The sequence below is a fragment of the Dipteris shenzhenensis genome, chromosome 29, assembly GCF_047967505.1.
Source record: "Dipteris shenzhenensis isolate YYH24624 ecotype China chromosome 29, Dip_SZ_1.0, whole genome shotgun sequence".
Taxonomy (NCBI): Eukaryota; Viridiplantae; Streptophyta; class Polypodiopsida; order Gleicheniales; family Dipteridaceae; genus Dipteris; species Dipteris shenzhenensis.
Genome location: NC_141624.1, coordinates 40,239,476 through 40,311,564, shown reverse-complemented (window position 1 = coordinate 40,311,564; position 72,089 = coordinate 40,239,476). Strand labels below are relative to the sequence as shown.

Genomic DNA, 72,089 nt, shown 5'->3' with positions numbered 1-72,089 from the left:
TGTTTCCGAGCTAAAGGTTACGTGGAAGGATCGCTCAAAAGAGGATAGTCCTTGGGAAAGTATTCGAAGCCAATTCCTAGAGTTTATGTCTCAGTCTTTCTCTGAATAAGGGGAGGAGAATGTTACATGTTGGGACATAACATGGCTAGTGTTATGGGGTCAGGTTAACCTAGTGTCGTGTATCTTAACCATGGGACAGTTAGGACATGAGGTACCCTTGGTATAAAGAAAGTACTTGGAGACAAATAAAACAATACTGAAGACTAATGATAGCTGAAGAAGAAATATATATCACAAACGGAACTCAATACAAGAGAAGATATGAGAGAGAAGCTCTGGAGGGAGCAAACATCAATCCTCCAGGGAAGGCAACTGTAGTGGACTTCTGCACTAGCTCCACAAGTTGGAACTGAACCAAATCTGAGACAGCAAACTGATGCAAGGGTTGCTGCAGATCTGGAATAAAAAGAACATTATCTGGAGCAGAAGTTGGGGGCAGATCTGGAGCTGGTAGGAGTGACAGATCTGGAGCAGGAAGGAGGCAGATTTGGAGGCAGCCAAGAGGCAGAAGTGGAGGCAGCAGAGGAGGTAGCCAGGAGGCAGAAGTGGAGGCAGCAGAGGAGGCAGCCAGGAGGCAGAAGTGGAGGCAGAAGCTCAGGGTGTGCAGGGACCTCAGGAGCATAAGATAGTAAGGAGCACCTAGGCCCCCCCCCTTTAAATAGGGAAGGGCCAGTCGGTCAACCAGCTGGTCGGCCCAGATCTGACCGACCTGGTCAGTCTGGTCGGCCAGATATTGACCGACCAGGTCAGTCTGGTCGGCCAGTTTTGGTCGGCCAGAATGTGGCCAGTTGTGGCCTCCGATCCTGAGCTCTTCAGGGGCCTGTTTTTGACAGGGCTTTGGTTGTTGATTTTTGTCCTGACGGAGATTCACGTGTGGTGTTTTTACCTGTAATTTATCGGACCTTTGCGCCAGTTTGGCCTTTGATTATCCTGTCCTCTAGAATTGGAGATTGCCTGGCTTAACACTTGGTACAGTCAGGATAGTCTTATAGTTGAGACACCTAGGACACCCTATGCCTAGGCCTCCTGAGAATACCTAGGTAGGATGGAGCTTGTCTCTATGTAGACGGGGCTGCGCGGTATGAGACAATAAGCTTCTTTTGGAGTCTTGTGGTCCAGGGTCACCTAACCTCTAGCTCAGAGTTGATCCTTGTGATGATCTAGGGTTGATGCACTAGCCTACACCATGCATGTCCTTGTGTTTGCATCCTAAACTTTGATGTCTTGTAGGTAGCTTTAGGGTTTTAAAGTCCTCTTTATGAAAAGACTGACTTAATAGGGGTGCTGAATACAATTCATGGATCGATTTAATTTCCAAGTGCAATCCACTGATACTTTGTCTTGTCTAGAACAGGCAGCCTAAGCTACCCTCCTGATTGTCCCGAGTACTTGCAATTTGGGAAAAATCCTCTCAAGATGGAGCCAATTCTTTATCACATGAGTGTGCTAGAATCTCCTGATAAATATGTCATGGCTTAAAATGCAAAGTGAGTTGTGGATTCATGTTCTGCATTAGACCTTGCAGGACCTGAATATTGTGCCCATGGTGAACCACTTTGAAGTTTGCTCAATGGCTTCAAGTTGACGTAATTCTCTTAGGCCTCCCCTTGAAGGTCTATAATGTTGGAGGTGTGTGCCTCATCCCTTGGATCGATGCGCGGAAGACACATGGCCTATGGGTCATAAGTCCCATAGACAATATGGTGAACATGATGGCCTTGGATATAAGGCCTAGAACGTAGACCTCCTCATATCCCAACCAGCCTTTTGGGTGTCAAAGAAGATGGTGTGGCTATGGGGCAGGTTAAGGATCCTACATGAAACACTCTTGACCCGTGGCTCCCTCAGGGAGATCCATGAGTTGTATCACAGCGGGCAACTATTCACCATGGTTGGCCCGAAACGCTTTTCGGGCAGCCCCGAAAAGTACGAAATGTTTCGAATCCGAAACTCGCGTTTTTGGAGCACCTAGAAAACCCCCTAATCGTCAAAACCCCCCAAAATGTTTGGAATCCAAAACGCGAGTTTCGGAGTATCTTGCATCATTTCAGCTTGGAAGATTGAACCTCTTGTCATGTGACATGAATCATGATTCATATATCTAGATGAATCTAGGAACATGCCCAAACTCATCCTCTAAAAAATGAACACAAAGTGCAGTTTTAATCTCATGATAGTCACTCAAAGTTTGAAATCATGATTCATGTATCTTTTTCAATTCTGAAATTTGACAATTGAGTGTTGAATCTTCAATGATGTCTTGTTAATTTTCTGATTTAGAAATTAGTAATATGTTTCAAACTTCAAGCTCTAAGTGACAAATAAAATGTCTATGCATTGTGTTTCATGAGTTTTTTCCAATTATTTGGAGTTCTAGTGGTAGTAATCTAGAGTGTTTTAATTTTTTTGGGGAAAAAATATATATTTAAATATCCTATTATGCACAAAACGTTTTTACAGACGTTTCAGGATGGCCTTGAAACGTTTTCAAAACCCTGAAACCCATTTCGAAACTCCTTGTCTACTATGCTAACCGCAGACTCTGAGTTGGTCGTTCGTGCTGTTAATGCATGGCAGCTGAATTGTGTGGTGGCGGTCACTCATTGGTGGCTGTCTGTTGTGCTCTGTGCATTCATGATTGGCAGCGGCGGCTGTGGGCTGTGGCAACCCATGGTTGACGTCTGACACATTGAAACCCTCGCGACCGGTGTATAGACTGGCGGCAGCTTATGTTCCTATCGATGGACAAGTGTGCTGATCATGGCATCCATGTACTCACTGTCGACGCGATATCCAAAATGTATTGTCAGAGGGATTTGGCCCATGGGGGGGTTGTGGGAGGGGTGTGCCTTATCCCTCGGATGGACGTGCAAGTGACACATGGCCTATGGGACATTAGTCCCATAGACAAATGATGAACAAGATGGCCTTGGATATAAGGCCAAGAATGAACATCCTCATGCCCCAACTGGCCTTTTAGGTGTTGAGGAAGATGGCGTGGCTACGGGGCGGACGTGAGACCCCGCACTTGGTTTCTTGATTGTGATTCCATCAGCAGCTCCATCATTTAACACCTTGAGATTGAACATGTATAGAGTACATTCCTCAAGAACCACAAGGCCTAATACAACTTTTCTTCAATCTTGGTTTATGCATTTAACAAAAAAATCTTTAGGATTAGAATAAACTTGTCCGTATCGATCCATCCAAGTTCAATTGTACCTGCCTCAAGGTATTGTAGATCTGCACTAGAGAGGGTAACTTAGACCTGTTCCAGGCCCACTAATTTCCCTCAACCAGTGGTAGTTGATATGTAGAATCTTATAGAGAACAATAAAATACTCGGAATTTCTCATAGCAGTTGTTTCATTGATTGAAACTTGATTCTTCGTCAAGGCAAAACTATGCAATGATAGTAGAAGGAAAAACATTACGATACGATTGATGGCATTATTTGCCAAAGCCAACCATGCCGTAGCTGCCAACCTTTGGTACCTATCTAAGGTGCAAGTTTACTAAGCGACCAACGCAGTGTACATCGTGCCACAAATGGAGATTCAGTGACAATAGTTCTGCTACAAGCTGCACACAAGAAGGCTATTTTAATCATCAAATCGTGGGTTTCTTACATACCTCTACAGTCAGGGAGATCCAACAGTCTGGATCCTTTGGCACTTGCACACTTAAGGTCCTAGGCGAGCTGTGATGGGCAACTGCATTAAAGGGAGGGTGGACATGCATTTATCACGGCCTTCTTTGCTTGGCTTCAAGGATAAGCTTTTTGCCTATGAAGGGCGGCTACCAGATTGAGGCCTCTGCTCACTTCGAAGAGCTGCCTAGTCTATTGACATGTTACAGACTTAAGAGTGTATCCCATGGCTCTCAAACCGCCACCCTACAACATGAGCTTTAGCGAGAGTCGGATTGCCTTCAAAAGGTCTTGAGAGGAGACCATCTATCATCTATCTTGAGAGTATAGACAAATGCTTACTTTCTTTCCCTTTTTCCTCAGAAATGGCATCAACTCTAGGTTTGGGTATCCTTTTGCACTAGGTGGGAGGACTATTTCTTTGATGACATTGTGTACTCTTTCCTCTCATAGACGGTTTTGGTCTCCTATAAACGTTAACACTCCCCTCTCTCTCTCTCTCTCTCTCTCTCTCTCTCTTTGGCCTTCCACACACCTTAATCCCACCTGCAGCTCCTCTTCTCCTGCTCGCAGCTCCTCCGCCCTGCTCGCACCTCCTCGGCTCCTGCTCGCCATCCCACCTGCAGCTCCTCCATCCGCAGCTCGTCTGGCTGCGCCTCCACATGCAGCAGCCCCCCCGTTTGGCTGCGCCTCCATCTGCCCTGCTGGCTGTGCCTCAGCTGCCCCCTCAGCCGCCCTCAGCCCTCACCCACCCTCAGCTCCCACTCGCCACCCTTTATCACACTCAGCCCTCCCTCTCCACCCCTCTACCCTCTGCCAGCCTGCTCGAGGTCGCTCAGCCCCCACCCACCTGCCCAGGGCTCCCGCGACACCCCCCCTTTGGCTGCGCCCACTGCTGCTGTGCCATCTGGAACTGCTGCTACTCCCGCTGGTGCTGCGCCTCAATATGGCGCCCTCATGGACCTCTCCCAGGCCCCGTGGACACCACGTGGCTGGCCACGTGACTGCTCACAGAAGTCACGAGCTTGGCTAAGCCAAGCTGGGCTGCAGGGTGCAGCCTATACAGCCCCTAGGCATTGCCTAGGGCTCCACAAAGTACACAGCAGGCCCCGACCTGCTCCAAACTCCACGAAGGCCTCCACGAATTGCTGCCAGCACATTTCGGAACCACAAAACAGTGGACTAAAGAGGCCAAAAAAGTTCCAAGAAAGCATCAAGAACACCCAAGAATTTTCTTGAGACCAAATGGGAACAATGGGCAGCCCACAGGACCAGAAAACAAGAGGTGAAAAGGAGTGCAAGTATGGTGTCATCTGGACCAAAGCGGAGAAAACAGAAGACAAGAATATCAAAGATTGCATATCAACAATCAAGGAGGTGTGTAAATTTCAGGATGCTGAGCTTGAATGCATACAAAAGCAATTAGGGGGAAAAGGAATGATGAGCTCTCTAACCTACGTGCTCAATTACAAGGTGACATGAAGAATGGGCAAGGGGAAATGCAACGAAAAATGCTGAATGAGAAAACCAGCTCTCTTGCCTCCCAAATTGAGACTCTAGAAGTCCAAGTCGCTACTCTCAAAGATGAGAATGAGAAGTTGAAGGCAGTTGCACATTGGGAGAAAGGGGAGCTTCAGCCACCTATCCAAGAAGAGCTGAACCTTATCAAAGAATAGATGAAGCAGCTCAAGGGCCTAGGACAATCGTCGGGCTGGACCCCCCCCAAGGTTTTATTCATGAAGAGAGAATCTGAGTACAAGAGTACAGCGTGGACCGAAGTCAACACTTTCTGACCGTAGTCAGCTCGTTAACCGCAGTTAACTCTCTTGGTAATAACCCAAGTCTCCCCGATCGAAATCAGGCTTACCTAACCAGAGTCAAGTATCTTTGGCTGTAGTCAATTCTTTGACCATTAAAAGAACTCTTTTGCCCATAATTAATCTAGATGGAAAACTCTTTAATTATGATCAAATAAATGGTCAATTGTACTTTGACTTAGGATATTTACATTGTGGTGACATATGTCTACATGGCTTGTCAAGCATGGGATTTAGATGGACAGGCTCCCTCCCTTCAATACAGTATGGATGTACCCCTTTAGTCTATCAGATGAGATTAACCGTATCATACGATTAGATCTCCTCTAGCTCTACACATCTCAAACTTGAGGGTTGATTAGGAGCTCCCCACCAAGACCCAGTTTTACCGTGATCACTTCTTGAGCATCCTGGAGGAGGGATTCATCATCAGACCCTAGTATCTCAAGGACAGAGGAGTCTCACATGCGCTGAGGATCGCTATTGGGCAGATGCGAGTTTCATCCCATCAGTTGAGGATTGAGATAGGGAGAGCATCATGTATACCTAGAGAGCAACGGATCTACATGCTATGCACACTGGGAGTGATTGAGATAGAGCACTTTCTTTGCGCCTGCTCAGCCTAGTATGAGATCCAAGGGCAATACCACTGTCTCTACCAGGATGGGAGTGGCTTCGGCTCACTATCATGATTGATGACCAGGTCTACGTTGGGCTCTGTGCTTGAGATGCGCCGATACAGGGAGACCTTGCTACGACAGATCAGAGAGCAGCAGGAGGCGATCAAACCATAGGACACAAAGGATGACCAGACACAGTGGCGGGTCACATATTTCTGTGTCTTTGAGTCAGTTTCAGGACACAGTGGGATGGAGGAGGAGGAGCTAGCCGATATGCGGGCAGTCTCGATTTCTGAGAGAGTGGTGCAGTGCCCGGAAGAATTGATATTTAGCCAGTGGGGTATCACCAAAGACTCGATGGTTATGGTCCTTCCATAGAGGCCATAGTGCCTAATAGCGAACCCCAATAAAAAAATAGATCATATACCTACCTTATTGGATGAAAACCAAACAGCCAAACTCGCTTTTCAAAGAAAGCACTAGGAAAACGAGCCAGAAGCTTTTGCTGTAGCATGAGCAAGAAATCATAAGATTCTAGGCATTGCCAAAAGAGATGTGACATAGACTCCTGTGAGGACAGACATTGATGACAATATGACGACGAGCCAAAAGCATGCCAAATGGGACAACTCCAAGTAAAGCACGCCACAAGAAAAATTTCTGTCAAAGTGGAAGTTTGGAAGCCCAAATATATTGCAACCTTTGGTGCCACCACCGAGAGGAGCATGTCACAGGCCAGATGTTATTGGCACGAAGAGGTACCCAGGGTGAAGGTAGCAAGATTTTATACAAAGATGCAACCATGATATCAGCTAATGGTGGTGCATGGCAAACACAATCATCCGATTGAAGGATCCAGTCTTGGAGATGGTCACAAATCTCAAGAGGAGGTACTGGCTGAAGCATCTGTGACGGTAAATACCATACCAGCCTATAATGCTGTCCCCAAGTATACTGTCTAGCAACTGTAGGAAAAGAGACAACCATGCCAGCTGCATCAAGCTCATCATCAATACGGTATATGCCTTTGGACCAAAGAAAATAGGAACGTGCACATTCTTGGACCAAAGCCTTGCTTTGTGTCGAAGGCTTTCACACACACACACGTAGTGTGCACAAGCACACACATGTCAAAGCACATGCCAACCTGCACAGCCTTTTCACAAACAAGTGGGCTCCTACTTGGATGAGCTGGACCATCGAGGGTAGATCCTGGACAGGGCGCACAATCTGGCCAGCCTCGCCTTAAGCACAGACATGCAATGCAGCCCAGCACATCTCGCTCATTATGAAATTTGGGTACATTTATGACGGCTATTTGTAGACATGCAATCTGTAACAGATTGATGCAGGAGTATTATCTGTGTTCCATAGATCCTGCTGGGTCTAGAGTGGATTATTAAAGTCATATCATATCACATCAAATCTTGTGTGTGTGAGTGTGTGTGTTCGAACCTCCCCGCCCCCCCCCCCCCCCAACACACACACACGCCCGCACGTGCACGTGCACAAGCACACATATCAAAGCACATGCCAACCTGCACAGCCTTTTCACAAACACAACCAAACAAGTGGGCTCCAACTTGGATGAGCTTGACCATCAAGGATAGATCCTGGACAGGGCACACAATCTGGCCAGCCGTGCCTTAGGCACAGACATGCAATGCAGCCCTGCACATCTCACTCATTATGGAATTTGGATACATTTATGACAGCTACTTATAGACATGCAATCTGTAATAGATTGATGGAGGAGTATTAACTGTGTTCCATAGATCCTGCTGGGTCAACGTCATTAGAGTCATATCATATCACATCAAATCTTTTTGTGTGTGTGTGTGTTCAACCCCCCCCCCCCCCCTTTCCCCCCTTCTTCTCTCTTTTGTCCAATCTGCTATGTCCTTTGGGAGACTTCCTTCTTTACACATGTTTGATTTACATGACCACAGAACCCACTAGAAACTCTCTTCACGCTAGTGTATGTTAGATTGGGGATCCTTCACAAGAAGTGGAGTATGTGGAAGGTGGCCCCTGAACGAAAAACAAAGGATGCATACCAAATTGAAGGGCTAATGAACTACATGGGGAACTGCACATCCCACTTTAAGTGAATGGAGATTTTATGGATAAGACAAGGTCATTTTAGATCACCAATAAACATTTGCATTTTGTGACTATTATCACAAGGGTTGAATGAGAAACATCACATCCTCGTAATTAAGGTATGACCCTTCTAAAGCCTCTCTCAGGCATGTTTTTCTATTGCAAGTGAGGTTTTATGTCTGATTGATGACAACAGCTCCTGTGTTATTATTCAATAGTTGCTAGAAACTTTAGATGAGACAAGGATTTGCAGCGCATGTTACTCAGAAAGCTCAATGATGTGTTTGTATGTACAGGCATCTGCAAACACTCTACTTTCACACTTTTTGGGCCTAGTGTCTTCTTTGGAGCTGCTTCGTTCAGTGACTTCGCCTCCACCACCTCCTGATAATGTGATTCCTAAGGCAGCTTAATGGATTCTGCACCACCGGAATTCATATATGTACACTCAAGTTTGAATTAAGGGGCAGTTTTTAAAGGTGTGTTGCCAACAAGGTCTTTTGTACTTACCTCTCCCTTTGCACATTGATGCTATCAATGGGTGCATGGCATGTAGACATGCATGTGCGCGCACGGTGTTCTGTGGGCAGGATAGAGGGGGAGGAAAGGCGGGCATGGGGGGCATGTGGGGTGCTGTGGGGGGAGCGGGGAGCGGGGGTGGGGGGAGGGCAGGGAGGGGGCTGCAAATCTAGAAAGTTTAGATTAGGTCTACAAATTTTAGTCTACAATGACCTGTTCATAGGTGTATGATGGCTTGGTTTGTTGACTTTTTGTTAATAGCTAAAGATTTCTGTCTGAGAATTAAAGTTTCAAAGATATTGGAGGCATGAAATGGCCTTTGATGAAACAAAAGAGGACCCCGACTTCATGTGTCTAGATTACATGCAATTGATTTTTAAAATTTTTGGATTCAAGGAAGTTTTGTTAAGCCATTAGCCATGCTGTTGAGCTTTGTTCATTGGTTCTGAATATATTTTTCAAGATTGTTGGCTATGGGTGACTTATTGAGGTAAAAGTGGGATGTGCTTAGAATCGGTTGAGGTTGGGTTAAATGAAGGAGTTGAACAATAAAGGCCTCATTGCTACAGGTGCTTGGAACTTTGAACCAAGTCAAGTCTTTTCCATTTGATGTATCAATATGCCATCATGAAAGGATGGTATGCAGTGGTTAGGGTTCGTTGTCCTCCTGATGGAGGATTATGTGATGCGAAGCATTGCACATCTCTTGCAACCGTGATGGCAATTGTGTGGATATGATTGCTTTTGTGAAGCAGCATCATGGAAGTGTTTTACCTCAAAAAGAAAATGTGGTTGGCTTAGTAATTTTAAAGTGATGGGACAAATCGATGTACTGGGGTCAATACCAAGGATTACAAGGTCTGTGGTTGTGGGTGTGATCACATGAGTGAGTGTGTGAACACGTGTGTGTGTGTAGGTGTGCCTGAGTTAGGTGCGATTGATGATGTGTCTATTAGTAGGTGTGAATGAGTGAATCTAGGAGTGTGGTGTGATTGAGAGATGCTGATCGAGAAATCAATGGAGAAATTAGTGGAGCTTGGCTCTCATGTATCTATCAAGTGCTTATATATTGGCCTTCTCTCATGAATAAAGTATAGGAGTTGTTTTGGTTGTTCCCCTCCCATCTTGCTGCTTAGCCATGATCCAACAGGTGGTATCAGAGCCACCACGTCCTCCTTGAGCCTTACATTCAGTGCCGTGTCATCATCTTCTTCCCAAATGAAGGATTTCTTCCCTCTCTTCCCACGTTTTTTCCTTAGGCTTGTTCTTCTCATTCTCTGAGCCTTTGACGACACCCTTTGAGCTCAAGCATCTCCATGCTAGGACAAACCTTTGGCTAGGAGGAATTAACAAATGCTTGCTTCAGCTGTCTGCACTGGCACAATACTCTGTCCGCGCCATTTCACCAATTGCGAGTTGCTGGAAACAAATCTCTCTAATTCCTCTGAGGAGAGGTTGGGCGACCTTATGAGGTAGTTGCTGTTCAAGTTTTAGCGCATTTGGTCCACAGGCGAAGGAGAAATCAAAGAAAAACGAGTCAATTTTGAAGTAGTTCTCACCAGCGACCTAGCACATATTTTTGGCCATCCTTTGATATAGATCTTGTCCACTAATAGGGGCTTCTTTTGCCACCAAAAGCCCCTTCATAGCCTCTGTAATCAGGACGAATTGCACCCTCCAGCCGATCTCTGTCTCTGCAGGCAGATTTCTTCATATTTTGGTCAAAGACAATTGACCAAGTAGTCAAAATTTGGGGCTTTTATACTTGACTGAAAGTTTTGAATATGTTTACTTTGTTTCACCACAAGAACTCAGTCATGAAGAGTATATTCACCATTATACTCTTGCTTTTCTATGTGGATGGTATGATGCTTGTGCTCTCGAAGAATATGTTCCACTTGCTTGAGTCTACGAAGTACAATGCAATGGACAAGCAAATTTATGAGTCTGATACAATGGTGGCTTGGAAAGGACGCCAGAAAAAGATTCCCATAAGGGGGGGATTTTCCATCTTCAAACTTAGTTGTTTGTGTGTGTGATCAATAAGGGTTTTCTGCCCTTGGATGTCCTCCTTAAATGATTGTTAGTCTTATGTTTGAGGTTTTACCTTGTTAGACCCATGGGGATTTCCATGCATAGTCATTGTCCAATCTCCCAGTTGTGAACCAAGACCAAAGTCAGAGTCAGATCATGTTCGGGTGAAGATGCCCAAATGAGTCTATAGCTGGGGCAAACTAGAGTAAGTGCTAGGTTGGGATCAGGAGTGTTGTCACTAGAGGTGGGCAAGCCATGAAGTTTCCCATGGACTATTGCTAGGGTTGAGGTCATTAATTTGTGGGGGGGTATGATGGGACAAATTGATGTACTGGGGTCAATACCAAGGATTACAAGGTTTGTGGTTGTGAGTGTGATCACATGAGTGAGTGTGTGAATACGTGTGTGTGTGTGTGTGTGTGTGTGTAGGTATGCTTGAGTTAGGTGTGATTGATGATGTGTCAGTTAGTAGGTGTGTGAGTAATCTAGAAGTGTGGTGATTGAGAGATGTTGATTGAGAAATCAATGGAGAAATTAGTAGAGCTTGGCTCTCATGTATGTATCAAGTGCCTATATCTTGGCCTTCTCTCAGAATAAAGTACAAGAGTTGTTTTGGTTGTTCCACTGCCATCTTGCTACTTAGCCATGATCCAACATAAAGAACCTTAAGGAAAAGACCTGCTCATAGGTTTGGGTCCATGTCGAGCACTTGCTTGAGGTTGAGCTTTGATGCAGGGGTGAAATAACAAGGATCTCCTTGCACTTAGTGTATTGGCTCTTGGGGTTGCGAGAGAATATGAGCTCTAGTTGCAAAGTTGAAATAAGATTGTTGCAGGGATGATTTGCTAGACTCAATAGCGGGGAAACCCAAGATAAGCAAGTGAAAACTCAAAGAATGAACACCTGCAAAGGCTTACAAGCACGGGGACGCTTATCACCCACTCGGGTAAACTAATGAAAACAATCCATTGCGTGAGATTGTGAAAACTTAGAAAGGTTGGGGATGGACTTTAATTGGTTTGTGCAAACATGCAGATAAAAGAAAAATCGCCTGGGATATGTACAAATGTAGAGAACAAGCTTGTGGTGTAGGAGGGAAATTTATATTGTTTCATTTCAAAACCGGTTTTTCCAAGAGACGCTCTTTAAAAACATGATTACACATGCTTTAATTTTGTAGTTGGAAAATAGTTTAATATTGTTCGGGGAAAACCAAAGCCAAGCCCTTTATAAAAGTGTGCATAACTAGAAAAAATCTATTTTAGAGTGAAGGATGCCTTTGGAAAATGGGTGAAGCTAGTAATGGCAAACTCAATTTTCAAAGAAATCTTAGGGCCCCAAGATGCATCCAATGAGGGTTACAAGTTTTCTTCTTAAATAATAAAGTTTGCAATATACAACTATGGCTGAATTTTCCAAAGGTAAAAAGAGACCTATATGTAACCTTTGCAAATGAATCGATTTACCTGAGTATATTCATCATACAACAGGTTTCAAAGAGAGAACTAGTTGCACATATAATTGTTTAGAGTTAATGGGGATTGTTATTGTTTTTCTTGGTTCTTCTTTGGGAGAGGATCACATATACACATGTTTCTTGTTCAATGTATTATTGTGCAATTGCACAAAGCATGTTTGCTTGAAACATGTGACCATTTGGAAATTTTAAGAGTACATTTGATTCAGGTCCAATTAGATAACAAGTTGTTTGGATTCTTTGGATAAAATGCTAGGTGGGATTAAGGGAGGGGAATGCCACATTTTGATAGACCAAATTTGTAGCTATATCACCTAGGCAAAAGGGGCAAAAAATTGACCTTCAAGGGCCTTAGAAGTAAAGAGCCCTAGTGAAATGACCTTTTTCTTAGTGGTTGGGGGGTGGTAGGAAGCATGGGATTACAAAATGCCAATCCAAAGGATCCTTCACAATTGGCTGAACTCTAATCTACAACGTATCTTGAAGATATTTGACAAAAAATGTGAGCTTCAACTCAGGCGGTAGGAGGGTACAAATCTCAATTGCATATTACTTAAAGAAAAGCAAAGCAATTATGAATTATGAATAGGGTAAATCCTTTATGCTCAAGCGGTATGAGGGTACAAATCTCAATTGCATATTACTTATAGAAAAAGCAAAGCAATTATGAATTATGAAATAGGGTAAATCTCTTATGCTCAAGAGCATAAGATTATGTGTAATTGTTTACATGCTTTCAAGAATCATTCAAATACATTGTGCGCAAGTCTCAATCTAAACTACAATGTATTAATAACTCATACAATTGAGAAATTGAGTACATTTGTTTGGTTTTGAAGAACTATGCTTTAGTGTGGAATTTGAATCAAACACATGATGGCTTGTTGTATTCAAAATACTTTAAATTGTCATGATCATCTTTCTCATACCTTAATCCTTGGTTCGGAGTCTTCTAAGCTAGTTGACTACATTTGTAAAGCATTCTATGCAAAGAGTGTTGTCCCATATGCAACGTACATGTGATGCAATAGCCCTAGGAAGAGGAGATATGTATTTAACCAATTCATAGTAATTTGAAGAGTAGGTTTTGCAAGAAAAGAGCAAGATTTAGTCAAGTTGATTGGCTCTCCCTCAAGGCCTCTTGTAGACCTTTGGGGGGCCTTTCATATTATAGATATTTTCAATGGAAAAGATTACAATTAACATTTGAAGAATAAAATTTTGTTGCTTCACTTTGATGCAGCTTCAAGAATACATTTTCAAGTCTATGTTATATTAGAGAGGATAATAAAGATATAGCTTTCTTGATTAGAGTGAAATGAGCAAGGATAAAGATGTGAAAGAGTGACCCAACCACCATAAAAAAGGAGATGAATATTTCAATATTAGGTGAACATAACATGGGGTGGCTTGGGGTGTTAAGCTTGCATTTTTCTCAAGTTAGTTAACATAGGATATAATCGACAGCACCATGAGTCATTTTCCTGTACTGTGGATCGTGTATGCCAAACATTTTCTGTCGTTCATTGTACGGTCTACCTCTTACTTCCCGTCTTCAATATTTGTGAGGCCTAGGTCATTATCATCGTCGCGGAGCATTAGGAAAAAAGGGAGCTCATTTTGGGGCCTTTTAGGGTTTAGAAAAATAGGCTCTCGACCAATTAGAAGAGGGCCAACATAACGTTTAAAAAATACCAAAAACCCTGTAAAAATATTAAATAAGTCATATTCAAAATCTTTTTCTTTTATTATGCTTGACATACGTGATCTTCAAAATATGATTTTTTTGTGTAGTATTTGATGATTTTGACATTGCCAACACATCCGAAGCGGGCCAAAACCCTCAAATCAACCATGGAGACACCAAAAACCGATGCCCGGAGGCTCGAAAAAGAGCAAAAATGTTCGGAATGGGGGATTTGCACAAAAACGCGATTTGGCCCCGCTCCGGGCATTTTTATCCTTTTTCCGGCCTTTGGGCGTCGGTTTTCGGTGTCTCCAGGGTGGATTTAGGAGTTTTGGCCCGCTCTGAACACGTTGGCGATGTCAAAATCATCAAATACTGCACAGAAAATCAAAGATATTTTATATGCATTTAATGTGAAGCCTAAATACTAGACTGACATTTTTGGAGTAAGTATTTGTATTTTATGGCATTTCCCATATTTTGAATGCAACAAAAATAGGTAAATAGTGAATTTCTTAGAGCGCCCCAAAATGAGTTCCCTTCTTTCCTAATGGGGAATGCATGTGATATAAGACACCCACATAGGTAATCTATCCCGTGGTGTCTAAATCTACAAGCAATACAGCTCTTCATCTCATTGTAGGTATATTCTGCATGTGTTTGTCGATTCTGTGTGTTTTTGTCGAATACAGATCATCTGTTTTTTATGATTGTTTTTCTTTGAGTGTTGTGTTACGTAAATAGGTTTTTGTGTGTGGGGTTTTCATGTCTAGGTAGTAGATTTGTCTGTTTGGTAGTGATCTGTTTGGATTGTGATGTTGTGTGCTTGTTTGTACTAGTACAATGATGTCTTCCAAGATTTTTGGAAAATATTATTCATGGAAGGCCCCACATTTTTTCAAAACATTATGTAGGGAACTATAGAAGATAGTAGAATGTTTATCATTAAATGAATTTGAGGAGAGAACACTCTCTAGTGATTGCCATTAGGCATATTTTGTAAAGCATAATTCCATTAGCTTGTTAAATTTCTACATTTTCATATACAGTATTGTCCATGAAGCAATCTTTGGCCTTGTTTCAGTAAGGCAAACTTTTGTTATACTAAATGTTGTAATTTTTCCATCTTTATTTAGCTTTCATTTAAAAAAGACCATCTGTAATTAAAGTATATAAACATGTGTTTGATAATTAGTATTGCAATCGGTTGTTTCCTTTTGAAAATTATGATTTTGATTCAAGAAAGAGAATCTGTAGTAAATTCATTCAAACTTAAGCATTAGTGAATTTCTAAGTTTTCATTTTGATTTAAGAAAGAGCATTTGCAATAAATTCATTTGAACCTAGGCATTACTGAAACCTATAATTAAACTATATAAACATATGTTTATTAATTAGTTGTGGAATCTTTTTCTTTATTTTCCTTGAATTGCTTGTAAGTTTTAATGGATTTTATAATTACAAACAGTAATTTTTGTAAAGCATGTCATTGTAGTTATAATTTAGTTTTACATTATGTACGGTATTTGTTTTTTTTCATTTCTTTGAATTACTTCTAATTTTCAATTAATTTTGCAAACTGTCATTTCAATAGAACGATACTATTAGCTTGTATATATAATTACAAAATAGCAAATTTTCTAAAGCAGTTTACGCTAGCTATAATTAAGTTCTAGATTGTGTGCAATTTCATTACATAATTTTCTACTGTAGTTTTTTTAGCATAAACATATTTAAACATGTAAGAAAATAATACAACGTCTGTGCTCAACAGATAACAGGATCTCGTACGCAAGAGAGAAAACAAGATAGTACGGAGAATCAAAAATTTAATTACTGTAGAACTGATACAATAGATGGGACTGTCTCCCAACCGTGCGCTCCTATGAAAGAAGCTTCGATGGCGTGCTGGAAACAGTAGAAGACGGAGGCTGGATGCTAAGGAATCACGGTTGCTGTAGCCAGTGATGAAATGGGTTTCACGGGCTTGCTCTTATATAGCCACCAGTTGTAGTCAGTTAGGCTCAATTGGGTGATCAACCCAGTCCGCCCAAAACGATCGACTGGGGGTCGGTCCCAAAATAGGCCACCGACCATACGATAGAACCGGTGTGCAAAAAAGAGCATCTGAGGCTCCAAACAGCCCCGCAACCCGAGAGTGGGCTGCCCCGAGGAATGCTCCATCTACCCTCAGTGCGGTCAGTCAAGGGATGCCTTTTCGCACTTACATATAGCCTAGTTGGTGGTGTGCCAACTCTATCTGAAGCCGCCCAGCCATCAGGCCACACATGGCCCCCATCTGGTGTCCAAACCAGGACCTACCGGATAACCGAGCTACTCAAATGCCTTCTCCTCATATGGGGGGCTTACAAGTAGAGTTAGCTGCTTCTCGCGTAGTTACACGAGAGTGGAGCATTGATATTTAACACCCCCCCTCAATGTCCACCCGCAAGTGAACTTACTTTTTCGGCCCAATGCCAAGTCGATGAAGATGCCTCTCTAGCAAGTCTCTTCCAAGAGCCTTCGTGAAGATGTTCGCAGCATTCTCTGTAGTCGAACAGTACACCAAGTCGACGTCTCCATCCCATGATGAGCTCGCGTACAAAGTGATATTGAATCTCAATGTGTTGTGCGAGCGTGGAACACCGGGTTCTTTGCAATCACCATGCAACTCTGATTGTCACATGATAACTACATGGGCTTGTTCTGCACTGCACCCATGTCCCCCAAAATCCTCCTCAACCACACTGCCTCGCAAGAAGCAAAGCATGCAGATTTGTACTCAGCCTCGGTAGAAGAAAGAGCAACTGTGGGTTGCTTCTTGCTATCCCATGACACAACTCCAGATCCAAGTGAGAAACAGTACCCTGTCATTGATCTCCAGCTGTCCACGTCTCCTGCCCAATTCGAGTCACAGAATTCGGTCAAGATGTTGCCCTTGGTATAGGTGATGCCATAATCAAGTGTGTCTTTGATGTATTTCAGCACCTGCATCCTTGCCCTCCACCAATGGTTCTCCCGGGGCTTATTGGAAAACCTGCTTAGTACACCAGTCGCAAAATTGATGTCTGGCCGTGTGTTGCACAGGTAAATCAAGCTGCCCACAAGCCTTCTGTACTTCGCTTCGTCCACCAGTGGTGATGAATCCTCGTTTGAGAGCTTCGCATCAACCTCCATAGGGGTACCAACTATCTTGCACTCAGCCATGCCAAATGCCTTTAGTATCTCTCCAGCATACTTCAGTTGTGAAATGAAGATCTGTTTCGGCTCCTGCCAAACTTCAATCCCCAAATAGAAATGCATCAGTCCGAGGTCTGTCATTTAAAACTCTCTTCCTAGCAAATGCTTCATTTGCGAGATCTTCTCTTCATGGTTCCCTGTTATGACAAGGTCGTCCACATAAAGGACCACGATCATACACCTGCCTCCTTCTCTGAAGATATACAAATTTGCATCAGATGGGCTCCTCCTGAACCTATTTTGCAGAAAGTCGGCATCAATTCGCTGGTACCATGCTCGTGGGGCCTGTTTCAGCCCGTAAAGTGCCTTCTTCAGTTTGCAGACTTTACCTTCTAAACTGGGGATCTCAAAACCTGGTGGTTGTTCCACGTATACCTCCTCCTTGAGATCTCCATTCAGAAAGGTGGATTTCACATCCATCTGAAACACGGGCCAACTTCCCTGGGCAGCTAAAGCCAAAACACTGTGAATTGTGGTTAGTCGAGCTGTGGGAGCAAAAGTATCTTGATAATCAAAACCATGTACCTGTGCAAATCCTTTTGCCATGAGCCGAGCCTTGTACTTATCCAACGTGCCGTCGGACTTGTACTTGGTCTTGTACACCCACTTGGTTCTGATTACCTTGCATTTTGGTGGTCGATCCACAAGGTCCAAGTGTTGTTCTTCATTATAGAGCCATACTCCGACTGCATAGCCTCCATCCACCTATCATCGCCCTGTGCATCTTCAAGATACTTGGGTTCATCAGCATGGATCACTTCTGTCATCAAAGCATAGTTGACCAAGTGTTCCTGCGCCCTTCTTTAGCTAAGTGTCTGCAGGTGCATGATTAGTTGTTATTTTCTTTTGTTCTAAGAATGAAGAAACTTAACTTTTCCAGCTATCTCAACAAGAAGCGTTGTTCAGAGGAGGGTTTGGAAAGGATGCAGCTTCCCCACACCATGAGCAGAAAATGCATCGCTTGATCATAGAGACGTCTGAAACTTCATAGGAGGTATGCTGCAGGCTTACGAAGTGGGAATTGGTTCTGTAACACCAAGCCTAATATGGCTGAGAAAGAGAGGCTGACTATCGACTTGAGCGGTGGACTATGCTAGCAATTTGAAACCAGACAAAACTACAATTAGGATCATGCACGGAAGGTTGATAAGGAACTATGATTTTGCTATACTAAGGTTGATAAGGAACTATGATTTTGCTATACTTTCGACGCCAAACTCCTTGATCTTTCAGCCTGTAGGTGATTCAAGAAGCGTGTGGCCGCTTTGCTCCCTGATCCTTCAAGATTCAACAAGGTGGAGGGTCCACTCAGGCCCCCTTTGAGAAGGGTGTACTAGGTTTAAGCAATGGTCATTTCTCCCTCTTTTAGTTTGTTAGGACAGGCCTCTTGAATGTATCAATTTTTTTTTTCTTTAGTTTGTTGTAAGTTTATTAGTGGAAGGTGTTTGGTTTATTTTGTTTTAGGTTTCAAATTAATAGTCGGGCTTTGTTTTAAGAGAGAATTAATGGTAGGTTTTTTTTTTTTTGATGGTGGAGTTGGTTTGAGGTCACTGGAATTTTTTTGAATTAGGGGTTCTCTGGTTTTCTTGTTTTTTTAATTTTTTTTGTTAAGGTTTGTTTTTTAGGTTTGGAATTAATGGTTGGGTTTTGTTTCAAGACTACAATTAATGGGTGTTTTGTTTGTGATTGTTTTGTTTTGTTAAAGCATCTCAATGTTGAAGTCTTCTATGAGAATTATTTTTTGTGTGTCAATAGTTGTTGATAATTTTGTGCGAAGCAATTGAAAAAATGTTGTTATGTTTTCGGATGGTGGTCTATATATGTTGTATGTTTCATTTTTTGTTTTGACTTTCATTGTTGGAATTTCAATTCCGAGTAGTGAAATTTTGTCTGAATTTTGAATGACAATGTTGTTTCGGACTAAGGTACAACTGTTATGGTTGTTTATATATTGGAGTCGAATGTTAGATATGGTTGGTAGTGTTTGGATCTTGTTTCTTGTAAACATACAATATCGAAATTGATAAGCAACTCAGTGGCCTTATATCGTCTTTGTATTTGTGTAGTGACCTAGTGTTCAAAGATTGTATCAGTATAGTTGTGTCTGTGTGTTAGTAGATTTTATTGTTTAAAGTTTTCCATTTGGAATGGGTTATTAGCCTTTTCATTTCGTTGTGAACATCTTTGTCTACAAGAAGATGTTGGAGTGGTTGAAGTAAGTAAAAAATTGTCTATGTTTTTTACGTGTGAAAGTGTTGTGTATGCAAGGCCGTGTGTGTGGATTCCAACTGGTGAAAAGGCTAGCTCACAATCTGCTCGCAAACTGAAAACACACTACCAAATCTTCTTGCTAGAGTCCAGGCTCTGATAGCATGTAAGAAAATAATACAACGTCTGTGCTCAACAGATAATAGGACCTCGTACGCAAGAGAGAAAACAAGATAGTATGGAGAATCAAAAATTTGATTACTGTAGAGCTGATACAATAGATGGCGCTGCCTCCCAACCGTGCGCTCCTGTGAAAGAAGCTTCGATGGCATGCTGAAAACAGTAGAAGACGGAGGCTGGATGCTAAGGAATCAGGGTTGCTATAGCCAGTGATGAAATGGGCTTCACGGGCTTGCTCTTATATAGCCACCAGTCGTAGTCAATTAAGCTCAATTGGGTGACTGACCCAGTCCGTCCAAAACGGTCGATTGGGGGTCGGCGGTCCCGAAATAGGCCACCGACCATACGATAGAATCGGTGTGCAAAACAGAGCAACTGACCTACGGTTTCCATTCGGCCCAGAGCTATCCGGGATCATCTGAGGCTCCAAACAGGCCCCGCAACTCGAGAGTGGGCTGTCCCGAGAAATGCTCCGTCTACCCTCAGTGCAGTCAGTCAAGGGATGCCTTTCCGCACTTGTATGTAGCCTAGTTGGCGGTGTGCCAACTCTATCTAAAGCCATCCAGCCATCAGGCCACACATGGCCCCCAAACCAAGACCTACTAGATAACCGAGCTACTCAAATGCCTTCTCCTCATATGGGGGGCTTACAAGTAGAGTTAGCTGGTTCCCGCGTAGTTACACGAGAGTGGAGCATTGATATCTAACAAAACATTGCTACATGTACTTATAATTTTCAACTTATTTTACAAATTTTCATTTCAACAGAACGATATTATAATTACAAAGAGCTAATTTTCTAAAGCATTTCACGCTAGCTGTAATTGAGTTCTAGATTGTGTGCAATTTCATTATACAAATTTTCTGCTGTAGATTTTTTAGCATAAACATATTTAAACATTGGTGTATCTACTTTCCTATTTAAACTAGAATAAAAGCTATAGCCAATGTTTATATACATGATTATATTAATTAGCTTTGTGATTCAAATATAGTTTACTTTATGCCCAAAATTAAATAAATCTGTAACCAAACTATGTAAGCATGATTATCTTAATTTATTCTGCAATTACAGAATAATTTTTAAAATTTTTTTTAAAGTATTACAATAATTTTTTTGGGGATTTAATTTTTTAAAGAATAAATGCTATGGTTTTGTTTTTTTTAAAGAATTTGCAGAAACTACGCATTGTTGTACATGTCTTTACCCTCTATTTTCACCTGAAGTTGTTGCTCGGTAAAGTAAATGTAAATGATTATTATCTTACGTTACATTAGTCTTTCTAACAAGATATACGATGTTTATTTACAGAATTGTTTATTCTGCTTTTGTGGTCCTAGAATAACCTATAAGTTTTGATAGACTATACACTTGTTTAGCATAGGAAAAAATGAGGACAAAAATCTTACATTGTAATTTTGGCTTGCTTAAAAGGATTTCAACATGACATGCAGGATATGCAAAAAATCGTTGTTGATACTAATGAACCTTCAAAATCAAAGGTAACTATAGTTATAAAGAAGAAGTTAAAGCGTAAAAAAAGATAGGTGAAGATTGTAATGAAACCTTGGTACTATGAAAATGCTAGAGCTTTAGGGTTTTTCGAGTCTATAAGCATGCACATGCATCTATATAGTCAAGAGTAGTCTATACACAGTTAAGACTCTTTCTTTGTATAGTTCTTGGAAACAATATGGTATGAATGTATCTTTGATAATTTGTATAAATAAGTACTTTTATTTTGTAACAAATTATTTATAGTGGATGGAATTTATGAAAATAAGATATAATTAGATATTATAAGTGCATAGTTTACAAAGTATTTAATATGGCAAGTATGTTAAGTTTAATATGTTAGTATTTTGAATTAATCCAATATACTAAAATTATAGCAAACGTGATTCTTTCGGATTCAAGTAGGTACTATACTAAGGACGATGCAGTAGACCCTGTCGAGTTTGATGGGGAATCATCAAATTTTGCTGATGTGACTGTCGACAAAAGCTTTGTGAAAAGAATGTACAATGAGGTAGATTATAGAGCAGATAAATGACCCAAGTTAGAGTCTCCACAAGAGGAAAGGCCTTATCATACTTTAACTATAGAGTGTTTGGATGATTTAAGCATCGAAAGTGAGTGTTCGCCTAATGAGAGGGCTTTACTTATTCATGAAGTGGACGTGTCTGTTAAGAATGGAATATTCGAAGGTAGAGTATTGAATAAGTACAGCACCTAGGCCTTACAAAACATTATAAGATTCGTCAAATTCAACATCGTTAAGGATCCAGAAAATTACTATCGAAAACAACTACTGTTATACTATCCTTTTAAAGACGATGAAAACCATGAGCTACTAATGCATGGTTCTTGGAAACAAGCCTTCAATTCTAACCATGACATTATACTACAAAATAAGGCTTTATAGACAAGAAATTAATGATGATCACAAATTAAAAAAAACAACATCCCATAAACACATAACTACGATATTGAAAATATTAACGACGACGACTTCAAACAAAATAACTTCCCTACATATGACAGCGGCATCTGACATGCAGAATATGAATTAAAAAAAGAAAACCGACAATTTTATTATTCCAATTAAGAAACAAATCCTAGTGCACAATGATGAGTATTTCAAGATGATCCTCTCTTTGAACAACGAACAAAGACAACTATTCAATGATATTATGATATGAAAAAGAATGCATCCAACAAAAAAAAAAACATTTGTTTCTCACTGGTGGAGCAGGCACAGGCAAAACATACCTTTTGTTACTTATAGTCCAAGGTTTGCTCCGTTTTATAATCGAACCATTTCAAATGTAGATTATGAGCTACTACATGTATTAATGCTAGCTTACATGGGAAAAGAAGCTTACAACATAAATGGCCTCACTATACACAGCGCATTACATTTACCATTACAAACAAAAAACTTAACCTCCCTGTCAAGGGAAAAGCTTGGCATACTAATCCATCTTTATGAACAATTACAACTTATTGTTTTCTACGAAATTTCATTAGTAGGAAGACACACTTTGGACTTTGCAGACCTTTGCATGAGAACATTCAAAAGAAACCATTCTGAATACTTTGGAAATTTCAATGTCATCTGCTATGGTGATTTATATCAAGCTAAACCAGTGAGAGATAGCTGGGTATTCAAACCAGAAGAAGATCCATTACAAACAATGGCAAACACATACTGGCACACAAAGCCACAATGTTATGAGCTCAAAAAAACAATGCGTCAACACAACAATGAGTTCATACAGACATTGAACGCTTTTTGAAAATGTACACATATAAATGAGCAAATACAATACATAAACCGATGTCTTCTTCATGAGCCACCTACAGACCATACTTTCCCCCACCTTTACTATAACAAATAAACACAACAATAAAGTCTTTCAGCAAGTAATAGGTAAAGAATACAATATCAAAGCAATCGATACATTTAATAATGACAGCCACATCTCGTCTAAAATTTTGAAAAATCCTAAAGCTACAGATGGACTACGAACGATTATACAAATCAAAGAAGGAATGCTAGTTGAATTCTGTGCAGGAAACATTAACCAACAAGATAGATTAGTTAATGGCGCAAATGGAGTTTTCATGAACATGTCTACCTAAAACAACAACGATATCGTATGGATTCAATTTCAGAACCCAAAAATTGGAAATAAAACCCGATAAAATAACTATCATGCATACACTACAAACATCAATCGCAAATGGATACCTATATTCTGGAAAATACAAATTGGTCTTTATTCTTACTCGAAAACAATTCCCAATCCAAGCAGCTGCTGCTAGAACAATACACTGAGCACAAGGACTAACAATGGATAGATCAAGTGCTTCTATTGCAACAAGGCAGGGCACAAGCAGAATGAGTGCCGAAAGAAGATTGTAGATGAGAAGAACGGAGTAAAGAAAGAGTCCAGCGACAATGCATAGGCAGTACCAGTAGAGCTATTTGTCGCAATTGAGGATGCACGGAGGCAGTTCATGTACCTGTGGATGAACCATGTATCATTGACAGTGGTGCATCGTGCCCCATGACTAGTCGAAAGGATTGGTATACCTCTTTACAACCGGTAGGGAATGACATCCTGGTAGCAGTCGGCAATGATGCAAAATGTCCAGCAAAAGGAAAAGGTACGATTGCTCTCAAGTCAGATGGAGTTGTAAAATAGTTGTCTGATGTTCTTTATGTGCCAGATATCAAGAGGAACTTGTTGTCCGTTTCTGCGATCACGGATCAAGACCTCAATGTTCAATTTGATAAGAATGGTGCATAGATCCTGGATCTTCAAGGAAAGGTCGTTGGTAAAGGTACACGGTGCAATAACATTTATGAACTCTCAGCTTTCAGTGCTCGAGCGGATGTGAAGAACACTAAGTTGTGGCATGAGAGGTTTGGTCATCTAAATCTTAGTTCTTTGAAGGAGATGCATAAAAGTGGAATGATTGCAGACTTACCAGAAATTTCAGATCTGCCTGATGTATGTGAAGCTTGCATGATGGGCAAGCAGCATCGGCAGCCCTTTCCTAAAGAGGCCAGCAGGGCAAAGGCTCCTCTAGAGCTCGTTCACACGGACCTCTGCGGAAAGATGGAGACGGAAGCTTTGGGTGGTTCCTACTACTTCATGACACTGATCGGTGACTACAGTAGAAGGATATGGATATACTTCATGAAGACTAAAGACGAGGCTTTTAGTAGGTTCAAGGAATGGCATGTAATGGTCGAGAAAGAAACGGGGAGGAAGGTGAAGAAGTTGAGATTAGATAGAGGTGGAGAGTTCACATCAACTAAATTCAAAAGTTACTGTAAAAGTCACGGAATCAAGAGGCAGAAACCCCCGCCACATACATCACAGCAAAATGGAGTAGCAGAACGCAAGATGCGCGTCATCTATGAAATGGGTCAAAGTATGATAAAAGGGAAAGATTTGCCAAAGACTTTCTGGGCTGAAGCATGTAACACTGCAGTTTACATCCTGAATCGTAGCTACACGAAGGCTGTGAATGGGATGACTCCACTGCAAGCCTTTTCTGGTAAGAAACCTTCAGCTGCACATTTTAGAGTTTTTGGATGTGACTGTTTTGTGCATGTCCCTGATGCTACCAGGACCAAATGGGAACCGAAGAGCCAGAAGTGTATTTTCTTGGGCTACAGTGAAGAGGCGAAGGGTAACCGTCTCTATAACCCTGTTACCAAGAAGGTAATTGTAAGTCGCGATGTGGTCTTCTCAGAACAGCCGCATCAATTGGAGGAGGATGCTTCCTTCCCAGACAACCAGGACCAGGATATCCATCCAGTACTGCCACCAATAGCAGACCAAACTCCCCCAACGGTGCACATCCGAATTGCATACCTCTGATCGATCTCCTCCATAATCAAAGACGCATATTCCTCTGCTTGCTCTTGCACGATCAACAACTTGTTTGCCGAGGTGCTTAGGAGAATAATCTGATGGGATAAGGCATGTATGAGAACTACGCTATGGGATGGGCACTTTGGAGAATCATTGTAGTCGCACACTCATTGTAGGAATAGCTGCAAACAAGCTTTATACATCTTTGACCTCCTCCTCGGCTCCAAAGTAGATGCACAAGAGAGTGCTCAGAAATGTTGCTCACAAGTCAAAGAAAATTTGTATTCTTGAACGGAAGCTTTTGTCTGTAATCTGCATCCGGTATTCATACATATCATCTTTTGAGATGTCACACGAATTCTTATCCAGGCCTCTTCTGCGTGCTAAAGCATCAAGCACTTCAAGCGCAAACTCCTTAGAATCCATCATTCCTGTAAGAGGGTCGCAATCTTTAGACTGAAAGCTCCTTCAGAATTCAACCCCTATCTGTAATCGCATAACGCAAGTGCGAGGCAAGTCGGGAATGAAGAACAAAAGATTTTATTCAAGGTAGTGCCATTCTCCTTTTTAGTCCAAAGTTTAGGAAATGAGAAGACAACGTCCTATACATGCAGCGAAATTGGAGAGGCCAGACGTCGCCAGCTTCTGAAATTGGGCATGAGCCTCCATCCACAACACGTCGAGATCATTGTAATGGGTTGATTTATTAACGAATCTAACCTGCTCCGATGTCTGAGAACTATATTTGGCTAGTAGGTACTTGCCATCTCGAAGACCTGCATATATACGTTTGTTAGCAAGTTGCTCCTTTGAATTCGGGTGGCGCTGGAGGGATTTGCAGATAGTTGGCAAGCATGCGACAACTTGCTTTCCAAACCTGGTTAATCTCCATAGCGCATGTAGGCTATTATCTTCTGGGATTTGTTGTATCGAAATCACCGTTGAGTGCAGAATGAGGATGAACGTCTTGTTTTGTTGTTGCTGCACTTGGCTACGAGAGTCGGGCATCCTGCTGCGGAAAGCTAAGAGACATGCATTGCGAACCATTTTTCACCTTGCATCCATGCACCTCAACGATAGAGGGACCTTGCTATGCTTGAGACACGAGAATTTTTGTATAGATCCAACCGCCGCTGTCGCAGTTCTCTGATCCGTTGGTCACGGGGACCCTGTTTATCTGGGGCCTCCTTATCTTCCAGCTTCTCGCACAAATCATTGTGGTGAGGTTTCGTGAGGAAAGCTTTTATCTGAAAGTGACTGAGCGTATTGCGGACAAGTGAGAAGAACGCTACTTTAAGGCAACTTAGGCGTTAGTAAGGCAACAGTGTAGAAGGAGCTGCTGATCTAGTATGCTTCCTGTTCAAAGATTGTGAGCTCGTGGTAGCTTGCAAATCATGCGTCAATTATAGTTGCGCCATTATCTTGTGTAGGTGGCCGATAGATAGTTGCAGTTTTTGATCGTTTCAAGAGGTTCTTCATCGTTTGAGGGAATTCGAAGCAGACTATTGTTTGTCGCAGTTGATAATCGGAGTTAATTTTGGTACGTGAGCAAAAATACGCAGGGTGGATTTCAATTATAGGCTCATGCAGGTCCCGAAAGTCTGCATGTGATGCCTGAGGCGGCACGTGATGGCCTATTAGTGTTGCGGAAGATTGATGGAGCCCTGTTTCCAGCGCCATCTATAGCTCGGGGACGTGGCTAAGCTATGGGAAAGGCTCTGTTCAACGGCAGCTGGTCGTATTTGTTCGAGCAAAGAAAGCAATCTCTGGGATTTTCTCCTGATACGTGTGGATGCAGTTTGGTCTTCGGCCTTCCACAGCGTAATATTCTGAGTAGGGACTGGAGGTCCATACAAAATTGATGAACGGGTTCAGCCTGTTTTTGTACAAGAAAAGCCAGAGGAAAAGTCATTGCACAAGCCTGGAAACGGTAAACAGTAGCAGAGCGGCGTCAGCAGCAAGAGAAGGAGAATTGGCGCAGCAGGTTTCAAGTACCTTTGCTTGCTTGAGGGTGGCCGATTTGGAGAATTCTGGTCTCAATGAAGGTGGCGGGGAAATTGCCAAGATGTATCACTCGATGAAAGCAGCAACAAGGGATGCTTCGTTCCACCTCGAAGAGCTAAGATTTGCTCCCCCATAGCTCCCCTCGTCCTTTCCCCTACCTTCTCCGCCTCCTTGAATAAGCACTCGAGTTCCCATGCTTGAAGGTAGACGATTCTCCTCTCCCCTCCATCAATCTCCTTGTCTTTAAGGTAGACGATTCTCCTCTCCCCTACATCAATCTCCTTGTCTTTGCCTCGTTCTCTCCGTTGTAGGCCACCACCTCGTATGTATGTATCAAAGAGAAGGCCCTTTGAACTGTTCAAGCTGTGCCAATTCTCTATCCAGTCGGCTGGGGTGCGATTCAGTTTCCCCAAAGACGACTGATCAGCCTCTCAAGCTATTGTCAATTTCATTGCCATATTGGGGTGCCTATTTTGCATTCATACGAGGCTTATTTTGATCTATCGCAATCAAATGTATACATATGCCCGAATGGGGTTTTGCAAGAATCTGGTGACAAAACATGTGTGCCTCAGGATCTATGGAGCGCTCTAAGGTAGATGGAACCTACGTGGAAACATGATGAAGAGAGTGCTCATGACATGTATCTCAAGTCAATTAGGTTCCAAGATAGATTAGCTTGGACTCATAAAGAGAATCTTGCAAATAGTGCAAAGTGCTTGATTGATATTACTTCAAATGAACCTCCCTTTTATAGGTGAGAGTACTTACATCCATTTGCTTGCTCACATGTGAGATATCTCCTCCATGCCATGTGGCAGCTTACCCTTTGCTCATACCTTTGCTCTACATGTGCTCATGGCACCACAACTCTCAACACCTCCCCTTGGTGCCATAACCCTTTGGCTACTGCAAGGTGGTCAGATGTGAGTTACAAATCCATCACCTCCCCTTAGTGCATGCATTGCTACTTAAGGTGGTCAGATGTGGTTTTTACATGTCAATACCTCCCCTGGGTGCTTTCATAGCTACTCTCAGGTGGTCAAGTTTGATTATAAAAATATAGGCAAGGTTGGCAAGGTTTTTGCTTTTCAATACATTCCATTGATGTCACCTTTTGGCTCATGGCTTGATGATGACTCCACGTAGTTGACTTGTTGATTCTTCAATCTGCAATCTTCTTCCTTGTGTCCCAGCTTCTTGCAATGGTGACACTTTGGTTTGTTCTTCAATCTGCAGTCACTTTGATAGTGACCCATCCTTCCGCAATGGTAGCATTTCACTGATGTTTTACTGAATAGTGCTTGTTCTTCATTATAGCTATTGAGTGTTGATGTCGATGTCGATGCCTTCAACTCTCTTTCTTTTTCGAGAAGAGAGGATACACATTCTTCAAACTTTGGATCTGGCAAATTCTTCAAAGTGGTTGTCAATGCACTATACTCTGCAGGCATGCTTTTAAGGAGAATTGCAAGTGCATCTTTCTCTCCTACTTTTGCATTTATGCCCTCTAGTTGAGTCATAATGCTTTTGATTTTGTTGACAAATTGTGCCATGGATTCATTGAAGCCCATGTGCATACCATAGAATTCAATCTTAAGATGGATTTCTTGGCTTTTGGCTTTTGCACCAAACACTGTGTTCAACTCATCCCATGCATCCTTGGCATGATCTTTAGCGTCTATATGATGAATTATGTTTGGACCCAAGTGCAATCCAATGAGTGATAGTGGTGCTTCATCTTTTTCCTTCCAAGCATCATTTTGTGCAGTGGGTATATCTTCTTTTACAGTCTTCCAAAGCTTTTGGTGCATTAGGAGATATCTCATTTGTGTAGACCATGTGTGAAATCCATCCCCGGTGAACTTCTCAACAGTTGGGGTGCGGATTGCCATTGCAAAGGTCTTACCAGTTGATGATATTTTCAAATCTGGCAGTGTCTAATTGCATACATAAAATTTGAGTTCAAGAGGCGCGTAGAGCTTAAAAAACTGGTTATTTTTCCTTTTTGGAGCATGTGCAAATTCCTCCTGGATTGCAAGTTATGGCTTGTCGAAGATTCTATGAAGAAGAGGGCCTTTGATGATGTGTCACAGGGATTCATATGCTGAATTCCATACTGTGCTTAACAAGAGGCTGTGTGCTTAGAAGGCACTGCTGACTGTGTATGCTGATGTGGCATTCTTGTGACCCAACTAGATAAACCCAAGGTTACATTCACTTTACCATAGTTCAACTAACCCAAGTAGCTGAACCTAACCATAGTTAATTTTGACTACCTTATCTGCCACGTGGCATTTGTAGAGAACTTTAGCAAAGAAATGAAAACTTTGAGATCTGCAGACGACGTCGACGGAGATGCTTCGTGACAGAGATGCATTGGCGACGGACTGCCAGGGCTAGATGCGTGGACATCGAAGTCGCTGAATTGTGTCGTAGGCTGTAGGAGCCATCACTGCTTGCTGGACTGTTGGCTAGGCCTGAGAGTTTGTGGAGCGGCCATCTGGGCTGTTTGGAGTCGAGGCTTGTGTGGCTGCTAGAGTATTGGCCGAACGAAGAGGCAGGCTTGTTGTCTCCTTGGAGATGCCTGGCGTTGGAAAGATAGGCGCCAATATGGAGCCGCTCGTAGCTGGACCGATTGAAGCCGCTCGTTACCAATATGGAGTCGCTCGTTGCCAATATGCCGGATCGTTGCTAGTTGTGGTTGGCTAGGCCATCAAGCTGGAGTCACCACTACTGTTGGAGTCGGGGTAGCCGAGAGCTTTAGAAGCCATTGTATTTGAATGTGCTTCATGCTCGCTGGTCACTGCTGTAGGTAGAAGGTGCTGAAGCTTTGACGAGTGCAGGCCACTTGTGGGAGATTGCAAGAGCCGTGGAGCTCATTCGTTGTAGAGGCTTGTTGATAGAGTCGGCAGCCATACTCAGAGAAGAGAGAGCCAAGCTTTCTGATAACTCATATACTCACAACAGAATGCTCACGAACCACTCACATTCTTTCATACTTCACCAAAATTAAACAAGGATAATCTCTCTCTCTCTCAAACACCCAATGGACAGAATTCTTTCACAAGAAGAATGAATCTAGATCTCTCTCACAACTCAAGAAACACTCTAAAGAACTCTCTAGATCTAAAACTAATCTAGGAATGGGAGCAATCCTAATGAACTACTAATGAGCTAAACTAGGAGAGCTAAACCTATGCTCTGATACCATGACAAAACATGTGTGCCTCAGGATCTATGGAGCGCTCTAAGGTGGATGGAACCTACGTGGAAACATGATGAAGAGAGTGCTCATGACATGTATCTCAAGTCAATTAGGTTCCAAGATAGATTCGCTTGGACTCATAAAGAGAATCTTGAGATAGTGCAAAGTGCTTGATTGATATTACTTCAAATGAACCTCCCTTTTATAGGTGAGGGTACTTACATCCATTTGTTTGCTCACATGTGGGATATCTCCTCCATGCCATGTGGCAGCTTACCCTTTGCTCATACCTTTGCTCTACATGTGCTCATGGCACCACAACTCTCAACATCTGGTTCCATCTGGAAATCCACACAACATAGGGCCTGGAAACGGCTTTTCTCGTTGAAAACGGGCTTGGGCCACTCCAATCTATTGAGCCTCCGCCTACTGACTTGCCCTCTTGCTGAATGGACGAAAAGGTCAAATAGTAGATTACTCAGGCCGTTACTGACATAATCTCTCAGCGGACAAAATATGTGTAATGGGCCTAAACATAAGAGACTGATTCGTTTTCTATCTCAATTCTTTGAAGCGAGTCATCAAAACTGGCTTGATCTTCGTCATCAGCCAGCTCCTTCTTTTATGACATCTTTTCGAGTTTTGGATTGTAATTCAAGTGACAATGGAATATATATACAAGCTTCAATCGCTTCTTAATATGGCACTAGTGTGGCACTTTATAGAGTTGTGCAAAGGAAGCTGAATGAATGTATTTAGTTTTCGTAGTCTAATTTTCACTTAGCATCGTGTCAATTTCCCATTGAAATCAGGTTATGTGACACTTGTTAGCCATGTTACCTAGTGAGTCTCGGAAGTTGTGGCATGCAACCTTCCTCCACTTTATCTTGTCCTCATAGCCCCCTATAAGATCATATATAATTTCCAAGCTTACACCATTCATTATAAGTCATAGATAATTTCCAAGCTTCCACTATTCATTATAGATCATAGATAATGGGGCAGTGCTGTTGGGCACACAAATTGTGTCCTCTTGTTTCAAATCAGTAGGCACAACACTCAAGGGCTTAAGTCTCAACAAGCGTAGCCTTTCTATTGGAATTAAGACCTTTAAGGTCTTGATTACACCCACGAGGTGATATGAAGAGGCACACACCTCTTTGCAACTCTAATGTTCTCACATATATCACCTTGTATGACAATCAATACATTATTCTATTCATGTATGAGCACGACTTTGTATTTCTACACAGCCATGGGCCCAAACCACCCACGCTTCTTGCAAGAAAGGACTACAGATCCTCCTTGGCAAAGAAGGAGTGATCGCAGTTAACAAAGTTCTGCATAAGCCAATGGCAAAATCGAAGCACAGTTAACATAGACCTGCATGTGTCGAGCATGTGTCATCAGATGAAAGGCGACAAGAAGCAAAAGAAGGCCACGTCCTACAGCCCAAAAATGTAGAAGAAAAAGGCGAAGGCCCACTTCTACCTAGTCAAGAAGAAACAGATGACGATCTACAACCCCATGAAGGGATCAACAATAGAGGCAGACTCCCAGCCAACAGAGGAGCACAAATCAAAGGCTCCCTCCCGCCTGCAACAAGAGGAGATGAATCAGACCAAAATCTGAAGCCCGGCATACTCCCGCACAGACGAGGAGATCGTCAAAGCGGCAAAGAAAAGCCCCAAATGGAAGGACGAAATCATGAAGAAAAGACAGGAGAAAATCCTGAAGCCTTGACCGATCCCAGGATTCATCAAAAGGACAAGCGAAAGAACTCTCTCTTTCTATGTCTCACTATCAAGACAGTCTTTCACCCCGGAGAGACAAGACTGTCAGATGCTATCAAGATGCCGAAGGAGCCCCTAATGATCGACATGCAAATGATGGCATCCACAACAGAGATCAATTTGTGAATGTTGACGACCATCGTGGTGGTGAAGGCAACAAATTAGCGGAAGCTACTGGCCATGGATAGGAAGAAATTGATGCAGATGACGCTCAAGATGGTGATACTAAACACGATCAATCAGATAACGAGGGCAACAGTTTGTAGCACGTCACGTTGGCAATACAAGGACCAAAGGCCAGACAACTAATTCAAAATGATTTCACTGATGTTGAAGAAGCATGCAACGTAGGACAGTTATATGTCTATCCTCATAAATTTTTTGCATCTCACATCTCAATTTTTAATAATTTGCATATTTTTCCACATTTTATCATGTCAGGAATTACACTCTCACTCATGGTAGACAAATCTAAAATCATCTTTAGCATGTATTCTCTGATTTTGTCAACACCAATGAGATTCATTATGCTTTAGAATGGGCCAAAGAACATGTTTTGAATTATTAATGCTTAACACATTGCCACCCAAAATTGTCTCTTTTAGAAAAGGCTCTGCTCCCTTGAGATACCAAGCTAGGAGGTATTTTAAACTTGAGACTTGACAAATTTCTCATAAAGTTTTCTTACAAATGCCTACTTTTTCAATGCAAATAACACAACTAATGTGGCAAAGGTCCTAGTAAGCTTTCATGAATCTTTCCACATGAATGTATTAGGCAAACTTTCATAGGCTTTCATATTACTTTGGCCATACTTTCATGCCAAAATATCATATAATCATTTGCAAGGTCAGAGTGGTTTTAAAAATTATATTTGTGGGTTGAGCTTTAGCCTGATTGGGATGTGTTAATATCGGTCTACTTTCTCTCCTCTATCTCTCTCTCATGTGTGAACTACACTCAATGAAAGATTGTGCATTATTTGCATGGGAAATCCTCTCACATGCTGTCATAGTAGCCAAGTATGTTTAATTGAGAGAAATGAAGATCAATCCACCCATAATTCACACCACTCTAAAACTACATTGTATGATCTACATCAACTCGATTGAAGACACCAAGTAAGGAAGTACCCTGAGTCCAGGTAGGTGCATATTTACTTCACATGAAGTAGTAGGATCATCCAAATCTAATATGAAATTTAGAAGAAGAATCTCTAGAAAACAAGGGTAGCAAGACCTAGATCCATATTGTCATTTGGGGAGGGGAAGTACTTTGATTTGTTGTGTTTTTCAAACATGAAGCTTTTTGAATTTCTTTTAGAGTTTGTAACAAGAAAAAGAGAAAAAATGGCATTAATTAAGTACCTTCTCATCCCTGACTTCAAGGAGGGCAAGCTTGATGGATCTAGCTTCCCCTTGTGAACAAATTAAGATCAAGAGTCTTGGAACCTATAGAAGGTGACAGATGATAAAGCCTCAAGAAATGCGGACCTATGCTACATTAATACTGGGCAATGGGAAAAAGTGCTATATGCATATGAGTAGATCTAGCATTGTTGTAGGCATGGGAGGAGCAAGATGCAAATGCATTTAAACTACTCATACAAACAACAAAGGACAATGTTATACCATGTCACACATAGTGCTCATGGATCTTGTGCCACACAAACAAATTAGTATAAGACCAACATTTCCACAAGGATGTTAAATCTCTAGAACCAATTTTATGCACTAAATTTTGTCAAGATGAGGAGGCCGAGTCATTCCTTAATAATATTAATGTGGTCATGGGCAATTAGCCTCACTAGGAGAGAACTTGGACATGAGGAACCTAGCAAAGCTTGCATTGAGAAAGTACCTCAAAGTTATAAAGGGTTCATTATGGCAATAACCCACAGCTCAGAGCAACAGCCTAGTCAAATAAGCAACCTAATTAGAGGATTCATTACGGCACTAACTATAGAGCAGAGGTGCAACCTAGTCACATTTGAGCAAGTTAGCACCATGATCCTTAAAGAACTTTAGATGAATACTTATGATGGCACAAACACTAACAAGGATGTAAATGCCCACCAAGGTAAGGGTGATGACAACTCAAATCCAACATCTCTAGCAAGAAGAAAGGGAAATCAAATGGATCTTCTAACTCAAAGAACATGAAGAAGGTCAAGTATTTCTATTATAAAAGGATGAGGCACTACCTAGCGAAGTAGGCTGAAAGAAAACAACAAGAAGGACATCAACAAGAAGCCCAAGTCTGAGACAAAAAGGAGCAATCATCAACAAATTGCTCTTGATCATAGTGGAGATCATAGAGAACAACATATCAAAATCAAAGGACTTCTAGTATGTTGACAAAGGTGCCACTTGATGCACAATGGAGTGGTACAAGTCACTCAGGCTGATGGATCGTAGGTCATCAATCATTGTCATTGACAACTTGACGTGTTTGCTAGAGGAAAAGTCACTTTTCAAGAAATATATCTTCAAGGAGATTGTCTCCTCTAACTTGGTACACTTAGTTATTTGTGAAGACAGGTCTATACCATCACTTGGAGGTGTCTTTTTTTTTTTGGCCTTCATAAATGATTTTAGTAGAAAGTGGGATCAAGCCTTATCTTACTATAGAAATTACAGAACCTTAAAATGGGATACAAAAGCACACGAATAGACCTGGGAAGGGAAATGGTAATGTCAACACTAGAGGACTTCCCAAAATTCTTTGGGTAGAAGCATTCATATTATAGTGTGATTATTCATTGATACGAGCTCAACAAAGGTAATCAAGGGAAAGACTCCAAATTAAGCCTACTCAAGTAAATTCCATCTATCAAACATTTAGAAATTTTTTAATTCTAAAATTTAAGTGCATGTTCTAGCTGAAATGTCACAAATGTATCTCCATTGGAGGAAGTATGGAAATTGGAATTGAAGGGATACAAGCTCCATAGCCCAACCACCAAGAATTTTGTGGTTAATAGTTTCAAAGAGCTCAATATTTAGGAGAGCGTTGAGGCCCTATCAAAATGACCTAGTATCATATTTTTCAAAAAGAGAAAGAAAAGGTAGAAGAACCAATGGAGTAGGTTGAGGTTCCTAAAGTTGCCCACCATGATCAATACCTACACAAAAGAAAGAGAGACTTCCACAGGTCATGATCTATTCCTACAAAAAATAAAGAAAGACTACTACCCACCATTGCCATTATCTCTTTGTAGATAAATTTTGTGGTTTGCATAATTATTGAGCATCGTGAATTGCAAGATTGATTTCCAAGTATGGAGTAGGTTTCAAAACTCCTACTTATCATGCCTTGTAGTGACTATACTGGATAAATCATATATTAAAGAGAAAGATAAACTTGTGCAAGTCATCATGGTCGATTAAAGAGAGCAGTAAAAAGCCTAGTATAATGCTTCCAAGACTTAGGGCACTTGTATGCATCAATATCTCAAACACTGACATGCACGCACACGCATGCGCACACACACACACACACACTTGAACCTAGTGTTGAAAGATTGATAGGAACACGTGTCATGGCTTTGAGGTCATAAAGTTTTAGTCAAAACACAATGACTAGTAACATTATAACTATTAAGGGTTGGGTCTATGGTGTTACAATTTGTAGTGCTACAACAGTACAACTACACTGCACATGCACTTTTACGCATTGCAATCATTGATTAAGAATAAACGTTTATTGTTTTGAGACATTCATTTGCACACATTTCATGGATCGATGTCTAAGAGTGATAAGAGATGATTGTGATAATGTCAAGGAAATAATTTAGGGTTGGCATAATGATAATAATAATACTTACAATGTTTACATTAAGAGATCAGGGATCACATTAGGAAAAATCCGAGCTCATTTTGGGGCCCTGTAAGAAATTCATGATTTTCTAATTTTCTTGGCTCAAAATTAAATATTTATAGAGTGAGAAGCACAAATTTAGACGGTTGAGCATTCAATTGGAGTAAATGTTATTTAGTGTGTCATAAATGTTACATCCAAGGACCCCAATGAATTTCTACTATTTTGGTGAGGAGCATCACCATTGTGTCCGGAGCCGGTGAAAACCCCTAAAATAACTTTTGAATCACTAAATTTGGCCTCTCAGAGGGGTCATTCTGACCAAAACAAGCATCTGACAGGAATGTGCTTAAGAAAGCGATTTGGGCACTTGGCCTGGGGCCAAGTGCCCAAATTGCTTTCTTAAGCACATTCCTATCAGGGGGCCTCTTTTGGTCATTTTGACCTCTCTGAGAAGACATTTATGACACACTAAAAAACGCTCAAGCGAGGACTTCAACATGTCAATTTATCTGTTTTGGGATTTAGTGTAGCATTTATAACACACTAGAAAACAAGAGCGAAAACTCCAAAATGTCAATATGTCAAGCATCTCTAGAGAGATAAAGTCTATCTATTTGAAAATGAAAATCATTTCCAACGTAACGTTGGCCTCTCTCTCATTGGAGGATCTCTATTTTTTGTCTAACTTAAAAGGCCCCAAAATGAGCTCCGTCTTTTCCTAATGAGGGACCCAAATGTTGGTAAGAATTGGATTCAATTTGGAGCAGAGAATCAGCTTAAATTCCATCTCAAGAAATGCCTCTATGGATTAAAGCAAGTAGCCACCATTTGATGTAGCAAAATTGACAAGTATTTTGTTGATTTGGGATACATCAAGTTGCATGTAGATGATCTTGTTTTGATAGGAAGCAATGAAATCTTCATCATCAAACTAAAACAAGATGAAAGATCTTTGGTATAGAGTTGTTACGGAAATTATATTTATTATATATCTTGCTTTGGACATTATTATTTTTAGTCGAGTGTGACTATGGCAAAGTACTCCATAGGAGAGCACCGGACGCGGCGGGGGTCCTAGTGGATACTTTGTGTGGTTAGTTGGGGACGCCTGACTAGCTTGTGTTTTGCCATGCTAGATGATCGGTATTGTGGGTGATTCCATGTTAATACTGATGTCGCTATTGTTATTGGTATTGTGCTTGATTATTGTGCTTTGAGTGCGGTTATGTTGGGATCGGTTGATTCGGTGATTCGTTCAATCGATTGTTAATAACTAATGTGATTGGCAGCTTGAGTACAGGTGATGGAACTCATAGCGAGTTAGTGCGAGGGTACTGATTGAGGTGTCGCACAGCGCATTATATATGGCCATGGGCCAATTTTGTAGTTGTTTTATTATTGCAAGTTTGAGCAATATATATATTTTGTTATGGACATAATTCATTTTGGGTCCTAAGATGGCTATGTAAAGCAAATCCCTCATTTTTGGATGAGAGGGATAATTTTGGCTCCTTGGTGCTTTTATGAAATATCATAAAATACTCTAGATGGGGAAGCGTGAGCCACCAATCTAGGGGGGGAGATTGTACCCAGTCTGCTATCGTTCTCGTGGTGTAATTGTGCTCTTCTTCTTCAATTGATTAAGTGGTGAATTTGAGTGGAAGATAATTACCTTTTGGTTTCAGTGGTATCAGAGCCTTGGTGACGCTCTTGTGAAGAAAGAAAGAGACTCCTTGGAAAGAGAAGTTTTGTGGAGATTTCAAGAAGACGAGTTCACTTCTGTGCAGAATCAAAGCTCGTGGGGAAAGAAACTCAAAAAAAAAAAAAAAGATTGGCCGCGCATGTGTTTTGGAGGCCAACAAAGCCTTGTATGTTGTGCCTTGTTTCAAAATTACCAGGGAAGCCGAAAACTCTACAAAAGGCTAAAGCCTTTAACTCCTGTTTGCCCACATGTTGCATCACAGGACCCCAAGTCATGAGTCTTCTTCCTCTGATTCTGCGCGCCTGTGACAGCCTATCTGCAATTTGCAATCATTAAGAGGAGGCTAGAGGAGCCTAGAGCCCACTAGCCCTCGGCTCATTAAGGCAGCCTCTGCCCGCGTGCAGTGCAGTCGTGCACTCAAGTAGTCCACTCAAGTAGTCCCGAGGACGTCGTGCAGCTAGCCGCCTGCAATATTTCAGCTCCCATGCTCTTGTACTCCAAATTTCAAAGTGGGCAATCTCTGGTCCTTTGACCTCTATCATCACAGACAGCGCTGAGTGATAGACTCCATAGTGTCGCCCTTGGGGAAGCAGCCTCTACAAAGCCGCCACCGCCATCATTTCTGTAGTCCTGTTGGCTTCTGCAGCTCCTACTCATGCCATTTTGGTTCATGGATTATGCCATTGCAAGAAGCAGATGGTCAGGACTCAGCATTCTCTCAGAGTTCCTATAGTTAACGTGCGTCGTGCAACTACAAAATCAAGGATAAAGGACCCTAAGTTTTTCTTCGGAGATCTCCTACACAAAGTGCGAGGCCACTCCACCGACCAGCAAAGGTGTACCCAAAAAAGAAAGATCAAAGCAAAATCTGAAGAAGCTCGAATCAAGAAGGTGATTGGGAACCATGAAATCACCGTGCAATTAATTGGAGAGCGGTTGAGCGCAAAGATGACTACGAGTGACATCATTGGTCACATATCTCCCACTCTAGTCCTTTCCACCTCCGATCAGAGAGCGAGATAAGTGATTTCTTTTGCTTTATATTTCATACACTTAGTATCTTCCGCCATCCATTTCTTACCATACACCTGAATCGTACTTTTTCATCCATTTAATTCTCATACACTTAGTATCTTTATTCTCCGCTCTGCTTTATTTGTATTTATCACATTATCATGGCGCATCAGCCACAACTACCCATGCTCCAAGAGCAGTTAGATGCACTTCAGGCACAGTTGGCCGATAAGCGTGAGCAAAGGGAGAGATTGGAAAAGAAAATGAAAGTTTGTCAAGAATTTCGCATACATTGCACATCCATTGACAGACCTTCTTAGAAAAACTAAGCATTTCTTATGGATTGAGCATCAAGATAAATCTTTTACAGCTTTGAAAGAAGCTCTCACACAAGCTCCTGTGTTGCAACTACCCGATTTCTCTAGACCATTCTTTGTAGTTGTAACTGATGCTAGTGGATATGGAATTGGGGCTGTACTTATGCAAGATGGACATCCAATAGCATATGAGAGCCAAAAATTAAAACCAACAGAATGCAATTATAGCACATATGATAAAGAATTAACCACTGTTGTGCATGCCTTACAAATGTGGAAACATTATTTGATGGGATCCGACTTAACCGATTAGCAAAGTATCAAGCATTTGTTGACTCAGCCACTTATATCCGATAGGCACATCAAGTGGGCATCATTTATACAGAGTTTTCAGCCCATGATTCAGTATCAACCAGGAAAGGAGAATGTAGTTGCTGATGCTCTTAGCAGAAAGCCAAGTATTAATCACATCACTGCTGTAGAGACCTAGCCTTTTGAAGGTATGAAGAATTCTTATCAAGGGGATCCGGACTTCTCCGATATATGGAATAAACAATTGGAATCCTATGTTGGACTATTCCTGCACTGATGGATACCTCTTTTATCAAAAGAAATTATGAAGCCAAGAGTTGAAACGTGAGCTTGAAGTCCTCCTTTTTGTTGTCTACCTTACACATATGCTCTTGAGTCTTGTATCTAGGTCCTAGGTTTTCACTGAGTTCATCAGTTTGGAAGGTGCATTGCACCTTGGTCTTGTATCTCCATTTTCAAGAATAAAGTGAGCCTGGATAAGGGAGGGGCCCCATCTTGGCCCCTCAATCATATTGCATTTTCCAATGATGTCACTTTGTGTTTAAGCTGTATAAGTCTTAATTCCAGGTTAATTGCAAACTCTTAAGTTCAAGTATATGTGTTTGGCAACTTGCAATCATCTCATTCAAATGCCTCTGCAAAATCCGTTGTCTAAATTGATAGAAAGCAACGAGTAGTTTACATTGCGCATCACTCGGCCCTTTAGACAAATTATAATGGAGGAAATGCACCAACCACCATATATGGGACATAGGGGAGTGACTGCCAATTTACAAGTGACAGCAAGAGAATTCCATTGGCCTACTATAATAAAAGATGTGGCTAAGTTTGTAGCCGAACGCATCACTTGTCAGAAGATCAAGAGTTACAAAGGAAAGACCCCAGGATTGCTTATGCCTTTGCCTATTCCTACGCAACCTTGGGAACAAATATCCATGGATTTCATAACAGGTTTTCCTACTACAGCGAATCAAAATGATATGATTTGGACAATAATAGATCGCTTTAGTAAGCAAGCTTATTTCATCCCATGTAAGAAGACTTTAACAGCTCAGCAAGCTGCACATTTATTCATCAAGCATATCTTTGTTCATCATGGCTTGCCAAAGATTATAGTGTCTGATGGAGATTCAAAGTTTTGCAGTAACTTCCGGACTGCATTATTTCATAATCTAGGCACTAAATTAGACTTCTCATCAGCTTTTCATCCAGAATCGAATGGACAAACTGAAGTTACAAACAGTACTATTCTAGATATGATAAGAGCTTATGCAGGAAGTCAACCAAAGACTTGGGACAAATACATTCATCTCTTACAGTTTGCTTATAATAATACTCCTCATTCTGCAACTGGAAGAGCAGCCTTTGAGATTCTCTATGGGAAGGTTTTACCTATTCCTATCACACGATTGACCCATAGAGTGGAAGCAGCAGATGCATTTACCCATGATTATCAAAATATTCTCAAAGAAGTTCGAGAAGCGATTGCAATAGCTCAAGAGAAGTACACAAAACAAGCTAATAAGAAATGGAAATACATGCTTTTTAAAGAAGGCGATTATGTACTTCTTCGGATTGAGAAAAGAAGATTGAAGAGTGTTGAGAAATGGCCAATAATCAAGATGTCACCACGTTTTTATGGACCATTCAAGGTGATTCCGAAAATCAATGATCTAGCTTATAGGCTTGAATTACCTGATAATTGGAAAATATATAATGCTTTCCATATCAGCCTCTTAAAGCCCTTCAAAGGACCTTTACCTATTCATCCTGTCTATGAAGAGGCCCTATTGATTGTTGATGGAGAAGAAATTCTAGAACCCGAATGCATTGTTGATCATCAACAGACCTCGACCCGAAAAGGAAATGTCTATACTAAATACTTGCTCAAATTTAAGAACCATCCAAGAGAAGATGCTCAGTGGATGCCCAAGCAGTTCTTTCAAACTTTTCTAGATCTCCGTAGTTCCTAAAATCAAACACGCAACTGAGGTCAGTTGCAAATCCAAGCAAGAGGGATGTTACGGAAATTATATTTATGATATATCTTGCTTTGGACATTATTATTTTTAGTCAAGTGTGACTATGGCAAAGTACTCCATAGGAGCGCACCGCACGCGGCAGGGGTCCTAGTGGATACTTTGTGTGGTTAGTTGGGGATGCCTGACTAGCTTGTCTTTTGCCATGCTAGATGATCGGTATTATGGGTGATTCCATGTTAGTACTGATGTCGCTAGTGTTATTGGTGTTGTGCTTGATTATTGTGCTTTGATCGCGGTTATGTTGGGATCATGTTGATTCGATGATTCGTTCAATCGATTGTTAATAACTAATGTAATTGGTAGCTTGAGTACAGGTGATGGAACTCATAGCGAGGATTGGAGTTAGTGCGAGGGTACCGATCAAGGTGTCGCACAGCGCATTATATATGGCCATGGGCCAATTTTGTATTTGTTTTATTATTGCAATTTTGAGCAATATATATTTTTTGTTATGGACATAATTCATATTGGGTCCTAAGATGGCTATGTAAAGCAAATCCCTCATTTTTGGATGAGAGGGATGATTTTGTCTCCTTGGTGCTTTTATGAAATATCATAAAATACTCTAGATGGGGAAGCGTGAGCCACTCATCTAGGGGGGGGAGATTGTACCCAGTCTGCTGTCATTCTTGTGGTGTGATTGTGCTCTTCTTCTTCAATTTATTAAGTGGTGAATTTGAGTGGAATATAATTACCTTTTGGTTTCAAGAGTTTTGGAGCGACTCAAATAACACCTTCATGGACTAGTAGAAATATTTGGATAGTATCCTAAAGAAGTTTCATATGGCAAATTGCAAGCTTGTAGCCACTCCCATGGAGGAGAATTTTAAACTATCATAGATACAAAAAAGCATGTAGTCAATGAAAATTACTATCAATAGATCATTGAATCTCTTATTTGTATGCCTATTCATGGAAATCCAAAACACTCATTGGAATGCAACTAGGAGAGTCTAGAAGTAAATCAGAGTACAAGACAAATTGGAATAGAATACAAAGGACATCATCTAAGATTGCATGCATATGAGCATTCCAAAGTCTTTTGGGTATGCCATAGATTTGTAGTAGGTGGATCGGTATACAGAGGTTTGGGGCTCAATTTCAAAATGGTTTCTTAGTTCTGTCTCAACTGCACTTAAATAGCGAGAGAGTTCATTGAGAAGGCTCTCCAACATTCCACAAACTTAGTGTTGGAGAAGTTGTTGGCTATTTAAATATGAGAAGCTCCCTTTTGCCATAATCACTTAGCATCTCCAGTGCATGGAAGACGGTGCATGCTAGAAGATATACACATATAGATTTGTGTGCATGGAGTTATATGCTTGAATGCACCACCGATGAGAGTTTTGTCCATGTGGAGATAATTTATTGGGGGGTTTTCTCTTGAGCTTTATCCTAGGGAAGAGGCACCCCCCAAGAACAATGGTTATTCAAAGAAATGGCCAAATTTTATGATGCTGATTAGTATGGTTAAAATATTCCAAGAATAACATTGTTCCAAACTAAAGAACATAAACAAAACCTACATGCACTTATACTTGATTACATTACCATCTCATTTGTTTTTAATTTACACTCTTTTCTTCTTAAAAATAATTAAACAAAAACTACACGTTCTCACATAGAAGGCAATTATGTCTAAGGAGGAACTCCTGGATTTGCAAAGGTCCGTTTTCAAGAAAAAAGATGAGGGATGTGCAAGACCCACCAAAAAAGGGATTCCAATTGGACACTGCCAGCTAATGCCCTTCGCTATCAAGCCGAAAAGGGATGTACCTTTACGAACTTAGGGTTTAGGACTTATTTTCATCATTTGATTCCATATCATCTATATACTTCTATAGGCTCTATTGTATTTGATGGAACACTGACTCTCAACCATAGTTTCTAACACACACACAAAAATTTCCAAAATTTTAAAGTCATGCAATAGACTTCGTTGAATACACTTATATAGCTTGAATGCAAAGTCCCCATATATTCCCCTCCAAAGTGATTTACCACTAAATTGATTATAGATTTCGTAGATGCCATCCATCATTATTCCTTGCTGGCAACTCATGATAACATGCTATAGCTAACATGCAAATATAGATCCTAAATTCAAGACCAACCCCTTCAAGAAGGACAAAAATGAAAGACGGCGGGCTAAGGGGCACTACCTTGTGCATTCATTTTCCTGCAGGAGAAGTTGAGTGAATTTCTTATACTAAAGAAAGGAAACATTTACCCCATTGATTTTTGTAGAAAGCTACTGCATGGGAGCAGTTAGCTGCGTAAGCTACCTTGGACTTTCTGAAAGTATCAACAATCAGGGTCTCCGTCATGAAATCGTTGGCAAAATACTCTACTTAAGCTCTGCTCATCACTTCTAGAGTTGCATGTCATGGGGAAGCGGGGGACAAAACCACTAAAACCCATGGCCTAATATGAAGGGCAAACAACCCACGATAGGAGTAGAACAAGAAGTTATTATTGCTCCTTTTGCTTCTGCCTATTGCTCCGTGAAAGATTATGTTTCTACTCTAGCCACTCTCTAGCCACTTGACAAAGAAAAACTAAAACATTCACTGCATGTGTTATTAGGCAAGGGAATATATAACCTAGTGGTCAATCTTTCTACTTCCTTCTTAAATCCCTAGCTCTTTGCCAATCTTTCTACTCTTCGGATATGAATAACCCCATTTAAGACTAACCTTAACGATCAAATACAAAAGACAACGTTGCAAACAGAGTTGTCTCACACAACAAAAACCTTAGTAGAGAATGAGAGTGAATAACATAAATAAATCATGATAGAAGCCTAAGGCTTACAATCAAGACCAGAAATCCCACCACCTCTATGGTCACAAATGAGAGATTAAAAGAGAAAAGGATATTATCAAGCCCAATGAGTGTGAAGCAACACAAGTGATTGCGATGAGTTCAAGCGTTCATTTACAATTCTACCCAGACCAAAGCCAATGTGAAATTTGATCAATGGATGATGCAATTCAAAGTCATACACCAAAATCCAATTCTATCATTTGCCTACAAACTCAAAATAGCATGGTATTGATTAGCGCAAGGATGAGCCCCCCAACCACCAATCAGGTGTAGATGTGGATTTTCAGAGTGGCCGCAACTTCATCATTATTAATCCATCTCTAGTCAGCATAGTTGTCCACACCCTTATTAGCACATCTCTTCTCAAGCTTTGAATCAAATTAGAAATAGAAAATTCTGAAATGAAGTTTTCTCAGAAATCATGAAAAGTTGAAGTTTCAAGAAAATGATGAATTGCTCGAATGTGCATACCTCACTGAAAATTTGTGTCTATAGATTTGGTGGAGCCATGACGCTCATACCTCATTGAATGGACTCCCTCAACAACGATCAACTGGACCCAAACTTATTGTTCACATTCGATGGCCCACCCGCTCCATGACCTCAAGGCCCTTCAAGCTAAATTACACAATGGGTGAATACTTTGCTACCCAATCTCAAGGGCAGGGACCCTCCCAAACCCCAACCTACTCCACTCGAGCTGCATTGTATTAAATCTTAGAGGCACTAGGGCATTGTTCATCATCAAGGTATCACTCTCCTAATGAATACTAAGAGCTCACATCTAAGGACACCCAGGAGAGTGACCTCTTGGAAACTGTACATGAGAGCAAGAAATCAGGAGCTTCACACAAGGATATGCATTTTTCCTTAGTCAAGATATTGCATCACAGTTACCAAACAAACAGTCAACTATTTCTTTGTCTTCAACAAAAGCAAAATATAGAGCACTGACAATAGGTGCATGTGAGGCTATATGGCTCAAAAGACATGAAACAAATCCAACAACAATATATTCTGATAATCAGTTGGCACTAGCCAAAAATTCATTGTAGCCCTCCAGGACAAAGTACATTGTTGTGAGAAAGCACGTCATCAAGAAAGATTATTACTTGTTACATACATGTGCCCTCTCTCCTTACCTCCACTCTTCTCCTATCCCTCTTCATATTTGTTCTAAGCATAATTTGTTTGAAAAAGGGATAGATTTAGCGTATATCCACATTCCCCAAGTAGGGATAAGTGGAGGGCAAGGGTTATCAAGCCAAGGGAAGAAGACGAGTTGAAAGCTCTTCTAAAGGATTTAAGAATTTCTTTGCTTGGAAATATACGGATATGAAGGGACTACCACCCAAAGTGGTGAAACCCAAGATTTCTTTAGTAGAAACTATGAGGCTAGTCCAGCAATGTCCCTACACTATGAGTCCAAAACATGCATTAATAGTAAGAAAGATGTTACGAGAAAGTATTTCTCAAAGCTCTTATTTGAAATGATGTAAAGTATTTATAGGATCGCACCAAACCTGGCGAGGGTTCTATTTAATACTTTGGTTTAGTCAGGGATGCTTAACTAAACATGTGCCATTAATAAGAATCATGGGTGATGCCATTTAGAAATACTATGTCCATGACATAGATAGCTAAGGGCAACATGGCAACAAGATGATCATCGGGTGTTAGAGAGAGAGAGAGAGAGACACACACACACACACAAAAAGAGAGAGAGAGAGAGAGAGAGAGAGAGAGAGAGAGAGAGAGAGAGAGAGAGAGAGCAAATAGGGACACAAAGGGAGGGAAAGAGATAGAGAGACAGAGAGAGAGCAAGGGAGAGGAGGGGAGTGAGAGAGAGAGAGAGAGAGAGCAATGAGGGACACAAAGGAAGGGAAAGAAAGAAAGATATACTAACATCCTTGGAAGACCTTGTGGGTCTATGAGAGAGAGAGAGAGAGAGGGGGGGGGAGATAGCTAAGGGCAATGAGAGAGAGAGAGAGACAAAGAGAGAGAGAGAGAGAGAGAGAGAGAGGGAGGGAGGGAGTGAGAGAGAGAAGAATTGTCCAGAAAAGAAGAAGGCGTCAACCGCAAAGATTAACGTGATCGACGAAGTCAGGCAAATCATGTAACACTTCTGACTTAGGCAAATCAGGTAAGTTTTCTCCTTATGCATTGTTAAAAATGAAGGGAAAAATAAATGAGAAAGAAATTGTTATTCTACATGATGATGGAAGTACACATGATTTCATTTCTGAACGATTAGTAAAAGCAATGAATATTAAAGTTTCACCAACACAGTATAAGGTTAAAGCTGCTTTTACTAGAACTAGATATAATTGTTTGAATGAAGTGAAAGATTTAGAACTCACGATTGATCCATACAAAGAAAAGAGAAATTTCTTAGTGGCTCCTCTTAGTGGAAAAGATATAATTTTGGGAATGCCATGGCAACATCAATTTAATCCTGATGTTGACTATAACACTCACCAAATGTGGATCACACACAAGGATAGAAGAATTTGTTTAAAGGGATAAATAAAGAATGAAATGAATCCTTTGTTGAATCACACATAAGCTAAAAGGTCTTTTAGGAAAGGTGAAAAATCATTTTTGGTTTTGGTTAATTCAATCACAGCCGCACAAATTAAATTGAATGACGATTTTAAAGATTTTATCTCGTAATTTTCAGATAGTTTCTTGGACAAATTACCCCCAGGTTTACCCAAGTCTAGACCCGAAGATCATCACATAGAGATTTACATGGAAATTCACCTCCTTGTAGAGCTCCATATTGAGTAAAAATCTTAGAACAAAAAGAGATTCAAAGAAAAATAGAAGAATTGCTGGAAAGGAAGTTGAATAGACCAAGTAGCACCCCCTATGGTGCTCCAATCCTTTTGGTGAAAAAGAAAAATGGCACATTTAGAATGTGTGTGGATTATAGAGCACTTAATAAACTCACTGTCAAGAATCGATATCCAATTCTGAGAGTAGATGATTTACTTGTCAAGTTGAGAGGAGCTAAAGTCTTTAGCAAGATTGATCTTAAATCTGGTTACCATCAACTTAGAATGACAGAAGCAGATGTTTACAAAACAGCTTTTAGAATGCAAACGGGTCATTATGAGTTTTTGGTTGTGCCATTTGGTTTGACTAACGCTCCAGCTACTTTTAGTAGAATGATGAACTGAATCTTTCTAAAGCATCAACATTGTGTAGTGGTGTTCTTTGATGACATATTGGTTTTCACCAAGAATACTGAAGATCACAAGGAACATTTGAAATTGACTTTTTCTCTTTTAAACTAAAATCAATTGTACATCAATCCTGAGAAGAGTTTATTCTTTCAAGATCGCATTGAATATTTGGGTCATATTGTTTTGAGTCAAGGTATTCAAGTAGACCCAAAGAAAGTGGAATGTATTGAAACATGGCCAAAGCCTACAAATATACATGAGCTAAGATCATTTTTAGGCTTATGTAGTTACTATAGGAAATTCATTAGGAACTTTGCTTTCTTAGCAAATCCACTGACCTATCTTTTAAAGAAAACTACAAAGTTCATTTAGACTTCAAGCCATGATAAATCATTTCAAGCTCTAAAAGAAGCTTTAGTTAAATCCCCAGTACTTCACTTACTAGATTTCTCATGACCTTTCTTTGTGTTCGTAACTGATGCAAGTGGGACGGGGATTGGAGCTATGCTTATGCAAGATAATCATCCTATAGCATTTGAAAGTTGAAAGCTTAAGCCAGCAAAATTCAATTATAGTACCTCTGACAGAATTGATAGCAGTGGTACATGCCCTAAGGATTTGGAAGCATTATTTAATGGGCTCAGAATTCTTGATCAAGAATGATCAACAAAGCATTAAGCATATCTTGACGCAACCATTGATTTCAGACAGACATATCAAATGGGCTTCTTTTATTCAAAGTTTTCAACCAATGATTCAATATCAGTTCACTTAAGAAAATACGGTTGCAAATGCATTAAGTTGAAGACCACAAATCAACCACATTTTAGTGATTGAAATACAACCATTCGAGGCAATGAAAATTTCTTATCAAGATGACTCTGGACTAAGCTTGAACAAAACAATTGGAGTCCTATATCTAGCTATTTAGTTAATGATGGATATCTCTTTTATGAGAAAAGACTTTGCGTCACCAAACCATTTAGATTACAAGTTATGGAGGAAATGCATCAACCTCCTGATGTGGGACATCGAGGGGTGACTTCAATTTATCAAAGTATTGTTAAAGAATTTCATTGGCCTTTGATGAAGAAAGATAATTCTAAGTATGTTGCTGAGTGTTTGATTTGTTAGAAGATTAAAAGTTTCAAAGAAAAAACACTAGGACTATTAATGCCTTTGCATATTCCTTCACAGTCCTGGAAACAAATATCCATGGATTTTATTAGTTGATTTTCCTTGACTTTTAATCAAAATAACATGATCTCGACTATCGTCGATCACTTTAGCAAGCAAGCATATTTCTTGCCTTACAAAAAGACATTGTCTCCACCACAAGCGGCACACATGTATTTGAAGTATGTTTTCCCACATCATGGATTACCAAATATTATAGTATCAGATCGAGATTCCAAGTTTTATAGTGCCTTTTGGAGGACTTTATTGGCACTAAAGTGGATTTTACTTCAACTTTCCATCTTGAGGCAAATGGACAAACAGACGTAACCAATAATACTATCTTGGATATGCAGCGGATATATGTTGATTCTCAAGGTAAGAATTGGGATAATTATTTGCACTTATTGCAATTTGCTTATAACAACACAATCCATTCTGCTACAGGAAGAGCTTCATTTGAAATCATATATGGAAAGTTATTATCGATTCCTATTACAAGAATTAGTCAAAAGATTGAAGCTGGTAATGATTTACAAAAAATTATGATCAAATCATGAGATAAGTGACTGAAGCCATCAAGAGAGCTCAAGAAAAGTATACTAAACAAGCAAACAAGAAAAGACAACATATGATGTATAAAGAAGGAGATTTTGTCCTTCTACGAATTGAAAAGAGGTGCTTAAAGAGTGTGGAAAAATGCCCTGCAGTAAAATTAGAACCAAGATTTTATGGACCTTTCAAGATTATCTCTAAGATAAATGATTTGACTTATTGTTTGGCATTACCCGATAATTGGAAGATTCATAACGCCTTTCACATTCATCTCTAAGATAAATGATTTGACTTATTGTTTGGCATTACCCGATAATTGGAAGATTCATAATGCCTTTCACATTCATCTCTTGAAACCTTTAAAGGGAGAATTCCCAACGCATCCTATTAATGAAGAACCACCTTTAATTGTGGATGAAGTTGAAGTTCTTGAGCCTAATTGTATTCTAGATGATCAGCAAAGAACAACGCGCAAAGGAAAGACTTGTAACTCCTATTTATTGAAGTTTAAAAATCATCCAAAAGAAAATGCACAATGGTTTCCCGAGCAATTTTTTCAAGACCATCCTGATATCCTTAACTCATATAAACAAAATCACAACTGAGGTCAGTTGCACTTTAAGCAAGAGAGAATGTTACGAGAAAGTATTTCTTAAAGCTCTTGTTTGAAATGACATAAAGTATTTATAGGATCGCACCAGACATGATAGGGGTTCTATTTAATACTTTGGTTTAGTCAAGGGCGCCTAACTAAATCATCCAAAAGAAAATGCACAATGGTTTCCCGAGCAATTTTTTCAAGACCATCCTGATATCCTTAACTCATATAAACAAAATCACAACTGAGGTCAGTTGCACTTTAAGCAAGAGAGAATGTTACGAGAAAGTATTTCTTAAAGCTCTTGTTCGAAATGACGTAAAGTATTTATAGGATCGCACCAGACATGATAAGGGTTCTATTTAATACTTTGGTTTAGTCAGGGACGCCTAACTAAACGTGTGCCATTAATAAGTATCATGGGTGATGCCATTTAGAAATACTCACATTAATGGGTAGTCGTTTATAAAGACCATTACTTAGCATGATTGGCTAATCCTTTGATGTATATCATTGCGCTAAGTATTTGACTAATGGTGGATTGGTTTATTGAGAACAGGAAATGACATGGATGGATGGGAATAAACAAGCTCAAGGGAATAAAGGCTAAATGCCATGGTTTTATGCTAGTGCTATGTAATGTATTAAATGGCCAAGGGACATTACATTTTTTATAAGGGAGAGTGCTTAAAAGCCTTCCACTTTTTGCATGTAATTTTGGATGAGTACGTGAGTAAATGAGTGACAAAGAGAAAGTATGGTAAAAGAATGCTCAAGATAAAAGTATGGAAAAGGGATGTTCAAGAGATGAATACGTGACTTTGTATCAATGGCTCATGCTCTTATTTCAATATTATAAATACTCTTGGTGTGGGATCACGAGCCACACACCTCGAGGAGGGAGATTGTACCCAATGATTGCCTCTTGTCTTTTCATAAGTTTCCGTGCATATTCAATTTTTGGTGCTATTGTATGTGTTAGAATTGTCATTCACATTTCAAAAGATCTCCAAATTTTGGATTCATTTATGAGATTGAACAAATTGATTGAGTATCGTACATGGTGAAGATAAATAACAAGATCAAAGTTTACATCGACATTAAAAAGGTTGATGTAGCCACTAGATGAGATTACTATCCCCTTGATCATTATCACCTTAATCATTATATCTTTGATCACTTTCATACACAAAACACATGCTGCAATGAGTAAAAGCTTATAGCATCCTTAATGGCTTTTTAGGATACAGCCTACATTGAGACTCTAATAGGGTGGAGATAGCATGCATATCAACAAAAGCAAACTGAAGCGGTATTACGATCCACTAACACGACAAACATTAGATTAATTACACCAAGCTCAAGCGCTTAAAGAAACATGCTAAGGAATAGGTTGATGAATGAAATGCAATAATGACAGAACTAGCCCCTCTTTCTATAAACATGGCCAACTTGGAAGAAATTAAAGACGATAAACTAAAACTAGCCCTAGCAATATTAACATGATCATCAAGTCCAATCTTTAGGTCACAACCGTGATAACCACCCCTCCGAGTGCCACCTGAAGGTGGGCCCAACAAGGGCTTGCTAGCCACACAAGTAGCCAAAGGCAGTGGAGTACCAGTATGGGTACCCAAACCACGAGCTAGGCACTCCAATCCATTGAAACCTGCTCAACGCAATGAAGAAGAGGACCAAAGAGGTCACCATGGACCCACAAATGGGTATGCAAAGACCTATTAAAGGTCCAATATTTTTATAAATGGAATACCTATATTGGGGTCCCTCAAATGGCCACCACCCCTACTGCCCCCACACCCCCAAATACTCCCAATCCCAAGGTGACAATCAAACAAATATGGAGGCCAAAGATAGTAATAGTGTGCCCAATCGAGTAGCCCTTAAACAAGTCTAGAGGTCAAAGGAACAAACGTGGAGGTAGAGGGGGGAAATCAAGAAATTAGAGATACAAGAAACAATTTTCCTCTTTCTCTGATAAAAAGAAAGCTCCCTCCCTCCATTATGAAATACTAAGCTATGCCAAGTATTCCAAGGGCCACCTTTTAGAATGGCAACACCCATGGGTCACTTAAAACCTACTTGGATGTAGTGACCATGGGATCAACACGAGCAGAACTTATTGTGTTCACTAATCACTTGTAACGCATCTACAATCTTCAAACAAGTGCCACATGTAATGTAGCAAGTTGCACCAATATAGTCATTTTTTAAACATCTTTGGGGACATGTCCAATTCCTCAACTACACAAGTTTTCACCACATCTTATCAAACTTGGTCAAGATGAACTCATGCATTGGAGTAGCTTGCCATGTCATAATTAGAGTTAGAGGCATCATAACTTCATGAAATGTCATTCTTAACTATCATTTCTATTTTTGTCCTCTTCTAAAGATGGTTTCCTTCTTGGAAACATTATAGTTAGAATGTCTTTCTATAATTTTATGCAAGGCCTTATCTCAAAATAGGTGAAGATGTCAATTTTGCTACCTTTAGAGTTCACTATGGCAAGGAAAATGAGTTTAAAATTTCATGGCTACACAATTGTGTGCTCCACCTTATCCAAGTGAAACCGTAATTCATGCACCACTTTTCATAAAACTTCCTTTTAGATTGTTTGGCTGTAGAGCTAAAGAAAACAAGATCCCATTTGAGTCAAATTCTTATATGAACCTAATCCCTGTGGTTTTGCTTGAAGGATTCTTGTCGTATGGAGATTTGATGTTTGAGAGTAGGCCTCTAGTGATAGGGTCATCATGCTTTGAACTCTTACATGCTCACAATGTTGCAATGCACTGTGAGAGTGCACTATTATCTCCCCACTGTTATTCACACCTTTGTTTTCCGTTCTTGTCAAATTATTAGGAGCACAAATTTTGTGCTTTTAAAGCCACAATGTGCTATCAATGATGGTTTTAAGTTAAGATTGTTTTATTGTTCTTTTTGACAAAGTATTTACGCTCTTAAAACATATGGGATGGTAAATATTACATGAATAGAGCATTATGAAATGAATTCCAAGAAGAAACCATCTTCTAAAGAAGACCAAAATAAAAAAGATAGTTAGAATGACATTTCATGAAGTTGAAATAAGCCCAGCTCAATTGCTACTATGCATTCCAAACTCTTTTTCTAAGACAACTAAAAGATGATATGGTTGAAAGGGCAAGGCACCTCTTTCAAGTAAGCTTTTCTCAAGTGCCTTTGCTTCTACACAACATATAGCACACGATCTTTGCCAAATTTGATGGGAATTCTTGAGCTTATTGTTGAAGAATATACGATCATGCATCATACCATGCAAGGTCCGGATAACCAAGAGAACTTGCCTGCTATTCACAGCGAAAGACTTCCCTGAGATCATACAAATATGCATAAGACAACGCACGTCGTGGGCACGAATGTATGGACACTGTCACTGCAAACTCTCATCACAAACCAAAGCCCTCCTTTGCTTGGTCAACCTCTTCTTGCAGTTCTTAACAAAATGTCCAACTTTTTCTTTTTGCTTTCACCATCTGAATAGTCCCCATCATCTACAGAATATTGTCAAAACCAATTGTAAAACCTGTAAACATGTACCAACACGCACAACATATTGTCACTGAGGGAAGTCATCAAATGTTGTACCTTCTGCTGTACACTCCTCTTTGCCACATGCTTTCAGTAGGCTTCAGTAGCTACAAGGATGAGACTCCTGCTCCTCTTCAGTGCACCAATCTATAGCTATTGTAGTTTACTGTTTATCTGCCTCTTATGTACCTGGAAGGCTCAAAACTATTGCAAGCTGAACCTTTTATAGGGGCCCCAGGACTGGCTGACCTGACTAGTCTAAATTGTACGGACTAGGGCCCCATATTTGACCCAACTAGACTATAGACTGCCAACTGCAGTCTGCAGGACTGCCAATCAGTAGTGCACCAACTATAGCTCTTGTAGTTTGTTGTTTATCTGCGTCTAGTGTACCTGGAAAACTCAGAATTATTGCAGGCTGATCTTTTTATAGGGGCTGAAGTGTCTCAGGACTAGCTGACCTGACCAGTCTAAATTGTACGGACCAGGGCCCCAGATTTACTAGACTACAGACTGCTGCGGACTGCAGTCTGTAGGACTGCCGACAAGCAGTCCCCCCTACAGACTGCCGACAAGCAGTCTCCCTTGGCCTCTGTAAGGCCTAGTTGGCTGCCTTCCCAGTCCCTTGGCCCACTGTTTCAGCCATGGCTGGGCTACTACAAGCCCTTATGCTAGCCCTGAACCAAGACATACAATTAAAAAGGGTGACCCAGGTGGCTGCCCAGATTATTGTCTGCTACTCATTTGGCAGGCAGTTTGCTGCCCACATGGTGCTCCAAACAAGCCCTATCTTTCCCATAACATGCTGCATATCAACCTCCCCCATGTCCTCTTGTGGGGGGTTACTATTAAGCTTTATGCCGAAAGGCTCCTAGCATAAACGTTTTCTCAAGAAAACTAAGAATCAGAAGGCATGCAACAAAACAGTTCACAGTTTTTTGTCCAAATAATTTCCGATTTGAATTTCTATTATATCTACTTGTTCACATTGCGTAAGGCATGAACCAAATGATGAGACCAAGCATACACAAGAGAGGGTAAGGTTTCCCTTTCTTGTATGTCGCCACAAAAACTTCCCTAAGCTATAAGGGGTGGCCCAATCTACAAGATAGATTATCACTACCATCAAGGCAGAAATTACTATTAATAATTGATTCTGGCAAAAGCATGCACCTACAATTCTTTAAAAGATAGATATTTCTTCAATCTTATTTCTTACAAGTGAACATATTAACGAACCTGATCTTGAACTTTTCAAGCCAACGAAAAAGATTTCCATTGTAAATAATACACATAATTTCATCTTTTAATGTGATTGAGAAATGGCAATTAAATCACATGTCTGGACTCTGTGTTGTCCTCCTAGCACATGTTGAGTGTGGAAGGACAACCATCCATTATCCACATGCATGCTCACATGATTGTGTGTCTTGAAGGGGTGATGGGGATATTAATCACGAGTATAACAAGCAGAAAATTAACAAGACATGGATATGTTCAAAAGCTTAAGACCTTCACGTGGAGTTACTCCATTAGGAAATCAAACCTTCAAACAAGCAAGAATAAGAGTACTTGCTTTATGTTAGGACTGCCTTCTCACACAAGAACAATATGGAAAATGCTAAGGCTCTCTGGTCCTAACCAAAATTGCAATGGAATCAAGCTTTTCTAAAAACCTTTCCACCCGACACGTTTTTAAATGACCTAGCTGTGGAGGGAATGACACATAAACTTCCAAGGAGAATTAGTTTTTCAGTTTTATATATCTACACAAACAACCCGAAGAATATCGCCTTTGCCTTGGAAATTTTGCATTGATCCATGCTGCTTTTCAAAAACACACATCGGTGGAGAGACATCCAAGTCTTGCATTCAGACAAAAATAAGGAACATACTGTTTAAAAGGGAGGTGCAAAGATGACAGATTAAGAATGTTAAATAGAAAAAAATGAAGCGGACTTCATGAGAAAGTACCTGGAAAGGGTATCTGCAAATCAATGTCCTCAACCACGCAAGGAGATGTTTTGGGTCCTTTTTGGAGAGGCATCTGCAATTCGTAAGCCTACAAGCCCCACCTAAGGGGCGTTATCAAAGTTCCATTGGGAGAATTCCTTCTAGACATTTACAAAATCATGCTTCTGCAGTTTGGCCATACATCAGCTGGTTACTGATTTATGGACAACGCTAGCAAAAACATTTTGGTAATGACCATATCTTGACACTAAGGCAGTCAGTTCTCTATAGCCTCCAGTGGAGTAATGAATTCAAGCTTCTAGCTGCACATGTTTGCTGGCAAGTTAGGTTGAGATTATTTGTCTTCTAAAGTTTGGACCTTCAAGGTCCGTCCCCTTTTCAAACTCCTCTATCCCACGGCAAATCGAAGTCACGAAGCTGTCCTGGACTGCAATGGCCTCCATTATGTTCTTGAGCTCCTTTGCAAATTTAAGCTTCTCTAGCTTCATTGCAACCATACTCTTTTCATGTGCATGAACATGCTCTTTCAACAAAGAGCGAGTCCTATCCTTCTCGAGATTAGCCAGCAGGATCTGCCTCTCCAACCCCCGAATGTGCTCTTTGGACATTAGTAACGTCTCTATTAGTGCTTCGTGGTCTTTTAAATCCAGTGCATCGCTGCCATTAAGCCGCCTTTGGTTTGCTTTGTTGTTTTCCTCAGTTTCAGGGGGGCAATCACCACTTGTTGTAGGCATATCTTCTTTGCTGGTTTTCTGTTGTTTCACGAATTCCTCTTCGTCAAGATGACAGACGGAACACTCTCCTCTGCTTTTGGCGTGCCAGTTGTCATCTGGTGGACTAATGTTGTAATCCTGCTCACAAGAGGCATTTAAAGGCGCATAAAACGTAAAGCCAGTTTCCTCTCAGTCGACGATGTTTTATGTACCGTGCACATTATTTTCACAACACTCAAAACAATACCAGCCCCACTATAGGAAAACGGGAACAAAGGGCAGTGGCCTGATTTACCTTCTGCATGCCGCCTGCCCGAATATCCACCTCAGGCATTTGGAAGACCAATGTGCGCTTAAAATCATTGAAGTCTTCGCACGTTGACGTGAGTGCAGCCCCACCTGGTACAAAACAAATGGGAGACCTTTGAAAACAAAAGCATATTTTCTTTTGACTCGCGAAACAATGCCTTCAAGTCCTTAAAGAGATCCGTGTAGGTACTGAGGTGGTGATTCATTCATTAAATGTGCTCTAATCACCTGAGCTCTCAGATGCTTGAGCTCTAAGGTGTCTTACCTACGGCCTCAGGCGTCCCAGCTGAAGCCTTACCCAACAGCATACAGGCAGATTTCAAATTTCTCCAACTATGAACATAACCAAATTACCAGATTTTTATACCCACTATATGTGACCAGATCTTTTTTCTCTTGTAGTGCTTCTTTACTTAGTGGACTATATTTGGGTTCAGTCTAAATTCAACTTGATGCACAGAGATTCGGCCCCATCTTTGACAATTCACTGAAGTAAGTTGTCCAAATCTTGTGGTAAGGTAAAGAGCATTAATAGGCTACTTCGTTATTCTTGTTTGAAAGCAAAAAAGCACTACCATTAGACAATTGACCATCAGGGGAAGGCAACTTGTTGCGATATCTGTCGACCCTGCACTCTGAGAAAATAAAAGGAGCACCAGTTTCCTGCAACAATGGCAATAGGTGCCAAAATCTGAATTAAGACAGCTAAACTCTACTATATTTTACAATCAGACCTGATGCTCATAATTATCTAAAAGCAGTTCTCGCAAATGCAGAATGATTGTTAAGTGTCCTGTGCATACAGCGATTCAGTGCTACCAAGGATTAGTAACTGCACAAGCTACGACCAAACAATTTATAGATCTTATGTTTTCGTCAAGATTACAGGCCTCGAAATTTCTCACCTTAGCAGGCGATGGATTCTGCTTGCAATTTGCAGTGTTTGGTAATCTTTCATCTTTGCTTACACTCTCCTCAGTTACTCTGATGGTTGTAACGTCAGAAGACTGACGCTGTTCATGCGAACCATGATAATGCATGCGGAGTTCGGAATTTTCCTTCTTGCATTGCAACAGTTCCAGTTCAAGTTGTCTGACTTTTTCTACCAAACTCTGTAAATGGATGTTTCTCAGCTGGTCAGCTTGCATTATGGCTGAATGGATCTCAGACTTCTGTGTAGCAAGATACTCCTATCACAAACACATTACACTATGAGCATCATCTTGAATTTAGAAAGTAATCCGAGTAATTTTCGTAGGTATTTGAGAGATTGACCTGGAAATCGTGAACAGTTTCAGTCATTCGCTTTGCAGTGCACACTTCTTTTTCCAATTCTGAAAGCTCATTTGCAAGCTGCTTTTGAAATATAGATTGTTCCTGAAGTTGATTCTGTAGATATACGACAAAAATGGATCAGGATTTAATATGAAGGAATGTTGAAAGAGGCCTCATATCCTACCAACCTCATGAGATAGAAGGAAAATGTACATTTTTTAAAACAACTATCGTATAACCTATTTCCGCATAATGTTCATAATGGGCACCGACATTGGTGAATTAGTTGTTTGTAAGTAGAACTCAAAACTTCCGAAGTCCAGGATATGCAATTTCCAAATGAAACGATACTGACAAAGATGGATGAACATATGAACCGTGTGTGCACTCTCGCACAAACAATGTAATCGACCTATCAATACTCTGTTTCTTCTGTTCCTGTGAGATGGATACGCTAGATCCAATTTTTTATAGACGTCTGGTTGTTGAACATTTGATAACCAGCAAATGTTTTACAGTTTAGTAAGAAAAGTTACTAGGGGCGGGAGGCCATTAGCATTATATAAACAAGCAACTTTTCAAGAAACATCAAATTCAATTTGAATCATTTAGCAATAATTTTAAACATACCCGAAGTTCCAAGTTCTCCTTCCAAGCTTCTTCTAGCTGGGATTTGTACCTTTCTGATTTTGCCCTAGAGTTTGTCAAAGCATTAAAAACCTGGTTTTTATAATAAAAAAGCAGTCAGTACATTGCCTTTGCAGGATCGAATTCTTTATGCGCAGCCCCCTCCAACCCAATTCCCAAAAAAACAAATAGAAAAAAGATCAACTGCATTCAATTATTGAGGTGTAGGTAATGCAATTGTTAGCCTGCTACTTTCTTCTCTGTAAAGAAAATTTAGTTTTAGTATCAAGATTTCCTCATGGACAGGGATAATGGTTCACCCCGGCAGTAACACAAAGGAATAAGGGGAAGGAACTTACAGAAGAAATTTTGATTTCTTTTGTGCTACCGACTGAAGATGTCCATCGGCTTGGTGTAGAAAATAAAAAATCTGGCTCAGCTATTGGTTTCCCGTCGTTCAAGCTAAACCATAAATCTTCATCAGCTACATTTCCAAATTCTGGCGGCATTGGTAGGTCATTTGTTTTAAAGCAGAGCAACTCCATTTCACCACTTTCCTCAGAAAGTTGGTCAAAATTGACTGGAACTTGATGCCTTTCCCTCCGGACAGTAATAAGGCGATTTTCAAAATTGTTAATCAAAGGTTCTTTTTCCATGTGTTTACTGTTCTCCTGAAAGCCATATTCACAAACAAGATTTCAAATGTAAGAATTGCAAGCTTTGTTCTAATCATGCATTGATGCACTTCTAATTTTGTAAGGGGACACACCAGTTCTTTCAAAGTTTCAAATCATGTAGAAATCAAGGGACAACTGGACGTTCAAAAAAAATATAGGTCAAAGGCATTGTCATAAGGTGTTGGAGTTACACATTACATATAAGAGTTCATCCATTGTGCGTTCCAATCGCCATTCAATTCCCTTAATTGGCAGGTCAAAGATGTTTGAAAATTTAAAACTCCACGAAATCAGTACATTTAAGACCTCTTGTGAATACATTAAGGACCTTTGCTGAAGGGAAGCAAGTTGAAATATAGAAAATAAGGGTTTAACATAACAATGGACAATAAGACTGCTAGACTATAGTTAAGGATTTTTAAAGGTCGACCAGATCTACATCGTATAACATGTGTACTTGTTTGAAACCCTTTGAAAAGAAAAAGGCATTGTAGTGGTAAGCTTAGAGAATAGACTTCATGGTGTAAAGATATACCATTTTGCATCAAAAAAGCTATGAAATTTCTTGTTGAGACCACTTTCTGCATCACATAGTGCATAACAATGGAAATGTGATTGTGTTCACTTTAATGGAGTTGAAGTAGTTTACTTATATAGTAACGGACCTAAAGCAAAAAACACACACGAAGGGCAGCGATAACCAAAACTACTCAACAGGCGCACGAAGGTAAAGCCACCGAAAGGTCTGCCTCCACACAAAGTGGGCGGCTGCTCTTAAGGGCCTTTCAGCCAAATTACATTTGATCGGTGCATTACCAAGGTATGGCAGTCATAGTGAATATAGAGTAGAGGCTTCAACGCTTATGTCTAGCATCTCACGCCGGATATTCGTGTTGCCACACAACAAGACACGTGGCAAAGATTAAAATCGCGATGCCATCCAGTGGTCTAACGACGCTCTCAGATTTATTCGCCAGAATGCTGTTGCGCATCTACGGAAAGCCCAGGCTCGTCAATGCCACTACTATAACAATGGCCACATTTTCACCCAGTATGAGATCGACGATCTCGTTATGCTGTACTATCCCATTTGAAAGCGTGGCCTTGCTGAAAAATTTCCCCCAAATGGGTAGGTTTATTCTAGTCGCTAGGCATATGGGAGGGACGACCTATGCTCTAACCCAGTGTGCACTTGCTTTGCAAAACTCGCACCACCACCCATATCTCCCGAATTAAGCCCTTAATGCATCGAATGCTTCGGTATCTTGTAGACGTGGCTACGCCTCTTCACGCCCAAGTCTCACATGATCTCCACACATTGTGAATGCATGCATGGCAATAGCAGGACAATTCCCTTTTCTTGAATTGTGTCGCATTCCAAGGTGTATACTTAAACCCATTCAAGCCTTGAAAGTGGTAGCATGAGCTAATATTTGTAACTCTATATTGGAGAAAGTTTTGTCCAATGACAAATGTGGCAGGCTTGACGAATAAGAGGAGCGGTTGTGGGGTTGTGAGCTTACAAGAGACGAAGCTCCTGGAGAAAAGGCAAAACGAAAGAATGGCACAGAACAGGAAGAGGTGTGCGACGGTCGACGAGGAGAGAGCGAGTGGATGGCTCGGAATGCGTTTGGACGGATTGATAAAAGACACAGGAACCACTTGATTAAATTTGCTTGGCCGATAAGTGACAAGAAAATCGTTGTCCTATAAAACAGAAGAACCCAGTGAGCCAATCAACCGGTTGTTTCCGAGTGAGAGTAGCATAGTCCATCTGCAAATACAAACAAGTCCCGTAAAGATATGGGTGAAATTTTTGGACTGCCCAAATGACAATCAAACACTCCAATTTCGGTTGCGGAATAATTTGTTTACACATTGGATAGTGCTTTGCTAGCGTAGATGATGGGGCACCATTGACCTTTGGTCATCTTGTTGCATAAGAACGGCGCCCAACCCACAATCAAAGGCATAGTGCGAACTAGAAACGGCTTAGAAAATCCAGGTAGTGTAGGAGAGCGTTGGCTCTGAGTAATCGAGGAATAGCATCAAAAACAAATTGATGCTCAAATGTCAAGTGGAAAGGACGAAGGAGTTGTAAAAGACTGCAAAAGAAGGGTTAGCTATAACCAAACATGCCCCAAAACACTACAAGTGTTTGGAAGTTTGAGGAACCGAATAGATGTTCAAGGATTAGATTTTAGCGGAATCTGACCGAATACCTAGGTGCATGCGAAACTATGAAACCCAAATATTTGATCTAGGTTTGGGCAAAATGACACTTGGCACAATTGAGGCGTAAATTGAAAGGATTGAATAGTTGAAGTACCACTTCTCAAACCTTGATGCTTTTCCCAAGTTGATCTATGAATTAACACATCATCAAGATAGACCAACACAATACCTTCAGTGATTAGTGTTCATAAGGTCCTCAAATGAACGAGGTGCATTGGACATCCCCAAGGCCGAGAAGTGCACATAGCCTACGTCTCCACCGAAACGTAACACGCCAAAGCAAAAAGCGCACACAAAGGGCAACGATAACCAAAACAACTCAACAGACGCATGAAGGTAAAGCTCCACACAAAGTGGTCAACTATTCTTCAGGACCTTTCAACCAACATTACATCCGATCGGTGCGCTACCAAGGTATGGCAATCACGACGAATACAAAATAGAGGCTTCAACGCTTATGTTTGGCCTCTAACACCAAATATTCCTTTACGTGTTGCCACACAACAAGACACGTGGCAAACGCGCCACAATATGTCTACTGAGTTGAACTAATTATGTTTACTAATATATCAAAAAGAAGACCCTAAGCCACTTGGCATCATCGTAAACGTCCAATTCTAATCTCACCACCCTTGATGTAGAAGTGTCAGATCTATCTCCTTTTTGTCAAAATCATGGGGACTCGAAAATGAGATCTCAACCGTTGGATCAAGTCTCCCTAAATCATGGAAAAATGGTAGGTTCTATGTGTCAAAATCTTACATAGCTACCCATCACATCATATCAAAGCACTTTCCTAAATGTTGAAGTGTCAAAATCTATCTAACTTGCCAATCATATCAATCTTTTAATTGCTAGTGCGTCAACTCCTCGCCCCATGACTTTGAGGACCGAGAGAAGCCATGAGTCTGCCTCTCCTCCATATGAAAGTGACTTATGGCTTTGCCACTCCCACTTTCATATGAAGGAAAAGCCTCCCCGTGGCCTCTCCCTGCCCCTTGTTGGCATCGTCCTCAATGGCTTTGTCCAATCCCCATCCTTGGAGCTTGAGCATCATCCTAATGGTTCAGGTCCAATCGATTCGCTCTAGTTAGCCTCAACCTTATCCGTGGACCTTAGAGCCCTTATCCTCTCCAAAGGCTTCCATAACGATTACAGGGAGAACGACTCAAGGAATGAATGTTACACAACTTAAGCCAACGACGTCATCAACGCGGCCAAAGGTCATCACATCCCTCCCCACCCGAGACATAAGCTGTGGTTTTTGCTTCACGATGATCAAGAGTTGATCATGGAGACATGAGCTGTGGCTTTTGTTTCACTGCACTATTCTATAGCTTATGTACGGCTTTGATTACTTGATAAGGCCCGATGCACTTAGCTAAAGATCAGCTAAACCTGTCCTGACTGGTACGGAATATTATTGTATAAGATCCGATGACGGCTTTAAGCCCTTTGAAAATGTTCTGCAGAATTCTATCGAACAAATGAAAAAAATCCTGTGTTGGTATTCACACGTCCCAGTTGATGTGTTACGGGTTTAAGTACATTGCTGCGAGTTAGGCGTTTGGTGAGGCCATTACACTTGGGACGGTGAGGACTGGCAAATTGTTGTTTGACAATTAGTCTGTCAGTCACAATTCGTATAACTTCTGGGTTGAAATCACTTGATTGTCTAGGAAAAAAAAGAAATCAATTCATTGATCTGACAAAATTTGCTCGAGACAACCATGAGCCACAATAAGAAGTCTGCCACCTCAGTAGCAACGGCATTTTTTTAAGGGTTGTGAGTAATCTGTTAGCACGATGATGTATGTGTTGCCTGCGGCAGTCGACGTGGGCAAGGCCCCATTATCAATTCAAATGGGTGAGTGACTGAGATTGATTGTATGTTTCTGAAAGGTTTGACTGCGGAGATTTTAAAGACTAACATACAGGGCACGATTGAACATAGATGTGAAGAGAGTGGTGCAGCTTGGGCCAGAAGAACTTCGACTGAGCGTTGTTAACACTTTGAGGAGTCCTCAGTGACCTCCGAACATTCCATCACGAAAAGCGTGGAAATATTGATCTCGGTATGCTGACGGCACATATATTCTTTCTTGCATAAGAGGTTTGGAATTGTGTAACAAACCATCAATTATACGGAGGCAAAGGGGGGGCTTATTTGAATATAGTTGTCGAGCAATTCTAGGCGCCTTAGGATCCTGGGATTGTGAATTTTTTAATTTATCTCTATATGGCAGGAGGTGAACTATGAGAAAGAGGTAATGGTGTTCTGGAAGCTGTTGGCAATTGTAGTTCTGTTTGTGCGGACATAGGAGAGTGTGATCATGCATGTGCTATCTCATTGAGTTTGCCTGGACGATAAGAAGTGTAATCTCGCAAGAATAAGACCGACCCTGCTAGTCACCCTTGAAGGTTTTAGAGCCGCATGATCTTGTCTGAACCTCAAAGTGCGTATCTCTGGATGTATGCGTGCAATGTGGTGATTCCTGATACAGCAATAAGGCATTTGCGTTCGGTGGTAACATATCTGGTTTCCAGATAAACAGCTGGTCGCCAATATCATGTTTTCTTTGTTTAGTTGCTTGATTGGGGGACCTATTGGGACAACCATACCACATTCAACTCCAGCAATAAGTCTATTATTTTCGATTAAAAAGAGAGCCTTCCTATAAGACATTCGATTTTAAATGGCTAACTGGATGCTAGCAGACGTATAAGATTCTGGCATATTGAAGATATTACATCAGAACAAGTAAAGTTCTGACCAGCCTTTCATGAAAAAAATCCGCATACTAATGACAAGTTTGACGTTTAAACTCAAAACTGAAAGTAATTAATTGCACATCTCCCTATCACAAGTACCTTTGTTTTTTTTACAGAGAACCTATCACAAGTACCTTAGCTATACAACTGTGAGAAAACGACCTCAAGCACCTTCCTTGATTATTTACTAGATATAAACAGCGAATTTCCAACATCCCCACTTGCATTAGCAAACTTCTTTATATGTTGTCACAAGGAAGGAAAGCCCTTTTTCAGGAAACTCAATCCTGTGCTATCAAAAAGGTAAAAGACGAACCTTGTTCGACGAATCATCTAAGGCTGAAGTGATCACCAAGGAGCTTAGATTTTCGATCTTCAGCTCTTGCTCTTTAATGCGTTGTTCTCGCTCAAGCTGTGCTTTCCTCTCTTCCTGTAGCTCCAATGCTAGCTTCTCTCTCTCCAGCTCATACTGACACCATGCAATTAGTTTTGCATCAAAATTTGAAGTGAACATCGAATCATGGGAGTATGTGCACGCAGGTGTGGACGTGTGCATTTCTGTGTGTGTGCATTTCTGTGTGTGTGCATTTCTGTGTGACTAAGTTTGAGCCAGAGGAGAATCAAGATGCTTGCAACGCACCTTCAACAGATCATTTCTTAAATGAAGTATTTCTTGCTCCAGAACCTCTGATTGAAAACCCTGTCAAAAAGAGGGAGTCAAACAATGAATCAAAGAATTCAAATGTATTAATATTCCAGGATAATATTGGAGAGAGATTCAGACCTGCAGTTTCTTGCGCAGGTCCTCGATTTCCCGCTGCTGACGTTTTAGGAGAGCCGCATCTGTTATTATCTGCAATTCCAAATTCCCAGGATTCAATAGGCTTTTCTTCCCAAAAGAGACGCTCTTCCCTCTCGACGCTCATCCTAGAACCCTCAATACCCGCTCCCATATGGCACTGAAGATGTATGTAGATGATATCTACATATGGTGCAAATGGTGTTGACATGATATCGAGCTAAATAGTGACTAGGATGGCAGTTGAACAAACCCGGTGTCCCCTGTCACTAAGCTGCAACCTAATGGTGAAAAAGCTCAAAGAACAAAAATTGGACACCAACTACGCTTTGATCGATAAAATTTTGGTTTGAAATCAAATTAATAGAGATAATAGTGCTCAAATAAATATCTTCAGACACCAACCATGCTTTGATCGATGAAAATTTTACTTTGAATTCAATTTAAGATGGCATCTTCCATGCAGACCAATACACTGCTTTATTTCTATCTACACTGATGTCCTGTTACAAAACACCACCTACGTATGTCGTTGCAAAGGCCTTAACGTTCAACAATTGCCTCTACAAGCATAGACAGTTTTTTATCTACGTGGATGATACACCTAATCATCATTATCTCTCTCCTCCCTCTCTTATCTTGTATCTTCCTTCCTCTGAGCTCTGAGCAGTTCTCCCTTCCCTTTGCTCTCACATTAGATCCACATTTATTTCAGTCTTATTTCAGCCTTGCCTTCAACAATCATCGCTTTTGGAGCATTGTTGTATGTTTTCATCTTGAATGGTAAATTTGCAGCCTGATTGGTCAACAATTAGAGTGAGGACATCAGCAACAGAAGGCAAACCTATGCAAGTCTCAGCCATTACAGTGAGTTTGAGAGGTCATCTCACTTCGTACCCCTAAGGGTAATGATGAGCACTTGCTGTTCTGCTTTACTCTTCTCAACATACATCAGCCTTCATCAAGATTTGTCTTCTGATGGTATAATCCCATGGCACAAATAATGGCCATGTTCACGCAAAACTAGGTGACCTTGATGGAGAACGCCAGTGTGCTAGAACCAAACACATGAAGACAAGGGAAAAAGTTGCTCACCTCTAGACAATTGTTCTCGGGAAAGAAAGGACAATGGAGCAAGGTCATTCAGATACAATGCATGAAAGTCTGCCCAAAGACTTCTATTAAACTGGTGAAAACAATACAAAGACTCAATTACTATCTCGGCACTCAGAACACAAAACTAGCTATGTTCAACCTACTTTACGGGGTTCTAGCTCGTGCCAGAAGAAGGTGCCTTAACAACAAGTGTGTTGGGTTATGCAAGCATTGCATTCTGTGATCCATAAAAGTGAACAAATGCTTGCAGGCCAAGCCTTGCAGAAAACTTCCTGCCACTCAGCTGTCTTGATGTCAAGTCAAACATTGACAAGGATGGCAATCAGACAACCTTGATGTTCCTCATCCCTAGTGTTGCAGCGTGCCAACCGAAATGTTCCAAGCAGTGATGCTGGCCACTATCTCCCATATTGTCCTCTCGCAAGAACTCAAGAAGATGATGGAGTTAGGTGCGCAATGCTTGATCTCCTGGCACACCACCCGCCCCATAGGGACCAAGAAGGAAAGGGAGATCATCTCTATGAAAAAGGCATGCTGCCCCTCTATTTGCCAAGCTGCCATATGCCTCAACAGGTCCACCATGTCCTCGCAATAACCTTGAGGGCAAATCCTCTGGGCAAAAAGCAGTGGCGCTCATGTGGGTGAGACGATGTGACTTATTTACAAATGGTTCATTACCTGCCAAGCATCTGTAATGAGAAGCCATTCCTTGGTAGGTCAAATGGGCAAATGTTCAATAATATTCTCAGTAGACAACTTAGATTGAAGATATAAAGAAGCAGAGTTGAATCGCATCACAAGGTAAACAATTATGACCAAATTTAGTCAAAGATGTATCTAGAAGGCTTGGAAGAAAGTAAAAGCAGTCCACCTGGCATTCATCTCTGTACCTTCACGTAGATCAATTCAGAAGTGTGAAGGCAGCACAAGCCATTAGTGAGTCACACTAGTAGGAGCATTGGCCTTGCAGCGCTTGGACATACTCTCCTTTGTAGCATCATTCAGCTTGTATCTTTCAACTTTGTAGTTCAAGCAATATTAAAGTACTCTATTTCAACAACAACAAAAAGTACTCAAGTAGGAGTTACAAACAAAACTCTTTATTGTTTAAGAAAAACAAACTAGAAATAGACATTTGTTGCTCTGTCTCAAGGCTCAAATTTTGAAAGTGTGAGTGGCACTTGAGTGCATCAACAATCCTCATCAAAATGGCTTCGGGGACTTCCGTTTGTTGAGCACCACCATAACAAAAGGTAAGTGCTAAGGACTGTGAGGTGAGTGGTTCAAAAGAACCTGCATCCAACCCTGTCAGAATGCACCTAAAGGATGGCACTTCCTAAAGTAGTTAGGAAGCGAAGGATCTGCATCCAATCCTGTCAGAAGCACCCAAAGGATGCCACTTCCTAAAGTATTTAGGAAGTATTTAGGGGTGCCAAGGACTGTGAGGTGAGTGGTTCAAGAGAATCTCCATCCAACCGTCAAAAGCACCTAAAGGATGGCAATTAGGGAGTGACACCCTACAGAATACTCTAGCATGTAAACGGCAGCCACGATGCAGCAGCTGGCTCCCCCCTTCACTCTCAGCACCTGCAAACCTCATGAGTTGCAAAAAATTTAGTTCCTCCTGTAAATGCTGCCTTTGACATGGTCACACAGAACTGTATGTGCATGCACTATAATCACTATGAATTGAGATGCGTACATTTTCGGCTATGTATGTGCATGCACTAAAATCACAGAACTGTATGTGCATGCACTATAATCACTATGAATTGAGATGCATCCATTTCTGCTATGGATATTGATGCTGCATGTTGATCAAATCAAAAACGATATACTGCTCATAAAATACTAAACACTTCTCTGTGGTAGTTTGAACACATAAGGTCATAAGCTTGCCATAAGATCTGCTTACAGTCCTTCATACAGTCATCCAGAGTCCCTCCTACGACCCCCTTCTAAGGTAAGTTTGAAAGCATAAGCCATTGTAGGCTTGCTTCAGGTATGCCTATAATCCTTCACCATGCATGCCCAGTGTACAAATGTAACTTTGAAGGTGAGTCAATTCAACAACCCTCTTCTACTTGACACCCTCCATTCCCCCTTGATGGTTAATGAAGTACCATCGTCATTTGATTTAAAAGTAAAAAAATGTCTAAAATTCTGGATACAGCAATGCCCCAGAGAGCAAAATATTCACAGTAAGACAATTTTCGAATGCATAGGAAGGGAATAGGTAGGGTTGCATTGTTCCCTTTGTATCTGGCAATGAGAAACAAGTAAAAAGACCTTTCAAGAAGTAAGAAAGAATAGCACCTCATTCACTTGTGCGCAAGTCATGATTCTTTTAGCCCTGCTTGCAAATTGTAAGGTGCCACGAGTCTCATCTATGTGGACCTGCATTTGCAAAAAATTTCAAGAGATTAATTTACAAATAAGGTAAGGTAGGAAGCGGGGTCTATAAAGTGTGGGTGGGACAAGTCAAGTTCCAATTTTCCTTAAACAGGAGCCTTTGCTTTTAAAGTTCTTGCCTCATCCGGTGCTACAGTACAGATAATTGCGGTCTTTGCATTTCCCCCTAGGGCTGGCTGGAGAATACGTGTCAGCTTACTGTCTCTGTATGGTACATGTGCCCTGTATACAGAGTAACGGACGTTAACAAGACACACAAGCAAACCAGACTGCAGGGAATAGATAACTTTCCATAATGTTGTGAACAAAAGCAACCAACAATGACAAGCCTGAATGAACATATGTATCCTACCCTTGCTTAGCGGCACCATCGCTTAACTTCTTGATTACATTACCGAGAGTCATCAAGCTCTTGTTAATGTGAGTTCCCTCTCTTAAGCGAACTCCACCAGCTCCGGTCTTTGCTACACGCTCAGAACCTGCTAAGTCTACAAGATTCTGCAATGTGGATCGTTGTGAAAGGAGCAAGAAATTTCAAAAAGGCAAGCGTTAGCCTTGGCTTGTTTGGAAACACTCACAAAGATGAAGGGACGATGGAAGTGAGGGTGGAAAGGCAGTCCAAATACTCTCGGTATAGAATGTATGGTAAGTTTAATTTGGGCAAATGATGTAAAGCAAAAGAACTTTACTGTGAAATGTTGCTCACCAAAACAGACACTCGCACTGCATCTACAGCGCAAGGTTCAGCATGCTTGTCCTTACTTTCTATCACCTGTCATTTGGCATTGTATCTATGTTTAGACCTAGTCCTAAGAATGACTCATATACTCCTGCTTGATGGGACAGATTGCAAAAGATTCTTTTTACAACCAAGGCAGAAGCACTCACCATGCGAAAAATAGTGTGAGACCTGCTACTGTACACGTTCATATTCGTTTGCCCAACATGACGACGAGCTGAAAAGGTAATACTCAACCACTCCATAAGACTGGAAAAACAAATTACCTCAGCACGGATGGAATGCAATAATTGTTATATTGTACAGATGGAAGCTAAAATCCACCTTCTCCAAACTCGAGAAGTTCAAAGACTTGCTCTGGACTATTCACTATCTCCTCTCTTAAGCCTGCAACGAAAATCCCCTTCTGAAAAGGAGCTCAAAGTCACAAAATGTGACAACACAGTATTCAGATGCAAGCTTTAGGCATATCAAGAGTGCAAACAACAACGCGTTAAAGAATGGGAGTTAAAGATAATATTACCTCGAGATTTTCGTGAATTTGAAGCTTTCTATTTTCAGGAGACAATAGATCGTTTATTTCCTCGTTATAAATCTCCATGTACGATACTCGTATAAGAAACTCCCTATTAACAATCTGCTAAAAGTCAAACAGCACAGTTAAAGGCAGGGCAGACAAAAAGACCCAGCAACTTTGAGGGGAAGAAGCACCGAGATTGAGGAATAAGGAGCACCACTGGCCTTTAGTAGGTCGCTGAAGACTTCGCAAACAGCCAAACCTATCAATCCCAGATCAGTCTTGGAACCCCTCATAGTGTATGTTTTACCACTGCTCGTTTGCCCGTATGCAAAGACTGTACCTGGATAGTTCCAAATGGTTCGCTTGTCAACATTTACCCATTTCACAGTTATAATCAAGTCTTTCAGCGAGCAATTGTTTACGTGTTCAAAGTGGGACTACGACTGGCTAGCAATATACCGTTAAATCCACGCAATGCCGATGTTATGACGCCCCTGGTGTGGAGTTCGTAAACGGTCCCATTTTTTACCTCCGCTCCGAACACATGATCTGCGTTCAAGCTCATGCTTTTTATTCGAAAATCTAGCTCACGCAAACCCAAAGGCGAACAAAACGCAGCGGGCTGTCGAGATATTCAGAACCTTGGTTCGACAAACCATGCTCGCACATTCAAAGTTAGTAAAATACTTTCTCACCAAATGTATAAGCTTGGCCAGATACGGGGGTGCCAAATGGGCTGCAGAGCGAGATTGTATTGTCAACCACTTTCCATTGATTTCCTTTGCTGCACTCGGAACTTGTCGGTGGCCGAATACGAACAGCTACGCTTATTTTTTCCATGTTTGCAGGCCTTAAATTCAGGGTCCTCCTCAGCGACCTTCTGTCAGCAAATGCATGCCCCAAGGATGAAACAGTTGTCTGGCAGCTACTTTGAAATTTTGAGGGACATTGAGGTTTCCAGAATCCAGTTGATTTGCCATGTTACTGATGAAAGTTGGAGCTGAAATCCAGGAACCGACGAACGAAGACCCTGAACGTTAGAGAAGATATCCATGGCTCTCAGGGTCCTTGGCATTCTCCTCGCTTGCAGCTTCCAAGACTGAAGATGTCCTGCCGATTCCCTTACCTCCCCTTCATCCAGAACCGAGACATATGGAGAGCTGCCAGCTGCGACGGTGTCTTCGGAAACATGTTCCAACGTCGCAATCGAAGCGCTTCTGTATCTCTTCTCCTTCCACAAGGGAAGAGGTAAAGGCAAAGTGGCCACGAGAAGCGCTGGAGGAAGCAATTTTCTGCGTAAGGGAGGAGAAATTTGGAGGATAAAGAGAATGTTGTGTGATTCGAGATAGAAATTGAGAAGCGATCCACAGGAATGTTGTGATCGATTCGACGAAAGGATGAAGAAGAAGAAGACGATGAAGAAAATGAAGCCCGTTGCCGTCCGAAGGGGGAACAGAGTCCATATTGCTCTATTCAAATTTTATCAATCCCTTTGCATCTCCTCTTCACGTCCGCCCTTTGTACTTTCCTCTGTCTCCTATTGCCACATCCCTTCATCCTCCTCAGGCCTCCTTCCCCCTCCAGCCCCCCTAGGTGCGAGCACCGGCGGGTGTGCGCTCATGCAGAGCTTTGCGAGTGTGGGACCTGGGTGGCGGTGGCCTGCAGCACGTCTCAGTGCGACTTTGAATCCATGTTCCTTTGCTAGGCTCGTTTGCACACCTAGGGCGGTGGATGGCACTCCGCCGCCGACAATCGATGAGCTTTTCGAACGTACTAGTGTGTGGCTTGAATGTACCGTTTCACTAGCCACCCTCCCGCCATCCTCATCGTCCCATCGGTTCTTAAATGCCCCTGGTAGTGCATCTGTGCAGAAGGAGCATTACTCGATTTGTCACAATGTCCAGGGATGGAACCCCCCCCCAAACACCAACCACCCTAGGCCGTTAACCGATAAGAAAACTCAAGTAGCAAACTCAGGTCACTCTACAAATTAACCAATGACCACTCTTGTAGCCCAGAGGACCCACATCACAACTATGGTGAATGTCTGGCAATACAACGTTATATTCTTGTTCGACTATATGCTAACATGACACAACCACCGCCATCCGCCCAAAAGGGGGCTTCGTTACCGCCCCCGTTTGAATCTAGCCTAAGGGTGTCTCAAATGTAGTTGCAATTGTCAAAAAAAATCAATTCTCACACAGCTTTTATTTTCACCGTCTGGAAGATGTCCAATGTTGAGCTAGGCATCACGAGAATGTGTTGTTAGAATAGGTTCCCACTCACCATCGAAAAATGCTCACTCAACATTGTTGAGTATTCATGGGCATTTGGTTCTCAGAAAGTGCCAAACCTATACAAAATGTCATACCTCTCCCATGTCTACGAAAAGAAACTGCAACATGCCCAAATTAGAGAAGACCCTGCCAACCTATTGGCTATGCCCCGAAATGCCCAGGTGGTGGGTGATCGATAGCCAAATTATGGCCCTGTGATAGTCAAGGCTAGTTGTGGGAATCTAGCGAGCTCAGGAAAATAAAGCTACTTTCTAGTATTTTATGCTCCATGGAAATGAGCTTTTAGACTACTCAAGCCACCTTTCAACATCAACATGACACATGATCATGACTCCTAGCAAGGTTTCGATAGCTTTGCAATACTAAGCACCCTCAATGGTCACTGAAACAAGCAATCTGGACTTGAACCGATTTACATGGTTTCATCACATTTTGAGCCTGTGTCTTAATGCTTGAGTTGAGACATCTACTAATCCCTATTTAG

At 41.0% G+C, this 72,089-nt stretch overlaps 2 protein-coding genes across 5 annotated transcripts in view; one reads left to right on the top strand and one right to left on the bottom strand.

Moving 5' to 3' along the window:
• LOC147882835 (protein TIC 21, chloroplastic-like) overlaps nucleotides 1-9,602 on the top strand; it is a 16,510-nt gene extending 6,908 nt beyond the window's left edge. Inside the window, exons 4-5 of one of the 2 annotated variants that reach the window (XR_015543878.1) lie at nucleotides 8,546-8,728; nucleotides 9,338-9,602. Coding sequence is in view for 1 of the 2 variants with exons in the window: in XM_087400747.1 (XP_087256873.1) it covers nucleotides 8,546-8,662 (117 nt within the window). In the remaining variant the exon portion in view is untranslated. Of the gene's footprint in view, nucleotides 1-8,545; nucleotides 8,857-9,337 lie in introns of those variants that run through there. The other variant, XM_087400747.1, reaches the window with a different exon arrangement.
• Nucleotides 9,603-55,013: 45,411 nt separating this feature from the next.
• On the bottom strand, nucleotides 55,014-70,728 carry LOC147882834 (kinesin-like protein KIN-7L). 3 transcript variants are annotated; one of them, XM_087400945.1, is made up of 20 exons: nucleotides 70,001-70,728; nucleotides 69,765-69,854; nucleotides 69,527-69,645; nucleotides 69,309-69,422; nucleotides 69,110-69,191; nucleotides 68,935-69,002; nucleotides 68,753-68,818; nucleotides 68,399-68,544; nucleotides 68,166-68,268; nucleotides 67,951-68,031; nucleotides 64,504-64,572; nucleotides 64,360-64,419; nucleotides 64,036-64,188; nucleotides 58,395-58,706; nucleotides 58,039-58,128; nucleotides 57,409-57,522; nucleotides 57,039-57,323; nucleotides 56,709-56,796; nucleotides 56,120-56,223; nucleotides 55,014-55,962 (listed from the first exon to the last, which is right to left on the bottom strand). In XM_087400945.1, the coding sequence occupies exons 1-20, from the start codon at nucleotides 70,143-70,145 to the stop codon at nucleotides 55,435-55,437; spliced, it is 2,817 nt and encodes a 938-aa protein (XP_087257071.1). In that variant the 5' UTR covers nucleotides 70,146-70,728; the 3' UTR covers nucleotides 55,014-55,434. The 3 variants fall into 3 exon arrangements, with proteins under 3 accessions (XP_087257071.1, XP_087257073.1, XP_087257074.1); XM_087400947.1 differs by having other exon boundaries at nucleotides 57,039-57,245; XM_087400948.1 differs by lacking the exon at nucleotides 56,709-56,796 and having other exon boundaries at nucleotides 55,733-55,962.
• Between the last annotated feature and the right edge of the window lie 1,361 nt (nucleotides 70,729-72,089).

Excerpts from the sequence above, each read along its gene's own strand:
- LOC147882834 (XM_087400945.1), bottom strand. The coding sequence starts at position 70,145 with ATGGAAAAAATAAGCGTAGCTGTTCGTATTCGGCCACCGACAAGTTCC. Across the intron at positions 68,269-68,398 it reads GATGGTGCCGCTAAGCAAGG|GGCACATGTACCATACAGAG; the intron begins GTAGGATACATA and ends CTCTGTATACAG. Across the intron at positions 64,573-67,950 it reads CTTGCGCACAAGTGAATGAG|ATAATAACAGATGCGGCTCT; the intron begins GTGCTATTCTTT and ends TTGGAATTGCAG.